Source organism: Equus quagga, chromosome 20 (assembly GCF_021613505.1).
Source record: "Equus quagga isolate Etosha38 chromosome 20, UCLA_HA_Equagga_1.0, whole genome shotgun sequence".
NCBI lineage: Eukaryota > Metazoa > Chordata > Mammalia > Perissodactyla > Equidae > Equus > Equus quagga.
The window spans coordinates 1856706-1928794 of record NC_060286.1 but is presented as its reverse complement, the minus strand read 5'-3'; the positions used below and the strand labels follow the sequence as shown (position 1 = coordinate 1928794).

At 40.8% G+C, this 72089-nt stretch overlaps 2 protein-coding genes across 4 annotated transcripts; one reads left to right on the top strand and one right to left on the bottom strand.

Moving 5' to 3' along the window:
* Positions 1–19774: 19774 nt before the first annotated feature.
* Positions 19775–42345, bottom strand: CGRRF1 (cell growth regulator with ring finger domain 1). Of its 2 annotated transcripts, XM_046647845.1 has the most exons (7): positions 42220–42341; positions 41839–42088; positions 36178–36317; positions 28307–28484; positions 28036–28183; positions 21386–21493; positions 19775–21172 (listed from the first exon to the last, which is right to left on the bottom strand). In XM_046647845.1, exons 2-7 carry the CDS (start codon positions 41940–41942, stop codon positions 20852–20854), a joined length of 999 nt encoding a protein of 332 aa, XP_046503801.1. In that variant the 5' UTR covers positions 41943–42088; positions 42220–42341; the 3' UTR covers positions 19775–20851. The 2 variants fall into 2 exon arrangements, with proteins under 2 accessions (XP_046503801.1, XP_046503802.1); XM_046647846.1 differs by lacking the exon at positions 21386–21493 and having other exon boundaries at positions 42220–42345.
* A 10572-nt stretch (positions 42346–52917) lies between these two features.
* On the top strand, positions 52918–67088 carry GMFB (glia maturation factor beta). Of its 2 annotated transcripts, none has more exons than XM_046647495.1 (7): positions 52918–53034; positions 57626–57722; positions 59085–59134; positions 59860–59909; positions 60603–60685; positions 61710–61783; positions 63405–67088. In XM_046647495.1, exons 1-7 carry the CDS (start codon positions 53032–53034, stop codon positions 63474–63476), a joined length of 429 nt encoding a protein of 142 aa, XP_046503451.1. In that variant the 5' UTR covers positions 52918–53031; the 3' UTR covers positions 63477–67088. The 2 variants fall into 2 exon arrangements, with proteins under 2 accessions (XP_046503451.1, XP_046503450.1); XM_046647494.1 differs by having other exon boundaries at positions 60600–60685.
* Positions 67089–72089: the final 5001 nt, after the last annotated feature.

The window sequence follows — 72089 nt, the reverse complement described above, 5'->3', positions numbered from 1 at the left end:
GGCAAACAGAGGATATAGAGGTGGCAGAGGAAGCAGGGTCTCCTCAGTGTCTGGTGGGGAGCACAAAGGATGCTGGTGGCACACATGCACTGCATGAAAAGGCACAATACGTGGTGAGTCTAGGGGATGGCCACACAGTGTTGAGAGAGACCATAAGAGGCAGAAATTCTGCCAGAAAATTCAGAAAGACGCTGTGTATCTGGTCCTTCTGATTTGGTGCTCATGGGATGAATAGTTTCAACAGAGATGAGCAAAATTTTCAACACTGATAGCATCCACTTGGGGCCAGGAGGCCTAGATATTGTTTGTGTCAGTAAAGCTTCCTGAGAACTTCAGGTCGGAGTATTTTCAGTCCATCTTTCTCCTTGCAGTAATAAGATAAAGCAAGAAGAAATGCAGGCCTTCCCAGACTTTGCTAGTGGCAGTATGCTAGTGAAAAGAGATCCAACAGTACCTATTAAATTAGTCATATCCTTAAGCTGGTAATCCCATTTTTAGGACTCTATCCTACTGACGTAAAAGCATCATTACTATAAAGTATACTGCAGTACAAGCATAAATACAAGAATGTTAACTTCAGCGTTGTTTGTAGTAGAAAACACTAGAATACAAGGGGCTGGCCCCGTGGCCAAGTGGTTAAGTTCGCGCGCTCCGCTGCAGGCGGCCCAGTGTTTCGTTAGTTCGAATCCTGGGCGTGGACATGGCACTGCTCATAAGACCACGCTGAGGCAGCGTCCCACATGCCACAACTAGAAGAACCCACAACGAAGAATACACAACTATGTACCGGGGGGCTTTGGGGAGAAAAAGGAAAAAATAAAATCTTTAAAAAAAATAAAAATAAAAAACACTAGAATACTTAACCTGTACAGGAATGGGTGAGTAAATTATCAAACCTCCATACCATCAATCTTATATATATTTTTTAAATATGACATACTTGGAAAAACTGCATCAAAAATATGACAGATGATGGATGGATAGAGGGATATGTAAGTAAAGTAATATGTGATAAGATAAATATGGCGGAACACTAATTGTAGAATCTAGATGGTGAGTATATAGGTGGTCACTATTCACTTCTTCCAACTTTTCTGTATGTTGATGTTTACAATAAATTGTTGAGGTTAAAAAGGATGAGTCAAATTTATATGTATTGGCCTAGAAATAAGCTTTTTAAAAAAGTCATAGAATAACGTGTGTGCTCTGATTCCATTTTTGTGGTTAAGAAAGCCAGCTCCAGAGCAAGACTCTTGGAACCCAGCCCATCCTTGCTTGCCCTTTGACCTTTTACTGATGAATTCCCACTCTCTGCCTCATTTTCATCAGCAACAAACGTACCTCATTGTTGTGAGGTGTCAATAAGTTAATACATTTAAATTTCTTAAACAAGTGCCAGGCATATAGTCTAAGTGTTCAATAAATGTTCTATTAACTAGAACATTTTGATAGTTTGAGAGGGAAAAAGAGGTTATATGGGGTGGGAGAGAGCAAACCTGTGTCTCTCTATAAATATACTGTAAATACAGACATACGCGTATTTGTATGGGAATGTTTGAATGTTCAGTGCAACCCCATGAGGAAACAATCAGACAAATCCAGAAAGAGAGACGTTCGCCAAGACAACTGGCCTGGAAAAAATGGTAGGAGGACTGTTTCAGATTCAAAGAGACAAAAGGCACATAGCCATACCCAGTGCATCCTCCCTGATCACATCCAGGTTTGGAACAAATAGCCATAAAAGACGTTTGGGGGGCGATTGGGGAAATTTTGAAGGAAGGCTGGGAATTAGCTGATATCAGGCGATTATTGTTAGTTTGTTAGATGTGATCATGGTGTTGTGGTTACGGAGGAGAATCCTTTTTTGTTGTTTCTCAAGGATATTCACAGGAGGTGTTTGGGTGAGAGGTCAAGATGTCTGCAAGTTTCTTTGAAATCCTTCAGCAAAAACCACCTGCACAGACATGCAGGTAAAGCAAACGGGGCAGACGATGCATCAGGTGGTGAGTGTAATGGCTGTACAGTGGGCTAGCCTTTCACATTCTCTGTATGTTTAAGAAAAATTTGAAAAACAAAGTTAGGTAGAAAAGTTTTAAAACACAGAGATGGGATTTGTGAACAGCCTTTGCAAAGGTAGGGAGATGTGCAAGTTCATTCGTAAATGCTGTCAACACTTTGGCATTAAGAACAAAGGTTTGAATTGTAATATCAAACTTTAATGTTTCTCAAAGTGAGGTCCGTGAACCTGGAGCGTCAGAATCACCTGGGGGCTTGTTTTAAAACGCAGAGCCCCAAGTTCCTCTGTCGATGTACTCAATCAGAGTCTTAAAGGGCCCAGGTGAACTTCCCCGTCCCAAGACACACCTGGAGTATTTAGTAAACATCCAGATTCCCTGGCCCCCTGCCCAGTAATTTTGATTCACTTGGGCTGAGGCTTGAGAATCTGTATACTTTGAAAACGGTCTAGGTTATTTTGTGCTTGGGCTAGTTTGGAAAACACTGAGTTGGAAAACTCTGAAAAGCCTCAATGTAGAGTTTCCTAAACACTGTTGAGAAGAATCCACTGGACTGCTGGGAGAAGCCACCCATCTTTGCACACCTCACCCAAATCTTCCACAGAGAATCTTCTGGAGGTCGGCCTGGAAGTCTGTATTTTTATCAAGAGCTTCTGGTGATTCTCGACCTCGGAAGAGTTGGGCAAGCACCAGGGCACAGGTGTGCAAAGCCATGCGAAAGGATGGCCTGTGGAAGCAGCGGAGTCAGCCACAGCAAGAGTGGAGGGGGTGCCTCTGCAGTGCCCGCGGGGCCCTCTCCACACGGAAGACAGCACCTTTCTCTTCTCGGTGGCACTCGGGTACAACCCCAGCGTGTCCTTGTCCCCACATTCCAGTCCTGAGAATCTGATTGGAAGATGCCTTCCCACAAGGAGTGTCTGCAGATGGAAATGTGCTGGCAGGAGTGTGCATGCGTTTGGGCACCCTGGCAGTGTGAGTTCTCGCTGTAAATTAATCCTGTAGCATGCTGGATGGATGCCAAAACCTCATAAGCTTGCTGAAAGTATGTCAGCCCCTGAAAGATGGACTAATTCTTTTTTCTTTTCTTTTTTTAGCCTGCAAAAAGGAGAGCCCTGGTGAATTTGCTAGGGTAAGTCTGTCACTTCGGATGTTTCTGGGGAAACACCCAGACGCCTCTCTCCAAACAACCTCCCCCTCTGTTTCCCTGTGAGCTGCTGCAGCAGTTAGACAAGCGGTCTCTGTCACCGAGATAAGGGTGTCGCAGTGGCACAGTGGACGCCCACCCAGACACACTGGAAATGGGCCCTGCCTGACCCTGCCTGCGGCCCCTTGCAGTCTCATTGGCATGCTGCAGCCCCCTGGCCTGCATTCAGTTCCTCAAGTGCGCCAAGCTCCTTCCTTTCTCAAGGCCTTTACACTTACTATTCCTGGAGGATTATGTCTTTCCGGCTCTGCATGTAGCCCTTCAAAAGGCTGACTCCTCCCTTAGGTCTTAGCTCAAATGTCACCTTCTCAGAGGAGCCTTTTTAGACCACACTCTTGCCAGTAGTGGCCCTTTCTTTATGGTAGCACTTAACACAAACAGAAATTACATCGTTTATTCATCTATTTACTTCTTTGCTATCTGTCTGCCCATAACAGATTTCAAGCTCTCCAAGTACAGGACTGGGGCTGGGTCTGCCTTAGTCACCCTTAGAACCTCCGTATCTTCAAAGACCTACCACACAGAAATTCACAGTCAGTACCTGTGAGCGGAAGGAATGAGTCTCAGGGTTGGAAGGGGCCACAAAAGACCCCAGGCCCAGTGCCCCGACCTCACTTTGAGAAACATTAAAGTACTTAAACACTCTCCAGCAGAGTTGGAGACCCAGTCCATGGCCTGGTGCCCAGTCTATGAGCGTGTTTTCACCTAAACTGCAGCAAAGCCAGATGAGCAAGAAGAGTTTTTTTTTCACTGCTCTAAACGTATTCAACTTAAAGGACTTCACTCTGAGATTATGCTCTTCCTATTTTAGGGGTATTAAAGTGTCTTATATTAAATCACTGTGGTAGTAAGTGGTATTTGGCTATTTATGTCTTTATTTGGAAAAATAAAAACAAAAACTTGGCGACTTTAGTTGATCTCCTGGTTTTTCTGTCCCCTGAAATTCAGAAGTCTGGAGGTCACAGCCACATCCACGCCTCTTAGCGGCTGTTTAGATGAGGCTCAATTGGCCATTGCATCCCTGGTTGGCGTGACGATTAAGATGTGCTTTCCATAAGCCTTTGGTCTGTCTCTCCGTCACTCCCGCCCATGGCAGCCATGGATGGAAGCGCACCCTCAGCTCTCCTTTAAGAGCCTGCTGCAGGCTGCTGCTGCCAACTCCAGCTGCTGCCTCTTTGCTCAGGGACATGCCATCCACTTACTAGAGATTTTCTCAGAACTGTGCTTTGGTCTGAGGCTTTTCCTACCCAATCTTTCTTCCTTCTCTCCTTTCACAGTCCTAGTCTGAAGGCTCTCCTTGCCTAGTCCTGCTCCCTTCCCATTTCACCTGCACAGGCATTTACCCCAATGAATAGTGTGTGCATCCAACCTTGTCTTGGCATCTGCTTCTGGGAACAGACATACTACCCATTGGCTTAAAGTGGGCCTGGGAATTGGACAAGGGATTCCAAACGTGATCTGACCATCTGTACGACCATGGATAGTTTACTTAATCTCTTCGTCATCTGTAAGTTGCAGATACTACTACTCATCTCACAGAGTCTTGCGACTTGAGGGCAGAGCATGTGAAGTGCCTTACAGAACCTGCCCCTCAAATGGTAATGGCCTGTCCCCACCCGTTACCACTGTGAGAAAACTGAAATGTCTACACAGAAGCTGTTCTGATCTATGAAAAAGCACTTTATAGCTTCAAGGAAAAAGTGAACAAAAGCAAAGATTTTTTTGAAAGTTGCATATTTTAAAGGACCTGAAGCCTCCTAGGGTTATCAGTGTGTAATACCAGACAATCTCCTGTAAACTGAGTTTAGTGAAAGAGCAGATGGTGGGGCAGTAATCTGAGAGGAACGGGATTTAGGAGAGCTGGAAGCATGGCTGGCAGGCTGAGAACCGTTGAAGGAGAGCAGCCCGGGTGCTTCTCTGTGCTCCGCACTCAGGAAGGGCACAGAGCCCTGACGTGTGTGCAGGCACGTGCAGACTGCTCAGGTCAAAAGGTAGATAAGTAATTGACTATTAGAAGAGCAGACTTGGATGGCTGAGCAGAAGTGCCCAGGACTGAGGAAGTTTGAAGACCGATTTAAAGTGAGCCAAGTTGGCATCTGCATCAGATGGAGCTCTATATTTGCCCCTAGGATCTAGGGTGTTTCCTGGAGAATGGGCACAGCTATGGTAAAGTAGCTTCTGTATTAAAAATATTATTTCAAAATCATTATAATGCTGGCTCTCATAATCTTGTTAGGAGGTCTGAGAATAACTAGCACGTTGCTTGGCACATAGCAGGTACTTGATAAATATGAATTTGCCTTCTTTGTATGAACAAATTAGAGTGTGTTAATTTGGCTAATTTTTTTTTCTTTTTTTGAGGAAGATTAGCCCTGAGCTAACATCTGCTGCCAATCCTCCTCTTTTTGCTGAGGAAGACCGGCCCTGAGCTAACATCCGTACCCATCTTCCTCCACTTTTTTTATATGTGGGACGCCTGCCACAGCATGGCTTACTAAGTGGTGCCATGTTGGCACCCGGGATCTGAACCGGCGAACCCCAGACCGCCAAAACAGAACGTGCGCACTTAACCGCTGCGCCACTGGGCGGCCCCAAATTTAGCTAATTTACACCTTGGGTCTGCCTCACATGGGAACATGCTTTAACACTCTTCAAAGACATGCTCTCTCAAAAGCCTCGGACGGGATTGCCAGGACTTCAGTGAGGATTTGAGGGGGTGAAGAGAGAGATGTGGAGGAAGGCACTGCAGAACTGGTGACAGATGGAATGTGGGGATGCTAAATCAGGAGCTGGGCCTGCAAAGATAGCAGCAGTGAAAGGCAAGCTGGGGAAGGCCCAGGAGCGCCGTGAGGGAGAGAAACTAGAGGTCAGATCTCCTTAGAAGGAGCTGAGAACTAGCTCAGTGTTGGCAGGGGCATCCATTCAGATAGAGAGCCAGGTTCTATTAGCCCAGGGCAGAATGGTCATTGCCTGCATCAATCCCCTGTCTTCCCAGCACATTCTTACAGGATGGGATCATGGCCAAATCCCAGCCCAAAGCCTAGCTGCGGGCTGGCACGGGGACACGGGGCGCGCCAGTCTCACGGAAAGCACTTCGACTCCTGTGGAATCTGCTTTCACTTTTCACTCAAGTTCTCACCGCTGTCAAATTTTCAAGCTGTCAACTTTTCTTCACTGCCTCAATTTAGAGAATTCTTCCAGAGAAAAGACTTCTACAACTCACTTTCAGGTAAATAGAATGCCACTACCCACAGGCCGTGAGCGGCTGGGATTAGTTATGCTTCAAGAGCGAAACTGGAATGGGAATTGGACAAGTGTGTTGACTCCATCAAGAAAATGGAGTTTTTGTTGTTGCTGTTTTGGTGAGGAAGGGTGGCCCTGAGCTAACGTCTGTGCCAGTCTTCCTCTCTTTTGTATATGGGACGCCACCACAGTGTGGCTTGATGAGCGGTATGTAGGTCTGCGCCCTGGATCTGAACTTGCGAACCTGGCCACAAAGCAGAGCGTGCAAACTTAACCACTATGCCACCTGGCTGGCCCCAAAAACAGTTTTTCAACTGTGGTAAAATATACATACATAACATTAAATTTACCCTTTTAACCATTCTTAAGTGTAAAACTCAGTGGCATGAAGTACATTCACATTGTTTGTGCAACCACCACCACTAACCATTTCCAGAACTTTTTCTTCATCCCAAACTGAAGCTCTGTGCCCATTAACCAATAAATCCCACTCCCAGTCCCCTCAGTCTCCTGACCACAGCTCTGCTCTCGGCCTCTGTGCATCTGCCTGCTCTAGGTCCCTCATATAAGTGGAACCATACAACACTGTTCTTTTGTGACGGGCATCTTTCACTTAGCATAATGTTTTCAAGATTCATTCATGTTGTGGCATGTATTGGAATCTCATTCCTTTCTAAGGTTGACTATTATTCCATGAAGAAAACTTTTGCGACAGCTTTCTCTGGAATGGAGTTGGATAAAGAAGGGTTAACTGTAGTTTTTAGAACACTTAGTCAGGTACACTGTCTTTCTGACTGTTTTCTAAACAGTATAATCCAAAACAATTAACTGGTACAGTTATTTAAATAAAGTATAAATACAAGCAAATGAGCCACAATTTCAAACACAAATGCAGATGGTTCACACTTCTTAAAAATAAACAAATATGTGAAGCAATCTAAGTGCCCATCAACTGATAACTGCATAAAGAAGATATGGTGTATATATATATATATATAATGGAATACTACTCAGCCATAAAAAAGGATAAAATAGCCCCATTCACAACAACATGGATGGACCTTGAGGGTATTATGTTGAGTGAAATAAGCCAGAGAGAGAAAGACGAACTCTGTATGACTCCACTCATAGGTGGAAGTTAACATAGAGACAAAGAGAACTGACCGGTGGTTACCAGGGGAAAGGGTGGGTGGGGGGAGGGCACAAAGGGTGAAGTGGTGCACCTACAACATGACTAACGATAATGTACAACTGACATTTCACAAGGTTGTAAACCATCATAATCTTAATAAAAAGTAAAAAAAAAAAAGAAATCTGGAATTTTTATATAAAATGCTTTTTCCACTTAAGAAAATATTAGCAACCAAATCTAAAAAGAAATAAAAATAAATAAATAAATATGTGAAATGTTAATTAAAAATTTTTACAGTAAAACATCTCATAAGGTATCATAGATAAATTTTCAAATAAACCCAGTCAGAAGGTTAAATACAATCATTGTAAAACTACTCCTACTTACAGGATTTACATAGATCGGGATTACAAAAGTGGGACCTTAGCTGTTTTGGAGGGATAACTTGTGCCAGATTGGCATGAAAGAAAGTAAAAATTACTTGTTCTAGAAGTCATCAAATCTTTATTTTCATCTTGATAATTGATTCAAGAACTGCCAATATCTTTTTCAACCACAAGTGCAATTGAAACGTGTCCGCAGGTTTAAATGGTTGAAATTTTAAAATGTACAGATCGAAGGTCATATTTCTATAACCTAAACAAAGGTCAGACTCTTCTTCTCCAATGTTCTTTAAAGCACCTCTGTACGATGAGACTATCCCACGATTAGTGGCGTCAACAACTTTCTCCTAACCAGGTCCTACCTATTGTTGCAGGGGACACATCAGACTAGACAGTGATTAAGCCCACATTTTCCACATCCTTGGATTGTTCCCAGGCAGAAAACTTATGAGAAACTGCCTAGTTACATATTTAAATTGTATTGCAAGATTTCTCAGACCCTTTATTATGCTAATTTTCATTGTGCCTCTTCTGGAAAGTATCTTGCATGGCAGGTCCTACACTTACTTGAGCCCAGAACCCATTCTTCACAGGTCGAGTAGTAGAGTGTTGCCTGGGATATGTTTTTGGAAATGCCGATAATAGTCTTGAGAAAAGCAATAAAAATGATGAAAGAGAGCCAGCCCTGACGGTCTGGTGGTTAAGTTCAGCGCACTCCGCTTTGGCGGCCCGGGTTTGGTTCCCAGTTGCGAACCACACCACTGGTCTGTCAGTTGCCATGCTGTGGTGGCAGCTCACATAGAAGAACTAGAAGAACTTACCACTAGGATATACACCCACGCAGTGGGGCTTTGGGGAGGAAAAAGAAAAAAAGAGGAAGATTAGCAAGAGATAGCTCAGCGCGAATCCTTCTCTGCAAGAAAAACAAAGGTGAAAGAATTTTAAAATTGTACCTACAGTTCAATGTTGAAAAGCCATGTGTTTTTCAGACAATGCAGGAAGGAGACCAGTGATTAAGAACCCAAGCTTCATGCAAAACTGGGTTCAAATCCCAACTCTGCCACCTCGTAGTTGTGTCACATGGGCTGTTTATCTTTAATTGGTCTCGGTTTTCTGTCTACTTTAGTGAATTGAGCCAGCTTATAGGAGATAATATCTAATTGTATCAATTAGAGCCCAGTCAGGAGACAGAAAACATAATGACTATTTTTGTCAGAGATTATTAATATAAAGAGTTGTTAACTGAAAAGTCAAAAGGTGAACATGAACATGTCTCAGAGGTAGCCACTACAGGAAGCAGCTACCATGCACAGGGCTGGGGCAAAAGCAAAGAAGTTGGAATTACAAAAACGTGGAAGTTTGGAAGAGGGACCCCACAGAGTGGAACCGCCCAGAGCTCTGAGGAGGGGCGCTCTGTGAGGCTGGGGCTGGTTGGTATCCTGAGTGGGAGGGGTGAGGAAGCAGGTTTGGCACATGTTGGAGGAAATGCGAGCTGGATTCAGCTGCTGCTCCTGGAATCGACCACCACTGCCAAGGTGAAGAAGCGATCTTCCAGTCCCCCTCTATTCCTCTGATTTGCAAAGCCTCATAGGGAGCCCATGGCAAAGCACAAATGTGGTCTGCAGAGTCTGCCCCAGCATCACAAAGCAGAGCATAGAGGGGTGGGCTTGGAGCTGAGGGGCAACAGCTTAATCACTGGCACAAACACCAAGTGCTTGGAGCATAGAAAGTACATGAGAGATATTCCTCCTCCTCCTGCTCACCTGGCTAATCGACTCAGTCTATGCCTGGTCCAGATTCGAAGAGCTTCTGAGGACCTAGCTATGATAAAGACAGAAGAGATGACATGCCGGAGCTTCACCTACTGAAATAAAACAAACAAGGCAGGCTTAACATCACATCTCAAATTTGAAATGTCTAAAACAGAACTCTTGATCTGCACTTCACGCCTACCCCCGGTCCCGGAATGCATTTCTCCCTTCCCCCTCTGTCTTCTAAAAGTGCCGCGTGGACAAGGTCACCTCTCTGCTTCGACTCTCCAATGACGCCCCACTGCAGAGAAGACAATCCTGACTCCTGCCCAGGGCCAAAAAGGCCTGACCCCCTCCAGCCCCATCCACGTGTCTCCTCCTCGTTATTCAGTTCCAGTCACACAGGCCTTTCTCTGTTCCTCTAACACCCAAGCTCTTTTTCACTTTGTACTTTCTGTTCTTTCCACCAAAATGCTGTGCCCAGGCTCTTGACAAGGCTGGTTCCCTCTTAACCCTCAGGGCTCAGCTCAATTGTAGGCTCTTCAGAGAGACCTTCCTGACACCATCCTATCTACAATTTCATCCTAACTTGCTTGTTTTCTTTGTAGTATGTAGCAAAAACAGTATCGTCTTATTTTTTTATTTACTGTTTATTGTTAGTCCCCCCACGCGTCCAAGTGAGTTCCATGAGGGCAAAGACCTTGAGTATCTTGTTCATCCTCTCTCTCTAGCACGAAGAACAGCAGCCAATTCAAAGAAGACCCTCTAAGCAGTTGTTGAATAAAAGAATGGTGTTCTGAGGGGGTACAAGCATGAATAAGACAGAGTCCGGCCTCCAGGGAACAACAATCCAATGGAGAAAGTAGACACATGCTCCCAGTTCCACTAACTGTTATCATTCACTTTACCCAAGCCAGAAGCGTAAGAGCTATCCTAGAGTCCTCATCTCTACGATCAAAATTTTATCAAGTCCTGGAGCCGGCTCCGTGGCAGAGTGGTTAAGTTCTCACGCTCCGCTGCGGCGGCCCAGGGTTTGGATCCTGGGCTCAGACATGGCACCGCTCGTCAGGCCACGTTGAGGCGGCGTCCCACATCCCACAACTAGAAGGACCTGCAACTAAGATATACAACTGTGTGCAGGGGGGGTTTGGGGAGATAAAGCAGGGGGGAAAAAAAAAGATTGACAACAGTTGTTAGCCCAGGTGCCAGTCTTTAAAAAAAAAAAAAAAATTTATCAAGTCCTTAGGTCCTTATTGTTTCTCAACTGGAGTACTGTGATAGTATCCGATCCTGATTTTCCCACCTTTAGTCTTCCCCCAGTTCCAACTCTAAATCATCCTCCAAACTCACGTATTTATTTATAAGTGATTGACATGTTCTGCAGCTAACCCAAGATTAGTAAAATTTCATTTCCTATGCAGGTAAAAATAAAACTGAGTTCCAATATTTTCCCCACATCTACTTTGCAGATTGCTACACTTCAAACCACCTCCAATCCTGGTACTTCTCAAATTTGAGACTGAAGTAAGTCAGTCTGAAAATGCAGAGAAAGGAGCTGTGCTAAGTGTTCTTTTGCTTTGTCAAGGACATCACTCCAGCAATCGTTACTATGATCCCCAGCATCATCAATTTTTCCCTCTCTATTGGATCATTCTCAAGGGCATTCAAACATGCTGCTATTTTCTCCCATCTCAAAATTAAACGCCAGTAAACCCTTATCCTCCTACAGTTACCACAGCGTTTCCCTGCTCTTTATAACAAAATTCTCAAGAATTGTTTCTATGCGCTGCCTCCAATTCTTCTCCAACCATATTCTTCTACTTTTTTTTTTAGTGAAAGGATCCCCGCCATCTAGTTAACACATCCGTTACTTTACATATTTGTCCCTTTTTTTTTTTTTGGTGAGAACATTTAAGTTCTGCTCTCTTAGCAAATTTCAATTGTACAATACAGTGTTATCAACTATAGTCACCATGTTGTACATTAGCTCCTCAGACCTTATTCACCTTAGAGCTGAAAGCTTGTACCCTTTTGCCAACCTCTCCCTATTTCCCCCACCCCCGAGCCCCTGGCAACTGTTTTTCTACTCTCTGTGTCTATGAGTTTGCCCTTTTTTTTTTAAGATTCCACATATAAGTGATATCATGCAGAATTTGTCTTTTTTTTTTTTAAAGATTTTATTTTTCCTTTTTCTCCCCAAAGCCCCCGGTACATAGTTGTACATTTTTAGTTGTGGATCCTTCTAGCTGTGGCATGTGGGATGCCGCCTCAGCATGGCCTGATGAGCGGTGCCATGTCCGCGCCCAGGATTCAAACTGGTGAAACACTGGGCTGCCGCAGCAGAGCGTGTGAACCTAACCACTTGGCTACGGGACCGGCCCCAGTATCTGTCTTTTTCTGTCTGACTTATTTCACTTAGCATAATGTCCTCGAGGTCCATCCATGTTGCCACAAATGGCAGGATTTCCCTCTTTCTCGTGACTGAATAATATTCCGTGTGTGTGTGTGTGTGTGTGTGTGTGTGTGTGTGTATCACATCTTTATCCCGTCCTCTGTCAATGGACACTTCGGTTGTTTCCATGTCTTAACTATTTTAAATTATGCTGCAATGAACAAGGGGGTACAGGTATCTGTTTGAGACAGTGATTTTATTTCATTCTAGATATATACCCAGAAGTGGAATTGCTGTATCATATGGCAGTTCTATTTTTAATGTTTTGAGGAAACTCCATACTGTTTTCCACAGTGCCTGCACCAATTTACATTCCCACCAACACTGCACAAGTGTTCTCTTTTCTCCATATCCTTGTCAACACTTGTTATCTCTTATCTTTTTTATAATAGCCATTCTAACAAGTGTGAGGTGATATCTCATTGTGGTTTTGGTTTGCATTTCCCTGATGATTAGTGATGTTGAGCACCTTTTCATGTACCTGTCAGCCATTTGAATATCCTCTTAAGAGAAATGTCTGTTCAGGTCCCTTGCCCACTTTTGTTTTTTTAAATAATTACTTTTTTTTTTTAAGATTTTATTTTTTTCCTTTTTCTCCCCAAAGCCCCCCGGTACATAGTTGTATATTCTTTGTTGTGGGTCCTTCTAGTTGTGGCATGTGGGATGCTGCCTCAGCGTGGCTTGATGAGCATTGCCATGTCCGCGCCCAGGATTTGAACCAACAAAACACTGGGCCACTGCAGCAGAGCGCGCGAACTTAACCACTCAGCCACCGGGCCAGCACCCCTTGCCCACTTTTTAATTGGATTATTTGTCTTTTTGCTATTGAGTTGTATGAGTTCCATATATATTTTGGATATTAATTCCTTATCAGATATGTGATTTGCAAATATTTTCCCCCAATATATAGATTGCCTTTTCATTTTGTTGATGGTTTCCTTTGCTGTGCAGAAGCTTTTAGTTTGATGTAGTCTCGCTTGTTTATTTTTGCTTTTGTTGCCTTTACTTTTTTTGTGAAATCCAAAAAATCATTACCAAGCCCAATGTGAAGGAGCTTACCCCCTAGGTTTTCTTCTAGGAGTTTTACAGTTTCAGGTCTTATGTTCAAGACTTTAACCCATTTTGAGTTGATTTTTGTGTCTGGTGCAAGATAGTGGTCTAGGGTCATTCTTTTGCATGTGGCTGTCCAGTTTTTCCAACACCATTTATTGAAGAGACTGTCCTTTCCCCATTGCATATTCTTGGCTCCTTTGTCGTAAATTAATTGACCATATATGCATGGGTTCATTTCTGGGCTCTCTGTTCTGCTCCATTGATCCATATGCCAATACTACTCTGTTTCCATTACTACAGCTTTGTAACATATTTCGAAATGATGAAGTGTGATGCCTCCAGCTTTGTTCTTCTTTCTCAAGATCGCTTTGGCTTTTGGGGGTCTTTTGTTGTTCCATACAAATTTTAGGATTGTATTTCCTATTTCTGTGAAAAATGCCATTGGAATTTTGATAGGAATTGCACTGAATCTGCAGGATTGCTTGGGGTAGTATGAACATTGTAACAAGGTTAATTCTTCCAATCCATGAGCATGGAATATCTTTCCATTTATTTGTGTCTTCTTCAATTTCTTTCAACAATGTCATAGTTTTCAGATGCAGATCTTGGTTAAATTTATTCCTATGTATTTTATTCTTTCTGATGCAACTGTAAGTGGGATTGCTTTCTAATTTCTCTTTCTGATAGTTTGTTGTTAGTGTATAGAAATGCAACTGATTTCTGTATGTTGATTTTGTATCCTGCAGCTTTACTGAATTTGCTTATTAGTTCTAACAGTTGTGTGTGTGTGTGTGTGTGTGTGTGTGCATGAGGAAGATTGGCCCTGAGCTAACATCTGTTGCCAATCTTCCTCTTTTTGCTTGAGGAAGATTGTTGCTGAGCTAACATCTGTGCCAATCTTCCTCTGCTTTATATGGGAGGCCAGCAGAGCATGGCTTGATGAGCAGTGCTAGGTCCGCACCTGGGATCCAAACCTATGAACCCCAGGCTGCCAAAGTAGAGTGCCTGAACTTAACCACTACACCACCAGGCCAGCCCCAGTTCTAACAGTTTTTGGGTGGTGCTTTTAGAGTTCTCTCTATATGATATCACATCATCTGCAAAAAGAGACACTTTTGCCTCTTCCTTTCTGGTTTGGATGCCTTTCTTTCTCTTTCTTGCTTAAGTGATCTGGCTAGGACTTCCAGTACAATGAATACAAGTAGTGAGAGTGAGTGCCTTTGTCTTATTACTGATCTTAGAGGAAAAGCTTTCAGCATTTCACTGCTGAGAATGATGTTGGCTGTGGGCTTGTCAGATATGGCCTTTACTGTGTTGAGGCACGTTCCCTCTATACACAATTTGTTCGGAGTTTTCATCATGAATCTATGTTGAATTTTGTCAAATGCTTTTTCTGCATCTACTGAAATGTTTGTATGATTTTTATCCTTCATTTTGTTAATGTGGTGTATTATATTGATTCATTTGCATATGTTGAATCATCCTTGCATGCCTGGAATAAATTCCAGTTGATTATGGTATATGATTCTTTTAACGTATTGTTGAATTCAGGTTTGCTAATATTTTGTTGAGGATTTCTACATGCAGAAGAATGAAGGTGAATCCCCTTCCTTGTACCAATACAAAATTTAACTCAAAATTGATCACAGACCTAAACGATAAAACCGTTAGAAGAAAATCTATGAGCAAATCTTCGTGACTTAAGTTAGGCAAAGCCTTCACAGATATGACACCAAAAGCACAAGTAACAAAAGAAAAAAATAGATAAGTTGGACTTATCAAAACTTAAGACATCAAAATTTAAGGCTTTTGCACTTCAAAGAATGCCATTAAGAAAGGGAAAAGACGACCCACAGAATGGGAGAAAATATTTGTAAATCATATATCTGATAAAGAACTGGTACGTAGAATACAAATTTTTACGTCAATAACAAAAAGGCACCCCAATTTAAAAATGGGCAAAAGATCTGACCAGATATACAAATGGCTAATAAGCACACGAAAAGATGCTGAACATCATTAGCCACTAGGGAAATGCATTCAAAACCACAAATATACTGTAGAATGGTGGTTGCCAGGGGCTGGGGTGAAGCAGAAATGAGGAGTTATTGTTTAACAGATATAGAGTTTCAGTTTTGGAAGATGCAAATGTTCTGGAGATCCGTTGGACAAGAATGCGAATATATTTAACACTACTAAACTGCAACACTTAAAAATGGTTAGGATGGTAAATTTTGTTATGTATTTTTTTACCACAATTAGATTTTTTTTAATTATTTAAAAACTCCCACAGTCATGCCATTACTACCCACTAGGATGGCAATAACCAAAAAGCAATAACAAGTGTTGATGAGGATGTGGAGAAATTGGAACCCTTATATATTGCTGGTAAGAACATAAAATGGTGCAGCTACTTTGAAGAACAGTTGGGAAGTTCCTCAAAATGTTCAACATAGAGTTATGACATGACCCAGCACTTCCGATTGTAGGTATATACACAAGAGAAATTAAAACATATGTCCACACAAAGACTTATGATCAATGTTCACAGCAGCATTATTCACGATGGCCAAAGAGCGGGAAAATCCAAATGTCCATCAACGGATGAATGGATAAACGGAAAGTGGTATATCTATACAATGGAATGTTACTTGGCAATAAAAAGGAATAAAATACTAACTCATGCTATAACATGGATGAACCTTAAAATCATTATGCTAAGTGAGATTTTGTGGCCAGTCACAAAAGGCCACATATTGTATGATTCCACTTGTGGTTCTACATGTGACTCCACTCCATGAAATGTCCAGAATAGGCAAACCTATAGAGACAGAAAGTAGGTTGGTGGTTGCCTAGGTTGGGGGAAGATGGCAGTGATTGGGGATGACTGCTAATGTGCACAAGGTTTCTTTTCGGGGGTAATTAAACTGTTCTGAAATTGACTGTAGTAGTGATTGAAAAACTCTGGGTACATGAATACTATTTAACAGTACATTTTTAGTGGGGGAATTATATAGTATGTAGACTATATCTCCATTAAGCTATTAAAGAGAAAAAGACAAAACAAAAAAGGCATGCAGCTTTTCCCTTGTTCTCTAGGAACACCGCTCTTGGAATCCAGAGCCCTCATTTATGAAATCTGACTACGTGAGACCACGAGGCTGTGACAGAGTCCAAGCCACATGGAGAAGCCACATGTTGTCCTGGTTCAGCCCAGCTTTCGAGTCATCACAGCCCAGGCACCAAATACGTGAGTGAAGAAGCCCCTCAGCTCATTTTGAGTCAGCCCAAGTCATGTGAATCTTCCCAATTAAGGCCCCAGGCAGGCCCATCCATGCCTGCTGTGTCCTGTCCCAACACCTGACCCCGGAATCTGTGAGCATAATAAAATGGTGGTGTGGGAATGGTTTGTGAAGACCACTCTTCCAGTTTCCTCCTACCTCACCGTCTGCTCCTTCTCAGTCTACTGGTTCCTCCCTAACCTCCCTGAACGTTGGAGAACCCACTGAGTCCGTGGGCCACTTCCATTCTTGTGCTCTCCCCCTTGGCCATCTCATGCAGACTCATGCCTTTAAATACCACGATAATGACCCCCAAATTTCTATCTTCAGCCCAACCTCTCCCCTGAACTTCAGAGTACTAAATTCACCTGTTAATTTGACATTCCTACTTGGATTTCCAACTGGCATTTAAAACCAAACAAAAGCAAAATTGCTCTTTTCCTCCAAACCTACTGGTTTTCCAGTCATTCCCTTCTCAGTACATTGCAACTCTCAGCCTTGTAGTTGTTAGGGCCTCTTTGCCCAGAGATTCACACGACTCACTTCCTGGCCTCCTTCAGGTCTCTACTAAAATTCCCGATGAGCCCTTCCCTGCCCATCGTGTCTGAAGCAGTAACCCTGCTCCCGTCCTTCCTATCCCCTACTCACTCATCCCAGCCTTGATTTTCTTCAGAGCACTGACCTCCACCTGATATATTTTCCTACCAATTTGTCAGTCTCTCTCTAGAATCTAAGCTCCACGGGGGACAAGGGGTTTTGCCTATTTTTTTCACTGCTATATCCTCATGCCCAAATAATCTGTAATGTCTTTGGCACTCAATAATTAATTATCGAATGAATAATCAAATGAGTTCAGGGAGCAGAGATTAGATCAAGAACACTAGTACAGTGTTGGCCTCAAAAGTAGATATAATACACCTCCTCTTTGGGGGAAGAAATAAAAGAATGCCTACAGGCTTTGAATAACTAAACAAAGTAGTAATACCTGTCACACATAGGGCTATGTGCTATGCCCAGGTCTAAGCACTTCACACCTATTAACTGGTGTAATCCTCTCAACTGCCCATAGGTAGAGGTTCTATTATCACCATTTTTATAAATGAAGAAAGTGAAGCAGAGTGGGGTTAAGTAATTTGTCCAAAGGACAAGTGGCAGAGCTGGGGTAAAAACCCAAGACATCTGATTTCAGCATCTATCATCTTAACCTCCATACCACATCATACTGCTCTCGAAGGTTCTTTGCTAAAGTGACGCAGCAGTGGTGGGGAACAGAATTGAGAAGAGTGGAAGAGAAACAGCTACCGGGAGTTTGCTATGGCGTCCACTAGGAGAAAAAATAAAAGGATTGTTGACCAGCAGTGAAGGCCTGTACGCAACTAAACAACATGGCTTGGAGGTGAACTCCCTGAATTGGTTAGGCCACTTGACCTTCTGTGGCAACAGCAGTAAAGACATAAAGTTAAGCCAAGTTTGTGGGTTGGTGGGGGCAGGTAGAGTGGAGAGGTCAAGAAAGCAAGATAAGACAAACACACATTTGAAATAGTTGAGCAGGGAACCCAGGGGGAAGTTAATGAATTATTCAATACACTCAAGGACCCAGGAACTAGAAATCATGATGACAAGGAAGAAAAGATTCAAGAGGAAAATATATATAGAGAGAGAGATGGAGAGAGCGAGAGGGGGATTCAGTGTTCAAAATCTGGGAAATGGAGTTGAGGAATTATTCAGAGGGCTAGGACCTGTCTGAGGCAGGACTGAGTGAGAGTACAGGGTCCTCCTACCCTGCCCAAACCCCAGCTTGTCCATGCTGATGCTTCAAATTCCCACAAGCCAAGACAGAGCTCTTCACTCCACAATCAATGGAAAGACACCAAAAATACGATAGCCCCATGGGAGATAATTCAATGACTTATGTTGAGTCTCTAAGTAACCGTTTTTAAGTTCCTCCCCCAGAGCTGCTTTAGACCTTAAGAACTCTCACAGGCACCAAGTTGGGAAGAAAGCATCACAGGAGGAGATGGCTAGTCACCTGTCAAGTCTGCTTAATGGAGCCCTGATTGGGAGTTTTGGAAAGCAGCAACTAACCTATATAAACCAAATATTTTATCCAATAATCTATTCAAATAAAATGCTTTTATAGACTTTCTCACAAAATGTCACTTATTCACTGCTGTCAGCAAATTCTGACATAAGCCTCCAGGAGTCAGTGTACTTGTTTTTACTTGATTACCTACCAAATTCCTCATATTATTACCCCTGAGGGCAGGAAAGAATTACTTTCACAGCAGGACAAATCATCTTTAAGAGTTATGAAAAATGATGGTTGAATGGATAAACAAAATGTGGTACATACATAAAATGGAGTATCATTCAGCCTTAAAAAGGAAGAAAATTCTGATGCATGCTACAAAACAGATGAACCTTTAAAACATAGTGAAATAAGCCAGCAAATATTGTTGATTCCACATATATGAAGTACCTAGAGTAGTCATATTCACAGACACAGAAAGCAGAAGGGTGGGTACCAGGGCTGCAGGGAGGGGATGGGGTGTCAGCGTTTGATGGGTAGAGTTTCATTCTGGGATGATGGCAAGTTCTGAAGCTGAATACTGGTGATGGTACAATAACAGAACAATGTGAATGTACTTAATATCACTGAATTGTACACTAAAGAATGGTTAAATGCTGAATTTTATGTTATGAACCTTTTACTGCAATAAAAAGCTACGGAAAATGGAGTAAGACTGCAGGTGGAATGTATCTCAGATGAGAAAGCAACTATGTGTCTAGGGCAGTTTAGGTGCAAACTCTGTAAAGGGAAGCAGGTGGACTAGGACCGGGGAAATGATCTGAGCATCTCCCACACTGACACCACAGGGGGGGTTTCCCAGAGAACTGCTGGCTGACGCAGCAGGCACGGGAGCTGTGAATGCCCCACTTCCTGTGGCAGGGTCAGCACACGGCCTTAGGAATTTCTGAGGTGAGCATGTGCTTCTGGCATGGATACTATGAGTTCAGGAGCCCTGCCTGATTCTTTGTAACCCAGACTCCCAAAAGGTATCTGCCCCTACAAGATATTTATTACATAGCTGTTAAATGCAGATGGAAGTTTGATTTGGTTTATAAAATGAAAAATAGGTAATGTCTTTTTCAGAGTGCTATATTTGATTGGAATGAAATGGTATTACGTGAAAACACTGATACAAGGACAAGGCATCATTCTTAATATAAACAGGACAAAAAAGGCTTGAAAATCTCCCTGGATGTCATAGTTTATTTACTGTGATCTAGTTTCTTGGTGAGTTGAAGGTAATTCCACTGAAGACACAGGAAGTTCAGATTCACTTTCTTCTCAGTCACCTTGGAAAGAGTTGGGGATGGGGCTTTTTCCTATCAGCTTCCTCCACTCTTATGAGGATGTCACAAGAGATAACAAGGTAGGTTACACTCGGAAGGACATGGGTTTATCCGGAATAAAAACACACTAGAAAAAAGGTGGTTTCTTTCAACGATTTTTCTGGTTCCAAAACCCCTCCAGTGTTGGATGGATCCACCGTGCAGGAGGAAACGTGAGGGAAGGCCTCGAGAGTCTCACAAATTTCCCCTGGTAGGTCCCATGCTGGTCATCTAATCACAGCTGACAATAAATTTAATTATCCAAGAAATTTTATTATCCATGTTTTATATATCTGCTTCCTATAAATGAGTATCATTTTAATCTATGATAAACTGAGAGCAGTCAAGAATTGTTTCTTGCATTTATGATTTAATAAGCTATATTTAAAAATTAAGATGAGTTTATGTGACTATGATTATAAGGAAAATTAGAAGCCAAATAGATGGATATTTATAAAAACTGATATTTCAGGAAAGGATTTAAAATTAGAAGCCCTTTTCAACTCCTTTGTAAAGTGAGGAACATACAATTACTTTAAGAAGAATTCAGTTTTTTCTCAACTGCACTCCAGATTACATCTAAGGAAAACATTCAGAAATCTTAAGACTTTTACCTCCTCAGAAATTTTTGATGGATTGCTTTTCAGAATTTTTCTAATCAACCTTATACAAAACCCTCTAGCTGATAAAAGGCTAAACGTTTACACTCTTCTCAAGAGTTGAATGAATTTTATGTATTAACACAGATAGTATTCCAGTATTCACCATACTGAACAAGAAGAAATAATTAATTGCCACCATCCATACAAACAGGAAGTTAAAATAGAATTTTTGTTGATGGTCAACACTGTAGATTCCATGTTATGATGAATTCCAAGAACACAAATTTCTGCATCTTCAGTGGAAAGTGTACTTCTCAACTTGAGGATGTAACGACATCCTCAAAGAGTTTTCAGTTTGTCTTTATCTTGCTCCTTTTGACTACCAAGTGCAAAGGATTCCTGAACAAGCTGCCTGCACATGGGGCACTGCTGGAAGTGCCTGACGCAGCCGTCGCACAGGCACGCGTGCCGACACGGCAGCAGCACCCAGTTCACAGCCCCGTTCTGGCACACGACACAGTCCCTGCTGCTCTCCTCAGGAGGCTCCAGCTCGCCTTCAGACAGTCCAGCCTTTTCCAACAGACTTCGGTCTGCACTTTTGTCTTCCGGAGAGGAATTACTGGAGGGAGCGGAATTATTATTTGCAGACATGAAAAGTTGCTGAAAATCAAAGAAACAAGTTTAATGACAATTACTCTTAAATCGGGGGTCATAAGAGCTGCTCAAAATTTATGAGCTAGCAAATCCAATGGCAAATAATAGCTAACTTATATGATAACTAACTGAAAACTACTATTCTCTCTTTACAAATGTTCATTCTTCAAAACTCTTAAAACAAAAGGGACAGAGATAAGACTATAGGGTACAACTTACCTTAAGATCATGAAATTGACCTTGAGCCAGGAGTAAATACTGATATAATATTCTACAGGAAAGTTTATAAGTCTTATCAGGAATATGAATTACTGACACCATGGAAATCTAAAATAAAAATTGAACACTGGTCAGTACTTAACTTCCTTATATTATTTCATAGATATGTGAAAAATGCTTAAATGAAAAGAAGAGGTTGATACATTGGAAAAGTTACACTAATTTTTTTAAAATCATAGTCACTAAAGAGGAACCAGTTACTGATAGGTTTTTGCCAGAATTATTTTAATTATACTCAAATTTACAAATTTAATATGATCCCAACAAAAATACTAATGAGCTTTTTTACAGAGCTATGAGTTGACTCTACAATTCTCATATGGAAAAATAACACATAATAATAGCTAGGAAAATAGTGAAAAGAAACCCATGAGGGGGACTAAGCGTAGTCAGATATTAACACACAGGGGCAGGCTCTGTGGCTGAGTGGTTAGGTTTGTGTGCTCCACTTTGGTGGCCTGGGGTTCACCAGTTTGGATCCTGGGTGCGGACCTACGCATGGCTCATCAAGCCATGCTGTGACGGCATCCCACATACAAGAACCAGACTAGGTAGTGAGGCTTTGAGGAGCAAAAAAAACAAAGAGAGAAAGAGGAAGATTGACAACAGATGTTAGCTCAGGGACAATCTGCCTAAAAAAAAAGATGAGTTAGATATTAAAATGTATTACAAAGCCTCTAAAGTTAAAACAATGTGGTACTGGAACATGAACAGATGGATGGAACAGAATAAACAGTCTAGAAACAGACCCAAATATGACAAAGATGGCATTTCAAATCAATGGGCAAAGGAGACTTTTTAATAATAGAAACTATTGGGACAAAAAGACAGCTATTTGGAAAAATATAAAATTAGATGTATTCCTCATAACATACATAAGAATAAACTCCAAAGCACAAGAGATCTAATTGTAAAAAAGTAAAACTACATAAGTACTAGCAGAAAACATGTGAATTCCTTTTTAGTGTCAGTGTAGGGAAAGACTTTCTAACTATTACTCAAACCCAGAGGTAGACAAATTTGACAAATGTGACTACAAAAAATTTAAAACTTGCATGACAAAAAGCACCATAGGCAAAGTCAAAAGACATATGACAACTGAATAAAAAGTTCACCATGGGGGCCGGCCCCATGGCCGTGTGGTTAGGTTCGTGCGCTCTGCTTCAGCGGCCCAGGGTTTCACCGGTTCGGATCCTGGGCGTGGACATGGCACCGCTCATCAGGCTGTGCTGGGGCAGCGTCCCACATGCCACAACTAGAAGGACCCACAACTAAAAATACACAACTGTGGGGGATAAAAAGTCCCCAGGGGGCTTTGGGGAGAAGAAGGAAAAATAAAATCGTTAAAAAAAAAAAAGTTCACCATGTATATCACAGGCTATGGGGTAATATTCTTAATTTATGAAGAACATTTACAAATTTAAGAAAAAGTGACAAAAGTCCTGTAGAAAAATGGGCAAAAGACATGAACAGACAATTCACAAAAAGATAAAAACATGGTCCTTGGCAATATTAAAAGATGTTTAATTTCACTCAGAATATGCTAAGTGCAAATTAAAACTTCACTGAGATAGCATTTCTCATTTACCAGATTAACAAAAACTCAAAAGCTTGTCAACACACTCTATGGAGAAGTAGGTCACTCTCATATATTGCTGGTGGAAATGTGTTAAAAAAACAAAAGGCACAACCCCAAAGGCGCCAGCCCAGTGGAGGGGAATTTGGCAATATGTAACAGAAGGACATGCATCTACCCTTCAACCACACAACCTCAACAATACTAAAATACATACGCACAGATTATTCAGCGAAAGATTATTTGTTATTGGAGAATACTGGAAACTCCCTGAATCTCCAACCACAGGAGACTGGCTGACTAACCATGGTGCCCGCACCCTACACACAATGGAGCGCTGTGCGGCTGGAAAAGTGAGGAGGAGCTCCAGGGCGAATTCGGAGGGATTTCCAGGAGATGTTATAGAGTGAAAAAAGCAAGAACATGTATAGTGTGCTACCTTTTATGTAAGAAAGAGAGAAAACAAGAAAAAATATATATATTATATATACAAAGAATATATATATGATATAAATATAAGCACTTATAAATCTATGTATCTCTATCTATCAATATCTGCATCTTCTTATCATTACAATAAGAAACATAAGAAGTATAAATGAGAAACAATGAACCTGGTTATCTCTAAGGACTGGGGTGTGTAAGAACCAGGGGAGGAGATACGGAAGCGAGTGACATATGAGTACGTTTCTTTAGATAGTTTTCGGACTTTTGGGAGAACTAATCCAAGTAATTTATGGACACGGTATTTGCCAACAAACTCTCAGTCTTGGGCGGGAAGTAGGGAGAGGGCAGTTTGAGCAAAAATAATTAAATTCAGTAATGAATTATAAACCACTGGGGAAAAAAAGGAATTCCTAAGGCTTTATGGATAACAATAAATAAACTAAGAAATAAAAGGGAGGTCTCTTACCTCTAGCAGAATGCTGAGGGCTGACTGGAGGGCTGGAGTTGGAAAAATAATCATTTTGTAACCATCACAGTAAAGATAAATCTGGTAAGAATCATCAGTGGATAGGAGTTTTTGATAAAGAGTGGGATATCTGCGTGATCTTCAAGTGCCTTCCCAGAGACTGCTTATTATTTGCAAGGGACGGAAAAAAAGGAAGAGTGAAGAAACTAGACAGAATCTTGACTGAGAGATCACAACTGACATCACCAATGAGGGAAGAGACTCCCACACGCCTGGAGAGGCGATGCCCTGAAAAGCCCACATCACCACCTGCGCACACATGGGCTGACAGTGCAGAGCTCCAACCTCATCCTGACAGCCGTGCGACAGACAAAACAAAGGAACATTCTACTCTACAACGAGTATGCAACTGCGTTCTGCAAAAATGCTGACACCATGAAGGACAAAGGAAAGCTGTGAAATGTTCCAGATTAAAGGAGGCTAAAGAGACATGACAAATACAGTATCTGACTCCAGACTGGTCTGTACCAGAGGGAAAAGTTGTAAGAACACCATGAGAGGTGATAGACTAGATACAATATTACCTCAATGCTGGATTTACAATGTGGATAACTATACTGTGCTTAGAACATCCCTATTAGGAAATACACACTGAAGTATGCAGGGATAAAGAATCATTGTGTATACAATTTACTCTCAAATCATTCATTAAAAAAAATATATATATATATGTGACACACATACATATATGGGCAAATGATGATGCAAATGTTAACAATTAACAATAGGAGATCTGGGTAAACGGTATATGAGTGTTCTTTCGCTTTTTTATCTTCGCAAGTTTTTGAAATCATGTCCAAGTTAAAAAACAAAACCTACTATGGTTGTAAACATACAATATTCTTTACAGCTTTATAAAGATTTATTAATTTGGTAATGGCTTTAGAGGCTTTTAATACTAAATCAAAATGATAGGACTGGCAAGAAACAGCAATGTTATCACCTCATACTCACAACCCTGTCATCTGATTTAATATTAAAAGCCTCTGAAGCTACTATCATGCTAGTTATAAATATATATGTAGTTGTAGATTCATAGTTGATATGGAAAAGATCTTTAAAATATACTATCAAATGAAAGCAGGGCACAAAACAGTATGTATGATTTGATCCCATTTTTGTTTAAAAATTACATATATAGGAGCCGGCCCAGTGGCATAGCGGTTAAGTTTGTGCATTCTTTTTAGTGAGCCCAGGGTTTGTAGGTTCGGATCCCGGGCGCAGACCTAGCACTGCTCATCAAGCCACACTGTGGCAGTGTAAAATAGAGGAAGATTGGCACAGATGTTAGCTCAGCAACAATCTTCCTCAAGCAAAAAGAGGAAGACTGGCAACAGATGTTAGCTCAGGGCCAATCTTCCTTACAAAAAAAAAAAAAAATTACATATACAAACGTCTGGAAAGACACAAATATTCATAGTGGTTATCTTTGTATGATAGAATATAGGTGATTATACTTTTTTCCCTTTGGCTTGTCTACATTTTCTAATTTTACTACCTGCCATAAACATATTATTTGAATAATACAGAAAATAAACTAATGTAATTAAATAAAAGTGAAAAAATTTTTAAAGTCAAAATCTTGGAACAATAATCCCTGCCTTCCCTTATCTAACTAAAATAACAAACTGGGTCCTAATTGCACTATATAAATGTAATTTTTACTGTTACAATAGGAATGGGAGAGTTTAATTTTTAGATTCAGCATTTCTGACCCCAAGATAAAATATTGGAAAACCACATATGAAAAAGAATTATGAAATGCTCAGTTTGCTTCTAAAATTAAGACCAGAGAACATTAATACAAAATATACTAATAAATACGTTTTAGTTCCAATATTAGGCCCAATCTGAGAGAGAAGAGATGGAGAAGCCAGGATTAACAGGAAAATAGGGAGGGAGTCTGCCGATAAGAAGAATAAAAGACACAGACCCCGCTGTAAAATAACTAAGTCCTGGGGATGTAAGGTACAGCACGGCGACTGTAGGCAGTAATAACGTACTGCATATTTGAAAGCTGCTGAGAGAGGAGATCTTAAAAGTCCTTATCACAAGAAAAAAAAATTTTGTAACTATGTGGTGATGGATGTTGACTAGACTTATTGTGGTGATCCTTTTGCAACATATACAAATATTGAATCATTATGTTGTACACCTGAAACTAACATAATGCTATCTATCAATTATACTTCAATAAAATAAGTAAATAAATTAAAAACAAAACAAAACCAAACCCTGACACAAACGAAGAGCCAGGCAGGGAGAAGTATTCAAAGTAAAGGAGGACATGACTGCTCCCCCGAGGGCCCCGCACCCAGGCCCTCCGTGGGAACAAGCCTGCACGGCTACACTGGAGACAGGCAGTCTTCACTTCTGGCGGCTCAGGGCCTGAGAGCACGTTTTCCCGTTTACAACGCCACTGAACTGTACACTGCAAGGCGGTGACAGCGCTGAAGTTTATGTTATGTAAATTTACCGCACACACAAAATCCCTCTCTGGCTAGAGGGAGGAAGACAGAAGACAAAGACCCTGAGCACCTCAAGTCAACAGAGAGCACCAGCAGTGAGGGGACAGAACCCAGAGTGGGGGCTGGAAGCAAGGGCACAGTTCTGACCCTTTTTGTTTTGAAGGAAAGCAAAGAAGCAGGAGAGCTCAGAAGAGATGGCGACACGGCGGTGAGAGAAGGGCTGCGGTGCCTGGGTAGGCAGGATGAAGAACGGAGAGGCTGCAAGTATGAAACACCAACTTCACAGGGCTTACCTATCTTCAACTGAGGAGGGAGGGAGGGCACCAGAGAGCTCTCCTGTACACTACTTCATGCACACGCAACCCAGGAGTTCTGCTGCCAGCTCAGAGGCTCGCCAACATGGCTATGACTTTTTTTCCACTTATCAAATTTATTGAGCACCTACGGTGTCCCAGGCACTGTGCTAGGTTCTGGATACATAGTGCCGTTGATAAGACTTTTATTCGGGAAAAAACAAGCTGACTTCAGCTCAATAGAACTTCAATTTGATAAGATTAAAAACCTAAAACAGAGAGAGGCTTAAGTGCACAGGAGCAGGGCCTAGATTTCCCAGTAAGGGTCTGCACTTTCCAAAGCTCAGTGCAGGCTTGTTTCAGGGAGATGCGCATTCCCATCTAAAACAAAAAGGACCACAAAGGCTCAGAGTCAAGCTCATCTCTTCCTGAATGACTGAGATTCTTCTGACTCTGTTTCAATCTGTATAAGAAAGATGTTTGCCTTAACACACAAGGTTAACGTTAGCGAATGTACTTTGCATATTACAGAGTGTCATAAAAAATGTTACCATATCTTTATTAACGAATATAACTAACCCACACACTTTAGAAAAGTAGTAAATTGTGTATAAGTGCATTCTTACCATGATACAATTTCACCAAAAGTTTATTTCATATACAAGCTTTTACCATACTTAGAGGATTGTCAGGGCTCAAATCTCTGAGATGCTTTTAACTTCCTAACAGGGATAAACCACCAGACTAAAGAAATAATTAGCACATAATGAGAAAAGTAATTATTACTATAATTACTGAAAATATAGAGACCAAACATATATAAGATGCAGGTGCAGCAGGGGTTATAATGGAAACGACGACCGCAAGCACACAAAGAAAAAAGTGGATAATGTCTTAATTTTGAGCACTTTAGATAACTACACTTGTTTATTCAGTGCTAAAAATGTTAAGAATAAACATGCTTTCCAACAGACTTCCTCTATGTAGTAAACATGATAGAATACGGAATAATGAAATTAACTTATATCTTTTATTTTCTCAATAAAATCATATTCTTGCAACTCATACGGAAAAAATAAGTTACACTCTGAAGGCACTGTTACACATATAAAAATCATACAGGTATACTTCCCATGTATTCATTTTTCAAAAATAAAGTGTCCAGGCCAAATGTATATCCTCAGAAATTAAAATAAAACTTTTTCTATTTCACCAAATAATTAAGACCCATCATCCAAATCACTTAAAATTAATGCTTCTAGAATTTTTAAATTACTTACAATATCATAAATTTCTCGGTTATCCTCATCAGCTAGAGTCAACAGTGCTACCAATGGATAGCGAGATCTAGGCACTGTACCAAAGTCTTCAATTTTAGTATCTCTTGGTAACTCGCAATATATTTCTTCTTTGCTGTCCTTTTTAATACTTTTGAAGATGTAAAGGTAAATTGCCACTATAACCAAAAATACAGTAATATACCAAAGGTGATCAATAATAACTTACAATACTTTCTTTTCTCCATAAAAGGTCTAATATCTAAAAGGATACAAGTACTGCTCTTGATGGAGATACTCGCTGTACAGAGCATCTTCCAGTGCTTGGGGCGTGCTTATTCGGAAGCAATAAAAGTGCTTCTGCAGAGCTTCATATAATTTCTGAACGCTGCAGCCCCAGTAGCATGTAAGGAGGCTATCTTCAAGGCAATCTGTTGTCAAAGTTATGCCATCTGTAGAAAACAAATGAGACAAAGAGAAGAAAATTACCTATTGCAGCTTCTAATACAATTATACATGAGGAGTAACAAAAGCTTCTCTTTGGATTCTGGCCAGGCTGACAGTAGTTAAAGAAACTCATTAAAGGGTATGCAACTATAAATGAAGGAACTGGTCTCTAGAACAAGAGACATAGAAACCTCATTGTCAGGGTTGGCCCCATGGCCGAGTGGTTGAGTTCACGTGCTCCACCTGGGTAGCCCAGGGTTTTGCCGGTTCGGATCCTGGGTGCAGACATAGCACTGCTCATCAAGCCATGCTGCGGCAGTGTCCCACACAGCACAACCAGAAGGACCTACACCTAGAACATATAATAACATACTGGAGGGCTTTGGGGAGAAGAAGAGGAAGAAGAAGAAAAGAAGATTGGCAACAGGTGTTAGCTGAGCTGCCAATCTTTAAAAAAAAACAAAACACCTCAATGTCTGGCCAACCCCGGTGGCCTAGTGGTTAAGTTCAGCACACTCTGCTTCAGCAGCCTAGCTTCAGTTCCCAGGTGTAGACCTACACTGCTTGTCTATCAGTGGCCATGCTGTGGTGGTGGCTCACACACAAAACAGAGGAAGACTGGCACAGATGTTAACTCAGGACAAATCTTCCTCAGGAAGAAAAAAAAAAACCCTCAATGTCTATATAATTTTGAAGCACTATCAGTAAACTCTTTCTTATTATTTATATATTTAACCTTGTAAATTAATGATTTAAGGTTTTTTGGTGACCTTAAGACTTTTCCCACATAGATTTTAAAAACTGAACTACAGGAGCCAACCCTGTGGCCTAAGTTCAGCGTGCTCTGTTTTGGCGGCCTGGGTTCAGTTCCCAGGCATGGACCCACACCACTGATCGGTGGCCATGCGATGGCGGCAACCCACTTACAGAGGAAGACTGACACAGATGTGAGCTCAGGGCGAATCTTCCTCAGAAAAACAAAATCAAAAACAAAAACAAACCCTGAACTACAGTTCACTATTGATAACCTACCACTCTAATTGTGCCTATAATCCTAACTACAAGAAACAGCAGAGCTGTCTCCAACAGCAGATACACCCAACCCAGGGGGTCCGCAAGATGATCACTGGAGTAGAAAAAATATTAAAAAGCTTTACTAACGTTACTATACACATTGATATACCCTCTTGTCACACAGTTAATGTCCCATGTAATATGCAAAATATCCTGAGGAAAGAGTGGGGATTTCAAAACAGGAGGGTTTAATAGTGATAGCCTCATTCATCTGTTTGCTGTCAGCTTAACAAAAGCTGTTACAATTGGAGTAAACCTGATTAAGTGGATAAATAAATTATAAGTGGATACACAAATTATCTTATGTAGTTTTACCTATTTATTTAACACTTCCACAGGACTTACTATGTGCCACCTACATGATTTTTTTCCCTCGTGAAAAAAAGTTGCAGCAACATTAGGTTCAAGGGCAGCAACACCCAGTGTCTCATACCGCTGGCAGTGCAGGCCGCAACATCTCGTGCTCAGTGGCAACAGTGTACTTCTTAGGCCAAAAGGGCACTGTTCCTAGCTGCACAGCCTTGGTCTCTGATTCTGGGTCTCCAAACCTACTGGCAATTCTGTAAGCTACCTAACTTCCTTTTATTGGAGTTGTTTCAGGCGCTTGCTAATAAGAGTTCTGACTGATACAATAAGTGTTTTTCAAAAGGTGATCAAAAGTATGTGCTGGAAGGAGATACACCAACACAAGCAGATGCTCTACGGGATAGCAAAAGCTGACTGAGTTCTCCACGTTTCTTCTCAGCATTCAGTGGTACGGATGCAGTCTCAGATTTGGACAGGTATAGTAGCAGTGACATAGGGAAATTTCTAATCACAGGTAAGCAAAACTTTTAATTGGCAGCAACTTTGCATAGGTAATCGGAACAGAATTTGATTTCAACTTTTTTATGAGTCCATGCATCAGGTATTAATTCAAGAATAGAAAATTCAATTACTATTTTTTTCAGTTAGCTATTAAACAGCTGAAGAAAAACACTCCATTAACACAAATTTAAAAATGTATATATATTTTTAAAAACCACACTTTTCTCTATATCCCTAAGAAGCACATGACATAAGGCAATAAAAAAAAGTTAGAAGTAGACAGGAAAGGGAAAAATAGTAAAAGTACATAAAAATTGTAGAGAAAGAAAAAAAAGGGACCCAGAAAATGATTTCTTAATATTACTGGCAAAAATGTGAAAAATGTGAAAAGATGTATGTACGGAGCACTAGTTATATCAAAATGCTGGAATCCACCCAAATGTCTATCAACAGGGGATTAAATGAATAAAATATGGAACACTGTATAATGAAGTACCATGCAGTTTTTAAAAAAGAATTGAGGCATAATTCATATACATATATACTACTGTGGAACGATCACCAGAATATGTCGTTAAATGAAAAAAGCAAGGTGGAGAAAAGTATATACAGTGTGCTACTGTTTATCTCCCAGGATAGGATATCTATATATATGTGTGTTTACACTATAAAAGAACAACGGAAAGATAAGCCTTAAAAAAAAAAACCTCAACTTGCAGAACATATAAAACTACCCAGTTTATCTGCTTTGTACAAAGAACCAGAGATCCAGAGACTCAGAGCTGCATCAAAGCCTTGTTTACAGACTTTGTATACTTGAGTAAATGGGGAGAGCATGAGAGACCACTGACATCTGGATATTAATCAGCCTCTAACATAATATGTCTCTGAAAGTAATAGGTTAATGAAAAAGAACTATGGACTCTATAAAATTCTGCTCTCCACAATCTTTCATAAACTTGTCCATTACACAGACTGAGAAGAGAAGGTACTGATTTACGTTCTTGTAAATCAAGTACATACATGTACTTGTATAATACATGTACAATACAAGTACATACATGTACAAGCACATACTGATGACAGTTCAAATGCCCCTATGCAAAACTATTCTCCCTTTAGTTTTTCCCACTTCTGCAAAGAAAGTTCCCATTCTTCTATTTTCTTAGTCTTCTAAAATTCAGTGCACATACAATGCCATCTTAGATCAACAGCATTAACAGAACCAGGATGCAGTCATAAACCAGAAAATTCAGAATCCGAAGTCCATGAGGCAGCAGGGGTGTGCGTTCTCCCAACAGCCCTCACCAACCTAGCCGGAACAGCCAAATGCAACACAGCATAAGAGACAGCCCTGCAAAAGCTGAAAAAAATAGGGACTACGGTCCAATGAGTTGAGCCATTAAAAAAGGAGAAACGATGAAGCAGAAAAGCCACATACCTTCTTGAAGAAGAACGCCTGCAAGAGAAGGACGAAGATACAAGGAGACCACGCATGAAGATGATAAAACTGGAGCATTGGGGGATGAACAGTTTAGGGAGTACGGGACACACAGAGCTTTGTAAATTCCTCCAAAAATGCTATGAGTCATTTCACCTAAATCTTTTGCTTTCAGCTTTTACCAGGGTGAACGTGAGCTTTTATCAGGGTGAATAAGCCAAAATATAAGGAAATTGTTTACAAAAGGACAGCAGAATTCCTGAACAAAATTAATTCAACTCAACTAATATATCCTGAGTAGCTATGAAGCTGGTACCTGAGGGTTACTGTAAATATTCAATAAGATTACCTTTCGACCTTATTATGAAAAGAAGTTAATCTTGTCAATTTGCTGTTTTCGTGTTTAACCTGAGGGGTGACTCAGGGGTCACAAGGATTTATGAGCTTCTTTTACAGAAGAAAAGGAATGCCTTTAAGGACCACCAAATAACCAGCCCCCAGCTGCCCCTGACACCTGAACTCAGATTGCCCAAGGGCTCATCTGGAGTGAAAGGAATATGGATCACCTCTTTGTTTCTCTGAAACTCCTCCTGCCAACCCCCTTAGCTCTATAAACCCCCTGCCTTCCTCTCCTGTTAAGGTGGATTTGAGAGAACCTAACCTCTCGACTTCTTGTTTTGGCCAATTCAAATAAACCTCTCTCCATCTCCAAGTCTCAGTGATGGGCTTACTGCACATCGGGCACACGAACTTGACATTAAGAGGCTCAGTATCTCCATAATACATAAAGAACTCATACAACTGAACTACAAAAAAACAAACAACCCAATCACAAAATGGGCAGAGGTTATGAACAGACATTTTTCCAAAGAAGGTATACAGAGGGCCAACAGGCACATGAAAAGATGTTCAACATCACTAATCATCAGGGAGATGCAAATCAAAACGACACTTAGAAGTCATCTTAGGCACATTAGAATGGCTATAATCACCAAGACAAAAAATAACAAATGTTGGAGACGTTGTAGAGAAAATTCACTGCTGGTGGGAATGCAAAATGGTGCAGTCACTATGGAAAACAGTATGGAGATTTCCCAAAAAGTTAAAAGTAGAAATATCACATGATCCAGCCATCCCACTACTGGGTATTTATCCAAAGAACTTGAAATCAACAGTTCAAAGAGACTTATGCACCCCTATGTTCATTGCAGTATTATTCACTATAGCCAAGAAGTGGAAGCAACCCAACCGCACATCTACCAATGATTGGATAAAGAAGATGTGGTGTATATATATATATATATATATACAATGGAATACTACTCAGCCATTAAAAAGACATAATCATCCCATTCACAGCCACATGGATGGACCTTGAGGGTATGATGTTAAGTGAAATAAGCAGACAGAGAAAGACAAACATCGTATGATTTCACTCATATGTGGAAGATAAACTTACGGACAAAGAGAACAATTTAGTGGTTACCAGGGGGAAGGGGGGTGGGGGGTGGGCACAAGGCGTGAAAGGGCACACTTATATAGTGTCTGACAAAGAATAATGTACAATTGAAATTTCACAATCTTACCATTATGACTGCAAAAAAAAATTTTTTTTTAAAAGATGCTCAATATCACCTACTTTCAATTTCACTAAAGCCTCTATATTGGGGACATGGAAACATCATAAATCCAAATACAGTCTCATTACATAACAACAAAAAAATCTCAACAACCCATCCCTAATAAACAGAACTAAATGACTAAGATTAAAGCTGATTCTCTGGTTTATTTTCAAGTAAATCAGGTCTCCAGATGTTCCCTCCCTCCCCTATGTCAAGGCATCTTGGATACAGTGATGAAAAAAGACCTGGATTTTTAAATTAGCTACACATCAAATGAAATAAACACCTTAAAATGTCACAATTATTGCTCAGAATACTATTTCAATGTTCTGGTTAGATATCTTTAATGACACCCATCATTTCAAGGTTATTCTGCTGAGTACAATTCCCACCAAAATCCTTCTCCTTATTTCCCTATAGAAAACAAATAATGATATGTATTGGTATTTTAAAAATTAAAATACTTCAATAAGTATGCCTTAAGTTCACATATTTAATATTTTTTTTTTTGGCCAAGGAAGATTCGCCCTGAGCTAACATCTGGCCCCAATCTTCCTCTTTTTGTATCTGAGCCACCACCATAGCATGGCCACTGACAGATGAGTGGTGTAGGTCCGTGCCTGGGAACTGAACATGGCCCACCAAAGCAGAATGTGCTGAACTTAACCACCAGGCCACTGGGGCTGGCCCCCAAATTTGTTCATGTACTCAGTAATGCTACTGTTGGTTAGCACCTAGTGTGCTGGGCATAGCTGAGAGGTCTTCTGCTTACCGGTATCTTTTCACTTGCTGCTAACATTTACGGGGTGGGCTTCATTTGAGACTATTTCTGCCCAAAAGGCAGACTGATGGATTTACTCACACCTTGTGGCTGACGAGTGTCCTGTGTGTGTCTGCTCACAAGGTATCAGTTCCTACTTTTTCAGTGTGTTTCCAGGCTTGCGGGAAGGATGGCTTTGGACTGGTAGGTATTTCTATTGGCAGTCCCGCTCAAGAGCCTGATGTGATATTATAGCAGGTCCCAGTGCATGGCCATGGAGGTCAGAGGTCACTGAACCACCACATTTTAATCAGGCATGTTTTCTAAACAAGTTAGTTTTCTCTGTCATATCTTGAAATTTGATCTTCCCAAGTGAAAAATGTCAGAATGAAACCCTTATCAACCATTAGGGGAAAAAAGTCCTTAGTTCCCTTCAGTTTATAGAGCTATGCTATAGTATTTATAGCTTAAGAAGAATAAGAAATTTTGTACGTTTTCCTTGTCAATCAAGATTACTTAGGTTGATAATCCCTATTGACTAAATACACTGATTTTTGACAAGTGATTCTGGAAGTTAGAGGCAGGAAGATGACTAGATAAGAATGGTCACAGAAACCAAGGGAACAGTGTGTCAAGAAGGAAAGACTGGTCGACTCAGTTAAATACTGCAGAGAGAGCACCAACTCAGGCCTGAAAAGCGTCCACTGGATTGTATGACTGCTGGGGGTTGGAGGTGGAGGGCAGACGTGGTCATCAGTGACCTTGGAGAAAAGCATTTCAGTAGAGGGATACAGGCAAAGTCAGAGTGCACGGCTCTGAGGAGTGACAGGGAAGCAGGCTCGGAGGAGAAGGAAAATGCAAACTGGTTTTAAGCAGTCTGGCTGTGAAGGGAAGAGGAGAAACAGGACAGTAGCTAGAATAAGATAAAGAGTTGAGAAAGTTTTGGTTATTTTTAAGATGTCAGAAACGTGAGCAAGTGTAAAAGGCAATAGGTCTCTGCTCAGAAATCTTTGTAGAGCTCAGAACTGTATCCAGACCCGCCTACTCTATATCTCTATCTAATGGTCACAAAAGCATTTCAAAGTCCAGAAACTGAATTCACTGCCTTTTTTCCAAAACTTGTTTTTCCTGTACTCCTTGTCTCGGTAATAGGAATTGTCTATGGAGGACCCATGCAAAGAACCTGAGTCTTCCTGACTCTTCTCTTACCTGTCCCACCGTATGTTTCATCCACAACAAATTATTCATTGTTTCTCTAACATATGGTTCTGTTCTATCCCGGGCTTTGCTCACACTTCTCCTTCTACTTACAATTTTTCCCAATCCCAAGAGATACACACCTACTTATCTTTCAAGACTCTAGTCAAAAAAAATGGAAGAAAGAAAAAAATAAGATAGTGAGAGAGACTCAGCACATTCTTCCTTCATGAAGATTTCCCTGACTATGCCTCCCCTTAGCAAACTTAACTCTTCCTTCCTTCTCTCCTTCCTTCCTCTCTTTCTTTCTACTGGTTCCTAGATAGTCTTGCAATTATTTTTCCAAGTACAGAAACAAACAACTACCATCTACTATTACCATCTACCAAAATGCCACTTTATACCTAAATAATTTATACCAAAAATAGCATAATTTCAGATTAAGAGAGAATTGTCCTCCAGAAGGCTGGCAGCCGTACCGTACACGAATTGTACTGATACTATGCCATCGTCACACTTCTCACTGCAGTGTCCTAAGAGACTTCTCTTATTAACGCCTGTGATATTTTACTTCTCTCATCCAAGTGCCTCTGTTTACTACTTGGTAAGTTCTTTAGGAGCGAGCTTGGTGAATTACTAATCTTTGTATCTGTAATATGTAGTACAGCTCCTGGAACAAAACAGGTGCTCAGTAAGTGTCTGTTAAGCCTAATGAAGAGAAAGTCATAGAGAAAGAAAATCAAAGGGCTAGGAAAGGGGTACACAAAGGAGAAAATCTTTGGAAAATAGCCACCAACTTGTAATTGAAGCTGAAGACGGATTAGTGATCTCTAAGCCAAAAGGATTCTTGACTTGTCTCATTTGCTTTTTGAAAACTCTTGCGTTGAACTGGGCCTCTTCTGAATTTCTCAGAATTACTGGAACATCCCAACCAAACCTGAAGAAGGGCAAAAATAAAATAAAACATAATTTGTTATATGTAAACTACGTAACGCTTCTCTTAGTTATTCCTTTTAATATAAGTATCAGAAAAAGAGATTAAGTTACTCAATTTACATTAAATTGAAGAATTAATCTAGAATTAAGAGAGATTAGAGGTTTCATAGATTTACAATATATTGCTCATGGGCCAGTCCAGTGGCGCAGCAGTTAAGTGCGCACGTTCCACTTTGGAGGCCCAGGGTTCGCTGGTTCAGATCCCGGGTGTGGACATGGCACCAATCGTTAAGCCATGTTGTGGCATGCATCCCACATATAAAGTAGAGGAAGATGGGCATGGATGTGAGCTCAGGGCCAGCTTTCCTCAGCAAAAAGAGGAGGATTGGCAGCAGTTAGCTCAGGGTCAATCTTCCTTGAAAAATAAAAAAAATTAAAAATAAATAAATAAAAGATGTACAGTATATTGTTCAGATGGGTAAAGTGACATACTCTTTTTCTTTTTTTTAAAGATTGGCACCTGCGCTAACATCTGTTGCCAATCTTTGTTTTTTCCTTCTCCCCAAAGCCCCCCAGTACATAGTTGTATACTCTAGTTGTGAGTGCCTCTGGTTGTGCTGTGTGGGACGCCACCTCAGCATGGCCTGATGAGCCATGTCCTTGCCCAGGATCTGAACTTGTGAAACCCTGGGCCACCGAAGCAGAACGCGCAAACTCAACCACTCGGCCACGGGGCCAGCCCTGATACACTCTTAAAAACAAAGAGGTCTATTGTTAATATTATTGTTGATAATAAAGGAGCACAGTGATTATAGATAAACTGTACCTAACAGTAAAAACATGATAGAATTATCAAATTTTTAAATGATATGAAAAATACACATGTAATATGTAGACTATCTGCCATTATTTATGAAACAAAACTTTTGAGCACCAAAAACAGCCCTTCATTTATATATTTTCTATTTTAAAATTTCATGTAAAAATGTGACATGAAAAGGACTATAACTCCATTCCTTATAAAATTAGAAAGTAGCTGGGGCCACCCTGTGGCTGAGTGGTTAAGTTTGCGCTTCTGCTTTGGCAGCCCGGGGTTTTGCCAGTTCGGGTCCTGAGCGCCGACATGGCACTGATCATCAGGCCATGCTGAGGCAGTGAACCACACAGCACAACTAGAAGGATCTAAAGCTAGAGTATACAGCTATGTACTGCGGGGCATCGGGGAGGGTGGCGGGGGAGGGGCAGGGGGAGGAGGAGGAGGAGGAGAAGAAGAAAAAACATTGGCAACAGATGTTAGCTCAGGTGCCAATCTTAAAAATAAATAAATTAACTAATTAACTTAAAATGAATACACATTAGTTAAACTAAGGGACTTTAAGTTAAGGTGGCAGAGTCAGGTTCAAACTTTGATGTACTCTCTTCTCTGCAAACCCGTAGCAGATAAAAAACAAAAAGAGAAATCAAACAGACCCCACTGAAATGAGTAAACAAACTGCAACGTGTTTAAACAAAGTAATAGTGTACTCAGCAATGACAAGGAATAAATTATTCCTACAACTACATGGATAAATCTCAAAATCAACATGCTGTGCAAAAGAAGGCTTACACAAAAGAGTACATGCCATATGATTCTATAATATGAAATTCTAGAGCAGGCAAAACTTATCTATAGTACACATAAAAAATAGAACAGTGGTTGCTTCTGGGGGTGTAGGAATACAGACTGACGGAAAGGGCATAAGGAGACTTTCTCTGGTGATGGTAAAGTTCTGAATCTCGATAGACATTTGAGTTGTATAGATGATGTGTTTGAAAACACTTAAAATTTGTACATTTCACTGTACGTAAATATTACTTCAAAAGAAAAAATGAACTATAAACAAAAATAAATACTGAACTCTAGCTAAGAATATGCAATGCTTGAGTACTTACAGGTGAAGAGTACAGCTTACTTGGAAGTGATCAAGAAATAAGGTGTACTGATGGACAGATAGAAGGACGGATGGATCTACAGATATGTAATAAAGATATTACAGCAAAATGTTGATTGTAGAACCTAAGTGATGGTCATATGTGTGTTCACTGTAGAATTCTTTCAAGTTTTCTGTATGTTTGAAAATTTTTATAATAAAATGTTGGGAAAAAGAGATATAACTGGGTTCAAAGACAAATGTTTATGAATCTGAAAAGGGAAAGAAATATAAAGCTGATGCCATGGTTTGATGGGTTCTGAGTCAGGCAGCAGGTAGTGGTAACAAAGCCTTCACATAGTTAAGAGAGACTTATAGGTTGTCCACTCAAGACAAGGGCTGGAGCCAGGTTCACAACTTGAAACCAGGAGCTGGGTTAGACCAATATAAATATGGGGCAGAACTGTCCTTATAAGACTTGGTCCTTGACTGAGGGTGGGGGAGGGGTCTAGGAATCTGGGTAAATGTAATTATAAAATAGTTAAACAGCAAGGGTGAGAACAAACGGAGGGGTGAAAAACCCTCCCACTAAAATTTAGCTGGCAATTAAAATTTCAAAACACATGAATAAACCTAACACCAAGATAAAGCCAATAAAATTAACAAATGGAATAAAACTTTACTCTAGATTAATTTAATTTTATACAACAATTGAATAAGTCTGCTCTGGTCCTCCCTGAAAAAGCTGAAAAGCAAGCCTCTAACAGATCAAACCGTTTCCAAGTAAGTTAACTGCATCCCAAAACAAAGCTCAAGAGTATTTACATGAATACAAAAACATCCAGCGCCCGATAAGGTGAAATTGACAACGCAGCATCTAATAAAGAATTAACAGGCATGCAAAAAAGCAGGAAAATATAACTCATAATGAGAAGAGAAACTAATCAATAGAAACAGACCCCAGAAATGATACAGATAATAGAATTAGTAGACAAGGGCATCAGAAATAATTGTTATAACTACACTCCAAATTTTCAAACAGGTATGTAAAGATTGAGGATATTGTACAGAGAATGGAAGATATAAAAAAGACCCAAATCTACTTTTCAAGATGAAAATACGTTTGAGATGAAAAATACAGTGGACGGGATTAATAGCAGATTAGCCATTGCAGAACAAAAGATTAGTAAATTCGAAGACATAGCAACAGAAAGCATCCAAAATGAAACAGAGAGGGGAAAAAAGGCTGAACAAAAATAAAGACAACATCAGTGAGCTGGGGGCAACTTCAGGTAGGTTTATATACATGTAACTGAAGTCTGCAGAGGAGGGGCAGAGACAGTACAAGAAAACTAACAGACTAATATCACTCAGGAACACAGATGCAAAAATTCTTAACAAAATTTTAGCATCTTAAATCCAACAACATATAAAAAGGTTAATACATCAGGACCTAGTAAGGTTTATCTCAGGAGTGCAAGGTTGGCATACAACAGTAAAAATTCAGTGTAATTCATCCTATTAACAGACTAAAAAAGGAAAAGCATAAGATCATCTCAATACATGCACAAAAAGCACTTGCTAACATCCAATGTCTATGCCTGATAAGAATCATCAGCAAACTAGGAATGTAAAGGAACTTAACCTGATAAAGAGTAGCAATAAAAAATGTATAGGTAACATCATACTTAATGAAAGACTGAAGGCTTTCCTCCTAAAATCAGAAACAAGACCCTTAATAGCCATGTGTCCTTAAGCAATCACTCAACCTCTGTGTGACTGTTTCCCCACCTGTAAATGTTATTAACAGGGCTTGGCACTAGGTAAGTGCTAGCAATGATAATGATGACTTAGGGGTCAGCAGAAGAAGGGCGAGAGAGAAAAAACAAATCCAGTAACTTCTCCTCTTTGATCCTCAAAATCAATCAGCCCACTGCTTCTATCTCCACTGCTCATTACTGCCCCAGTGCCTTTTAGAGGTTATGTTCTGAAATAGGGAGTGGTAGGACCCAAGATATAACCTTCCTATGACAGCCAGAGGCTAGCTACCTTCCCCCACTTTCTTTCTTTCCTTCATCCTTTGGAGTGAAAAAAAAAAAAAAAAAACCCACCTTTCTATACATACTCTTCATTCTATCCCCCAGCCTCTTTCTCATCACTTTAATTCTCCCTACCTTCCTACCTCCTCCCACCAACTACATCATCTAGCTTGGTCTAAGTACACTTGACAACGTTTGCACAACGATGAAATCACCTAACAATGACTTTCTCGGAATGTATCCCTGTCATTAATGCAATTATCAACTGCTTACCTATTTTCCTCAGCAGAGGAAAATTACATTTAAGAGAATACCACTAATATTATAGTCATTAAAAAATCCTGTGTTAAGACTGTTTTTCTCACTTGGGCAACAACTTCCTAATTCCAATCACAAACTTTGTTGAAATGAACAATGGCAACAAAATCTGATGGATCAAGAACAACAAACTGTTAAGATTGGTCTTAATCTTCCCCTACCCACAAACAAGGAATTTTATACCCTATGGCTGGCAGGATGGGGAGCAGTGCGGAAACGTTAAAACTATTTAGTCCCTAAAGATGGCATATGTTTTCAGAAACTGACAAGGGCTTGAGTCCTTCCTTTAAGGTAATCACATATATGTGATCCGAGGGTATTTTTAAACTCATTTTACACAGCCTGTTCTATTCACTAACACGTCTCCTCTGCCTGTCGGCTCATTTTGTGTTCTCGGAAACACCTTCGATTCTCTAGTACACACATTTAACTCCATTTATTTTTCAAAATACTCATTCTTCAAAAGCCAGCTCATGTGTGTCTCCTCAGTGGATGGACTAGTAAGATGGTTTCGACTAGCTGAATTTATAAGGCTTCTCTAAACATGATACAACGGCATTTCCACAAGAGAGAAATTTTAGACTCTCTGGGCTAGAAGAACTGCTCAGGGATTATCTAACAGTCCATTCTCCTTGTCTCCAAAAGGTAAACTGCCTCTGCCTCTTAGTGTAACTAATCTCTAAGGTCTCTTCCATCTCTGAAATTATGACTTTGAACTTTATAATCCTACCGACTAAATATTACTTCCAAAGGTGTGGAATGTGCGTAGAAACCATTAAATTCTCAACCGGTAACAGAGTTCAGTTACAAATTACACTGGAAGCTCTGAGGCCAAGCGCTCAGCTCAGTCAGAGGAACAACAATCGCCCTTGTTTACTGTCCACGTCCGCGCACCGTCCCGCAGGTGACCGACTCACTCTGGGCACACAGTAGGCCCCAATCCGGGACAGAAGCCTGAAGGCCACGCTCTCTATCCCGACACCCCGACCAAGCCCTTCCCGGCTGCTTTACCCCCTAGAAACAAAGCTGGATAACACACCTCCATCCAGCACCACCCCAGACGCCCGCAGCCACAGTGACACGAGGCAGCGACGCAGGTGCGGCGTCCACCCCGCACCCCTCCCGGAGCAGAGGAGCCCTCAGCCCGGTTCCCGAGAGCCCCGGGCGTCCAGCCCCCCAGCCCCCGCCGCTCGCCGCGACCCCGCTCCCCGGCTGTCCGCCCTCCGTCCCTCGCCCGCAGCCCTGGGGCACTTACCATCCTAATACCAGGCCGGTGGTCACGATGAAGCAGGTGAAGACCACCGCGATGTAGAAAAGCGGCGAGTACTCGTAGAGCGTTACTAGAAACACCGCAGCCATCAAGGACCCCTACACGGAGGCGAGCTCCGCCGTCCAGCCCGGCCCGGCCGCTCAGCCGGGGTAAAGCAACTACGGTGCCCCGGAGCGGACAAACTTTGTGGAGCCTCACTTGCCCGGGCTTCTCGGGAGCAGGACAGCGGGGTAGCCTAGTGGACAGAGCGAGCCGGCAAGCCAATCACGACGTCGGCAACAGGGCTCGCCCCGCCCCTCCCGCGCCCGCCGCAGCTACTGGCTGCGCAGAGGGGCGGGGCCCCGGGTCACCCCGCCCCCGACTTACGGGATTGGTCCCCAGCGAGCGTCTTCTCGGCCCGTCTGTCCTAGCGGTCCTCACTTTCCTGCGGCAAATTCCAAAAAGATGTGGGGCCAGCTCTGTCCAAGGTTTTCTGATGCCGCAGACAGGAGGCACACTCCGAAATCCACGTCACAGAATGTAAATCCTGAGATCTTGCATATTAGATCCGAGGCAAATTTGGGAGCAGGGGGAGGGCCGGCATCTTGGGTTCTACAAAGTGAAATAACCCCGCTCCTGCTCTTGTTCTATCTAGAGGACTTACAAATAGGCTCTGTACGACGCACCAAAAGGAGTCTCACAAGCAGTTTATACGAGCCTTGCCAGCCTTTTCTAGTGGGATTTAATAATACAGGAAGGTTATCATTGCGTATCAAGATTCTCATAGAAGTCAGTCAGTGTTCTCCCACATTCCCTTCTTTTTCTCCTCCCCCTACACCCCTCTGATTATAATTAGATATTTGAACGTTTTTGTATTTTCACTTTAATAAGAATTTTAAATGTGTTATATGTGTGTGTGTGTGTATATATATATATATATATATATATATATTCCGCCCCCCCAACCGAGCAGAAGCCTTTAAGTACAAGAAAGGAGTGAAATACTCACCTCCCATCTCCTCATCCTCATTCATCTCCATCAAGGTAGCCCCCAGAAGTCTCTCAGCACTTTCACTGACATCTCGTTGGTTCTGTTTAACCTTAAGGCCACACCTAGGTACCACAGAGACAGGGAAATGTAGTCTTTTATTTTATTCTGAGCAGCGACATCCCCTGCTACAAATCAGGGTTTTGTTACCAAGGAAGAAAGGCACAAAGGATGCTGGGATAGAGAGTAGTGTCTCCACACTCCCAAATCACCAGTAACTAGTGCTGGAGGAAGGTGAGCTAGATTTGTTCCACAGCTTCACGTGTGCCTTGGCAAAAGACCATGTATGCGTATTCTCTGGAGTAGTGCTATGTGACGAACTTGGTTCAACAACATAATTTTTAATGACCACATATATAATTTGTGAAGGAGCCTAGTTTATTTAGTCAGCCCTTAATCGTCGGACAGTTTTTCAATATTATAAACAACACTGCAATGAACTTAAAGCTAATCATTTCCTTAGGATAAATTCCAACATGTGGAACTTTTGGTTCAAATAGTAAGTATATTTTAAGCCTTTGGGGAAACACTACTCTCCAGGAATGTTGTACCACTTTATACTCCCACTCTTTCATCCTCAGTTTTGCCATCATTTGATATTGTCACTTAAAAAAAAATCTTGGCCAATGTGAAAGGCAATTTTCTTGCAATAAGCAATAAAGAATTTTTATAATGAAACAAAAATGTTGGGAGTTCCAAGTGAAAGTGGTATATTAAACGTGTGCCTATAATTTTGCCCCCCCAAACTCTACTAAAACTATAGTAAAGGGATTTCAAAAATAAATCAACAAAAACAAGAACAGGAAATACAATAACAGCAGCAACATACTGGAAGATGGAAAACAGATGAACAAAGATAATTCACTAACCAGGCGGCAAAAGCCAAATCCCAAACCAGCAGGGGAGGAAACTGAGACCCAATGTGATTTACACTGAAGAATTCTCAGAAAGAACGGGACTAACACAAATTTAACTCAAGCCTTTATTTTCCACATGGATATCTGCTACAACCTTTGAAACTTGTCACTTTAATGACAACATAGGTTTTTCTAACACATTCTTCACAGTGCTGGCAAAAATGATTTTTTAAAACACCTATCTTATTTTTTTTTAATATCTATTTTATTTCACTTCACTGCCAAAAATCCTTGAGTGCCATGCTATATATCATTGAGGATGAAGTCCCAACTCCTTGTTTGGCATACCTACTTCTACATGACCTAACTCCCACTTAGCTCTCACTTATTCGTTCAGAAAATGTTTGTTGAGAGTCAGATATGTGCCAGATACTGTAGAAGGCACACAATAAGAAAAATAATAATAAGCAAAAAGTGACATATCCCTATTCTCATGGAGTTTATCATCTAATGGAAAAGACAAACATTAACCAAAGAATCTTGATCAAAATATAAAGGCAAAATTATGATAAGTGCTATTAAAAAGAGGTGCATGGAGCTATGAGAACATATAATGGAGGAATGGGGATTAAAAACTAGATCTGAGACAGCTTCCCTGAAGATCAGATGACTGACCTGAGAGCTGATGGAGAGAGGTTTACCGAGCAAAAGGACAGAAGGGGAGGAAGAGCATTTAGGACAGAAACTACAGCATGTGCAAAGGCCCTGAGGTGGAAGAAATCATGCACACCTGAGAAAATGAAAGGCCAGTGCAGCTAAAGCATGGGGAATGAGGAGAAGCATGCCATGAGATAAAAATAGGGCCCAAACCATATAAGAGTGTTGCCATTTTAACTGCTGAATTTTACCCTAAAAGCAATAAGAAGTCACTGATATTATTGAATAAGGGTAGTGTTAAGAACTGAATTGTGTTCCTTCCAAAGTTCACATGTTGGAGCCCTAACCCCCAATGTGACTGTATTTGAAGATAGGGCCGTTAAGGAGGTAATTAAGGTTAAATGAGGTCATAAGGATGAGACTCTAATCTAATAGGACTGGTATCCTTGTAAAAAGAGGAAGAGACACCAGAGACCACTCTGTCTCTGTGCACATGCATACATGCACACAGAGAAAAGGCCATGTGAAGACACAGCAGGAAGGTGCTGTCTGCAAACCAAGGAGAGAGCTCTCTCCAGAGAGCCTGCCACACTTTGATCTTGGCCTTCCAACCTTCGGAACTATGAGAAAATAAATTTCTTTTGTTTTGGCCACCCAGTTTGGGGTACTCTATTACGGCAGCCTGGTCAGACCAACACAGGGGGTGATGGTCTATTTGCATTATGAATCAATCGCTTTGGCTATTACATAGAAAATTCATTGGAAGGAGGCTGGGATGGATATGAGTGAATCTGGAGATATCAATTAACAGATTCTTTCAAAAGTCCAAGCAAGAAATATTGGTAACTCTGATTAGGATAGTGATGAGAACTTTCAGTGACGTGGATTATTAGTTAGAAATGATTTCAACTGTAAGTGACAAAACAAACAAACAAACAGTATCTTACTTGAAACAGAGGTTTTTTTCTCTTTCAGGTGAAAGTTCATACGTAGATAATGTAAGACTGATATAATGCTCCACAGTGCAAGGGACCCGGGCTTCCATTTTGCTCCATCATGTCTAGCCCCCATTCCTAAAGTCACCTCATGGTCCAAGACTCCTGCTGAAGCTCCGGCAATCACGTCCACATTCCTGCTATCAGGACCAAAGAAAGAGGGAGAATGAGAGACTACTTCAATTTAAGGAAACTCTCAAGATACACTACACATTCCCTTGGCCAAAATTCAGCTTCGTGTCCACATTTAACTGGAAGGGAGGCTGGAAAATGCAGTCTTTGTTCAGGGTGGTCATGCTTCTGGTTAAAACTAGAGGGTTCTATGCCTTATGGAAGGAAGAAACAGAGTTTGAAGGAGAAGTAGGAGTCTCTATCACAGAAGTAGAAGTATACAGGACATAATGATGGATTGCACATGGGGCAGGAGAGAGAGGCAGGAGTTGAGGTCTCTGGCTTCTTCCACCAGGTGAAAGGATGTAGCTGTCATTCACTGAAATTAGATCCTAAACCTCCAGTCTCTCACCACTCATGCCTTCCCTCATCCCCTCTCCTTCCCCTACAAATACTAATCTTAGACCTATCGAATTACCAATCTTCTAAAACACATTAGAGGTGGATGCAGGCATGTGAGGCCCAAGGCTCATACCATTTAGTGCACCCATTCTAAGAGGGTAAACCCAAAATTAAGTACAAAGCTTTGGAAGGGGCCCATGCAAACAAGGGGCCCCGTAACTTAAATTCCTTAAATTCCATTCACTTTAGGGTGCTTTAAGCCTTACTTTTATCAGTCACCAAGAACAAAATTGTAGGATGCCATGGATGGTTAGCTGCATCCTGATTTCAGAGAAGTTAAAATGTGGGGGAAAATGAATTTTTATGATCAGTGAAATAAGCTAATTGCAGATCTCAGAATTGGCCATTGTATGAGATGAGTTCTCCAGAGAACCAGAAACACAGAAAGAGAGAGAGACAGACTGAGATTCATTTACTGCGAGGAATTGGCTCACAAGATTGTGGAGGCTGGGGGTCCTATATTTGGCCATCTACAAGCGGGAGGGGCAGGGGAGCCAGTGGTGCAGTTCCAGTCGGAGTCTGAAGGCCTGAGGACCAGGAGAGACAGTCATGTAAGTCCCATCCAAGGGAAGGAGCAGACCTATGTTCCAGCCTGAGCAGGTAGGCAGGAAGCTACAGGGGTGGGGAAGGGGCACATTCCTCCTTCCTGTGCCTTCTGTTCTTTTCAGGCCCTCAATGGATTGAATGATGCCCAACGACATTGAGGAGGCCCATCTACTTTGCCAGGTGCACTATTTCAAATGTTAATCCCATTCAGAAACATCGTCACAGACACACCCAGAAAAAAATGTTTGATCTAGCACCCAGTGGAGAAGTTGACACATAAAATTAATTATTACAGCTACGTGCATATGCTCTTCCCTTTGCCTCAGAAGCCTTTCTTCTTTCCTCCTCCTTCTTCTCCTGGCAAACTTCTAGTTATCCTTAAGGAGTCCGCTCTGAAGCTCCCTTCTCTGGGAAGGCTTCCTGGACTTCCCAACCCTTGGGGAGCTGCCTCTTGCGTAGCACCCAGCGTGGATCCGTATGGGCTCCCGACCCTGGTGAAAGCATCTGCTCACTAGTCTATCTAGCGTACTAGGTACCCAGCTCCCTGAGTGCAGGAATGACACCCGATTTACGTGTACCACTTGTACCTAGTGTATGTCTGACAGCCGCTCAATGTGTTTACTGAAGGGAGGGAGGAAGAAAGAAAGGAAAGGAGGAAAGGAAGTTAGTTCTCTATGAGATAACTTGGCAACACAAAATATCTATGTTATGCTAAAAAACGCATAACTCTCAGATGAACAGGAAGAATGGCTCTTCTTTATCATCTACAACTGATCTGGTTTTGCTCTTGAACCCTCACCCCAGTAGTAGAAGGGGAAAAAGAAAGAGAGGCCAATGGGAGCTCAAATTTATCTTAAAGGTTAAAGGCATCTTAGTCTCTTCAAGTTAATTGCGGGTCTCTTTCAGGAAAATTATTAGTCTCTCCTCTCCCTCCTCCCTCGCTCATTCCTAGGGTGGAATCCAATTGTACGGGGTATTCATATGATCTTGTGGTAGGCTCAGAGGAGAAGGAGGGAGCTGGACACCTATGAGTCCTCAATGAGGTGAAACAGGTTTCATCTGGCCTTTTGTGGTGCTGGGCCAGCAGCACTTCTGCCATCCAGGGTGGCAGCCATTTACCTCTGGTAGTACAGCTCTCATGCACTATGCCCTCTTAGCTCCGCTGGTTCACCAGACTATTCACCATTTCCACTTTTACTTCCTGAGGGAGTGTAAGAATATGTGGGTTCTCCCACATGTCACCTGCAGGCCACTGAGAGCCAGTAGTTATCTCAGGATACCAAATGAAGCCACCTCTGCCATTGAACACTATTGCTCCTGAGTCAGGTTCCAGGTGGTACAGAACCAAATGCAAGACCTCGCCTCCTTTCTTAGAGGGAAAGTGGTCTACCAATTCCATCTCTTCAGGTTCTCTGATACCACAGCTCTCCGGATGCTTTCCTGCAACCCCCGCCTGCCCGTTCTGAGACGCCCCAGCACAGGTTGGGGATGACTGCCTGCCGCACTCACTCGAGCCCCTTCTTTCAATGCTCCCCCAGATCAGAAGGCAAAGACTTTCCCGCCTTCTCAGTTGGCAGGTCTTTTCCTTATGTCATAGCCTCAGTTTCTCTATCATATGGTATATATTAAATACCACTTTTAATTTTGCCAAGGTCTGCATTTTGAAATGTTAATGGAACTTTAAAATTTTATAAAACCTTTCTCTCTTAGTAATGTCTGGCTTTTTCAAGACTACTGTGTTTCTTGGGATTCAAAATTCCTATTTTGGTAGTCAAAAGCTGCTTTCTTTCTTTTGCATTCCTGACATTACAGTTCTATTTATCCTTTGAGGCTGATAGCAGCTTCTGACTGACCAAGTCTCATAAGAGAAATGCAAAAAATATTAACATGTTTTTAAAAATTATCTCCCTTAAATATTTTTCTTGGAGCTGCCAACTCTTTCATTCATTTTATATCACCTTCCTATATCCCACGTTGTTTCCTGGAAAGGCGAATTTATCTCCGTTTTGGAGACACCAATAGGAATATAATAAGCATTATAACTTTGAGTTTCAAACTTTGAAACAATCACTGCACAACACAATTGAATGCATGTGCTATTTGGGTATGATCCCATACATCACAGGAATTGTGAACAATCTTTTAGTACCTTGGTAAAACCTAACAGCTTAACCCTTTGTAGCCCATTGAACTTCCAAGTCCCTCTGGAGAACACTGTCCTGGTCTTAGACATAGGGCTTCTGTCATCTATATGCACTACATGGCAGGAGGCTACTTGAAGCATGCTCCAAATGAGCTGACACTAATGATTAATGAGGTACTTAGTTTGTGGCCCAAAGCTTAGGACATTCATCTACAACACTGGGGGTGAGTCCCAGCCCCCCACCTTCCCACCTTCACCCTGGCAACATTTGACAATGTCTAGACACATTTTTAGTTGTCGCAGCTGGGGAGGTGCTACTAGCCTCTAATGAGTAGAGGCCAGGGATGCTGCTAGACACCCTATGATGTACAGCACAGCCCACTCACAACAGACAATTGTCTGACTCCAAAAGTCAATGTGGCTGAAGTTGAGAAACCCTGATACAGATAATTCTAATGGCGCTGGGCACTTCTCACCAAATCACTGTTTCCAGTTTGGTCTGGCCCATGTCTTCCCTGATTACTGCCATAGCCTCCTAAATGGTTTCCTTACTTCTGCCTCTACCCCCGACAGTCAATTCCTTCTTTTCTTGTACTTTTTAAAAATTTGATTTTTAATTTATATACAGTAAAATTCATCATGTCTGGGGTATAGTTCTACGAGTTTTAACAAATGTATAGAGGTCACAGAACAGCACCACAATCAAGATACAGAATGGCAGCTCAGTTTTCAAGTCTTTACTATGCTGTTTGGGTTTGTCCCTCACAGGAGCCACTCTGGGGTTAACGTGAGTCCCGGCAGTGGCTTAGATGGTCGTTAAGTTCTCTAAGTCTCTGCTCTGCTTCTGTGGGTGTGTTCTCCACAGGTGGACTCGGGTATGTGCCCGCGTCAGTTCCAGTCTCTCCTCTTCAGGATTTCTCCTGCCCCTCTGGCTCCCAGAGGCCCCTTTTCCCTGTTCATCTGAAAGATGGGGATCTCTCAGAGGATTAGCCCTCTTCACTGCTGTGCAGTTCTGTGTGCCCGAGCCTGTCCTGCAGGTGAAGTGACAAGAGAAAAGGAGAGGAAAAAATAACTGGGATAGCTCCTTCAGCCTTTGCACAACAGGGGCCCCTTTTCCAAATTCCTCTGTGCAGAGATGGATTTCCTCTCAGGGTTTTAGGTACCTGTGCATCTTCCCTGCTGTGACTGTGCCAGCATGATTGCTGTTGCCCTCAGGGCAGGGCTAGGAGATAAAAAAGGAAAAGGGGGAGATTCCTTCCCCACTCTCCTGTTCCCAGGGGCCCCTTTTCCCCACACCCTGGCCGAAAGAAACGGCTTCTCTTGGAGGCTCTGCTCTCCCTGCTTCCCTGATTCAGCCTGCTCTCCTGTCAGGCAGTAAAGGAGGAGAAAGAACTAGAAAACTCATCAGTGCCATACCAGTCATTCTTCAGGATTTGACTTCCTGCTGTGTAAGGTCTGCTATTATGTGTTGCCTTGACCTCTGGTGAAATTGGGAATGACCTAACTGCAGGTTCCTCTCCCCACTCTGCTGCCAAGGATAAAGTCCCTCCTTATTATGGGGACCAGGCAGAGTGCCTGCTTATCCATGAGTAGCTGGTTTCAGTTCCCTGCCAGCCTGTGGAGTTATTCAAATAAGCCAGCCATATCCTCCTGCCGGACCCAGGGGACATCCTCTCGATGCTACAAAGCCTGCCTCCCACAGCCTCTGGTAGTTCCCTCTGTTCCCAAGTACAGCCCCTATGTGGCTCTGCCTGGTGTCCTCCTCCCCTAGGCTGTGAGTATATGTGACTAATAAGCTGCTGTCAATCTGACCTGTCCAGGGTTGGGTGTTGTGGGATCAGCCATCCCAATCATTTACAAGGCTATACAGGATCCAGCCCTCCAACCCCTCTATGATTTCATGTACAACTCACTCCAGCTCATCCACTCCAGTCATTTGACTGCTTTTTTGTCTCCGAAACAATATGCATGCTTTTGCCTCAGGGCTTTAGCAGTGCTGTTCCCTCTGTGTGAGGTGTTCCTGTGGACATCCACATGACTAACCCCGGAGCTTCAAATCTTTGTTCAGACACGACCTTCCCAGTGAGGACTAGGACAACTACCCTATTTAAAATCACAGGGGCCGGCCCTGTGGCCGAGTGGTTAAGTTTGCGCGCTCCGCTTTGGCAGCCCAGGATTTCGCTGGTTCAGATCCTGGGCATGGACAGGGCACTGCTCATCAGGCCCTGAGGTGGCGTCCCACATGCCACAACTTGAAGGACCCACAACTAAAATATACAGCTATGTACTGGGGGGCTTTGGGGAGAAAAAGCAGGGGAAAAAAAAAAAAGATTGGCAACAGTTGTTAGCTCAGCTGCCAATCTTGAAATCACAAATCTCGGATCCTCTGCACTCCCAATCTCCCTTCCCCTATTCTTTCCCCCAGCAATAATCACCTTCTAACACTAAGGTTCACTAATTTACTACGGTTATTGTCCTCCCTCTTAGAACGTGGGTTCCAGGATGGTAAGGATTTTAGTCTGTTTTGGAACTTCGCACCCAGGACACAGCCATACACAATGGGCCTTCAATAACTCTTTGTTGAATGAATGCATGCGTGCGAATATGTAACTAATACAAATTTACTTTAGCAAGGCTAACACAGAGAATGGATTAGGCGAGAAAAGATTATTCTAATTCTGATCTTAATTTTTCATTAGAATACTTCTTTCCTGTCGACTCTGATCATGTCTTGATGTCAAATTCTTCCCTGAGATAAAACATATTTCAGTGACTTCAACACAGCTTAGTATTGATAGGTTCTTGAGTTTTTTATAGGGGCTAGCCAGGCAGAAAAGTGCTGGAAAACATTCTGGAACTTCTCTCCCTGAATAACCCAAGCCAGAATGGCATTCCCAAACCTCATTTAAAATAGATGTAGTAGTTTTTTTCTGGTTAAAAACATATTCTATAGACTGAGTTTGAATAAAATTTCTGTACACAGTCTATATTCATTTTACACCCCCATATAATAAAATAAATCACATTTTCATTAGTGTCCTTTCTTGTCAGTTCACCACCCTGCCCAGCCTCTCTTTGGTCTGATATGAGGCCAGCCTATTTGATAGCCAATAACATTTGAGAAACATTAAAAGAACAGAATAAAAGGGAAAAGCAATGGATTTACTGTTTATCAGGTGTGATGTCATGTAGCCAAACGTTAATTTTCTCACTTTTTTCTCTAATGCCTCCCATAGATGGATAGAGGAGATGGGAAAAATGGGGGTGGGGGGACAATGTATGCTAAAGTCAAATATAATTGCTCATGGCCCAGTAACAATCAGTTTCTCTCCATTTCTTACACAATACTATGTGTCAAACTTACCAGTTCCCTTCTCATAGTAAAAACTATTATGGGAGCAAATCACTATGAGAATGTAGTTGAGCTGTGGAATTTCTTATAGCTAATACTTTTATTTTTTTAATTTATGAGAAAACGTAGGTATTCTATCAAATTAGTTTATATTATTTGGACCCTAATTTAATGTTATTTATTAACATGCTAACCATCCATTACATTTAACTACAAACTTTAAAAATGCTAATAATTCCGTCTAATACTAATGAAGAAGGATGGCAGCGGGAGCAAGATCTGGAATTTTCTTTTTCTTCGGTTCTTTCACTCATTCAGCAAATACTAACTGAGCACCTATTGTGGACCAGACACATGCTAGCAGTTGGGGATAAGCTGTAAACACCGTGAGATCCTGCCCTAGGCAGCTTCTTTTATTGAAGACACCTGTATGAATTATAGAGTTCACTCTTTACGTCTTCCAAACCACTTTCCTCCCCACATTCAAAAGTAAACTTGTTCCAGTAAATCTGCACCTCCTACCGAAGCTTCTTAATAATGCTCGATTAGGCAGTGGCTCATGAGAGCATTCATCTGAACATAAACCGCACTTCAGTAAACAAGTACCATCGGGAAAAGAAACGTATCAACCAAGCCCTGGAAGGCGGTGGGGGTCGGGGGAAAGGCAGGGGTGTCTAGGTTTGAGGCCAACGCACATATTTACCCCATGAAATCACGTCCCCATGAAATTCCTCAAGCTTGAGGAAAGTTACAAGGAAGCAAGAGCTGGCTGGAATTTTAAAAGTGCACGTTGCCACAGTTGTCCGCTCCGGGTCAGACAGAGCACACCCTGGAGGGAGCAGGCAGGCGCTCGCGTTCCGCCGAAGTTTGAGCCGCGCCTCCCGCCGTCCGCCGTCACGTGCCGGCGCCGCGGCGCGGGGCGCGGCGGGGGCGGCTCTGCCAGGCGCCGGGCCGGAAGGGAGGCGCCGCGGTGCCATTCTTAAAGGGGCCAGCGGGAAGGAGAGAGGCTGCCGACGGCCGGAAGGAAAATGGTGAGCAGCTGTCGGGGAGGGCGGGGGCCAGAGGGCTGGGCTAGCCCGCCAGGCTTTCCTGTCTGCCGGAGCCGGCCGGTGGCGGCGGCGCCCGGGGTGGGTCGGCGGCCGCTTCCGCTCCGGCTGCCGGTCGGTGCCCACAGCCAGATTCGGCCTCTGCCCCCGGCCGCTGCCCCGCCAGCGGGCAGCGTCCTCCGGGCGGCCCGGGGTCTACCGCGCAGGGGCCCTGGACCAGGCTGCGGCCTGCGGGGGTGCGTGTCCTCGCCGGGCCTTCTGGGTGGAGGTTCCAGCTCCGGAGCGAAGGGTCGGGGGGGCCGCTGCTCTGGCGAACGGAGGGCTGCCCCGGACGCCGCGTTCTCTGCCAGGGCCGCGGCCGGGCCCCAAGCGCCCAGCGCTTTCCGCCTGGTGGCCCCTGCGGGGAGGGCGCGAATTCAGACTCCGCGCTCTCGTCCTGGCCTTAGCTTCTGTCTCCTCCTTCCCCGCCTGGCGCTAAGGATTTCTCCTCATCCTTGCTTTGTTCGAGTTACGGCAGTTGGAAACCTTTTGACCCAAGGCTTTGGCTTGGCGCCTGGCCTTAAGGTGACGGTCAAAAGCATTAGTTTTGCTTGGTCTGGGGGCTTTAGCTTCCGTTGTCTTATGGGTTGGACCCCCACGCTCAAAAATAAAGTGGAGAATTAAATCAATTCCCCAAGAAGGATCTGCTAGATTTTTCCCATAGGGTTTTTAAATACGCTGGTTTTCCTTAATTAGAAGCAAAACACAAGTCCCACCCTACCCTGTCTTATTTTTGATCTCCTACTCGTTTGTCAACCTACATCCATCGAATAGAGCTTGTCATGGTCACTAAATCCAAGCGACTCTCTTCAGTTCTCATCTGTCCTGACCTTTCCGCTGCATTTCGGGGTGTGGACCACTCTGCTTTTTGGAGCATTCTCTTTCCTCATGCTTTCTCCTTGGCTTCTGAGGTACAAACTCCTTGGTTTCCCTCCTCCTCCCGTTGGTCCGTCGGTGTCCTATGCAGACTCTTCTTCCCTGGACATCGTACGTAGGAGTCCTAAACTCCATCCTAATCCTTCGTTTTCCATTCTATATTTTCCCCTCCATCCTTTCTTGCACTCATAGCTTCAATTCCCACCTATCTGTACGCAGATGACGTGTGAATTTGTATCAGCGACCTTGCTTCTGAGATCCACTTCAGGTCTGTATTTCCACCACTTAGTTAACATCCCCTGGGAAGCTTTTCTCCACTTGGGTGGCTTAAGCCACCTCAGTTTGTACAAAATAGAACTCATGCTCTTTCCTCTCAAAGCTAGTCTTCCTCAGTGTTCCTTAATTTAGTGAAAGTCAACACTGTTTAGTCTGTTACACAGATGAAAAGCCTAGGAGTCATCTTGGTAACCCTTTTTCCTAACCCACCTACCCCTCTCCCAGTATCCAATCTGTTGCCAGCTCCTTTGTAGTGATTAAGAGAGTGGGCTCGAGGTCAGGCTGCCTAGTTTGAATCTTGGCTCCACAAGTTGCATAAATTCGGGCAGGATACTAACTTCTCTAAGCCTTAGTTTCTTGCAAAATAGGGATAATAGTATCCATCTTATGGGATTGTTTGAGGCTGAAGGGTAATCCGTGAAAAGGACATAGCACAGTGTTTCTCTCATAGTGTTTAGTACATGTTAACTATTGCTAGCGGTATTCACCTGTTTCTGCTTATCCTCATCAACCTGTCTAAGCTACTTTGCATATCTCACTTGGACTAGTCTTGCCAGTTAACTAGTCTTGTTCTGTTAATCCTAATTCTCCGCCTGTTTCTAGCATGTAAATCTGATGATGTTTCTCATGAGCACCCTGTTTAAAACACTTTAGTGGCTTTCTTTTGCTCATAGGCTAGAGATTAAAATACTTAATATGACCCACCGGGCCCTATGTGGTCCGGCCCCTGCCATCCCCCTGTTGTACCATGTTCCTGCTTATTCTCTGTGCTTGAGTCACACTACCCTTTCATTATCTTGGATGTGCTGTGCTCACTTTAGTCAAAGGATCTTTGCACAGGTAATTTTGGTGCCTTAAGATGCCTTTTCCAGGGATGCCTCCTGTGACCATGCCGTGCTTCACTAGTCGTAAGTTCTTACAGTATCTTGTGTCTCTCCTTCCTAGCTCTTACCACAGGTACAAGTGTACATTTTCTTTTTGCCTAATCCTTTTGATGTAGGTCTGTTCTCTATAAGCTCCTTGAGGGCAGGGCTGTATTTGTTTATTTTATCTGATTGTATCTTTAGCACTTAGCATGGTGCTGAGGCTCATTAAATGTTCATGGTATGGACATACCAGTAAATGAACACTTGAGCTCAACTCTCCACTTAACTCTGTGTCTTAACATTTAGCTTATAGAGTTGTTTTCAGGGTACTCATTCTTAAATGTTTCTACTAACTGTATGCAATTATAGAGTTGGCTGAGCCTGAGTCCCTTTTCTTGTAGGGAGGAATTTTTGGCTTTATTATGGTATTGGGAGGGGTGAAAATGCAAAAAAAGAGCTGTATAAATTAAATCATATTTTTCACTTAGTTTCTGATTCTTAGTATGTCAGGATTGCACGATACTCAGCTGTGATACTCAGAGCTGTGAGATAAGACTTTCATGATAGGTCTTGGCCTAAAAAGAAATCTAAAATATTTATTAGTTTCACTAATATGTTATACCTTTCTTCAAAGACACAATGGAAATTCTAGTTTTCTAACTTCTGTCTTTTTTGAAAGATAGAAAAAAATGGACTAAGGTTGAATTCTAGCTTCAGGAAGCTCCATATGACTTAGCATGTCTTTCTTTAAAGAAAACTAAAAGGATGGATGTGCTGGACTCCTATAGGAGGCTTATTTTTTGGATAGAACCTATTGGTGAGATGTACTTCCTATTTGTATAATAGCATATCCTATGGTATCTCGCACCTTAAATATTACTAGTGTTCTGAATTTAAAGGACAATTTAAAATTGATGGCTGTTTCCTACTTTAATACATGCTCTCATTAACCCAACACAGGGTCAAAAAAGCAGTCTTTTATTAAATTTTTATTTTAACATAAGACTGGAAGCCTTAATCCTTTTGGGTTATAATGAAACATATTTGTTAGCATTGGTCTCAGAACTGTTCTAATTTTCTTGAAAAGGAGAGGGAAACATATATATGAAGAGACCAAAGGATGTGTACCATGCTTGGAAGCTGACTCAGTCAAACCAACGGTAAAAATAAATGAATGAAATAAAACGGTGAGGGAAGTTTGAGCTCTGTTTGAATATTTGAGACTGGAATTGTTAGTTTTTTTAGGTGAGATGTTATTGTCCCTATATTTTTAATGGCACATACTGTCATTTTAACGATACATACTAAAATATTTTCAGTTGAAATGATTTCTGGCCCTTGTTGTGTGACAGTCCATGGGGCAGTATTGAGGGTGTTGGATGAAGTAAGATTGGCTATGTGTTGATAATAGGTGATGCTGAGTGATGGGGTTTTACTGTACTATTCTCTACATTTGTCTGTGTTTAAAGTTTTACACATTAAAAAAATAAGCAAAAGAGATTTCCATCCTCTTGCTTGCAATCAGTAATACATTTGCACCACTGGAAAAAAAGAGTGCCTTTGATCATTTCCTTGCCAGATTTCTGGGGACGAGTCTCTAATATTTTTTCATAATTTGTAAAAGATTCTTTTAGTTTTTATAATTGTTTTATCTGGTTTTGTCTTCATAATTCTTGATAGCTCCTTTTTTTAATCCCCGTAATCATTTAATTAAGATATAAAATGTTAGTGCTCTTAATTCTTTAGTTTGTTTTTCATACTTTCATTTATTTGTACTTTTTTTTTAAACTATATAGTTTTTATTTATTTATTTAATTTTTGTTTTTGTTTTTGAGGACGATTAGCCCTGAGCTAATATCTGCCGCCAACCCTCCTCTTTTTGCTGAGGAAGACTGGCCCTGAGCTCTCATCTGTGCCCATCTTCCTCTAGTTTATATGTGGGACACCTACCACAGCATGCCTTGACAAGTGGTGCCACGTCTGCACTGGTGATCTGAACTGGCAGACCCAAGGCCGCCGAAGCTGAATGTGTGCACTTAACTGCTGTGCCACCAGGCTGGCCCAATTTGTACTGTTTTCCATAGTTATGAGACCCAAAAATGAACCAAGGTCTTATTAGTTCTGAATATAATTCGATAATTCTTCTGTTCTTCCTACATTGTGTAAAAATATGCTTTCTAATAGACAGTGATCCTTGACTGTTCCTATATCTTCCCTTTCTCTCCAGTTCTCATGAAACTGCACGTTTTATGTGTCTCCTTCTTTGAAATATTTATTAGCCAAAGAGAAGGTATACCCTACATATAAGATGAACAAATGTGTATCATTAAACAGTGTAGATATAATGGTTGGTAGATTTAAAAGCTCTTTAAGTGTGCATGTGTTTCATGTTAATGCTCGCATGTAACTGTGACATTTATAGATGTCAGTGTACCTTTCTGAAGGTATTAGGTTTTATAATTTGTATATATATTGAAGTCATGGCATTTTATATGTGATTTTTAAATTTTCTTTTCTAGAGTGAGTCTTTGGTGGTTTGTGATGTCGCTGAAGATTTAGTGGAAAAGCTGAGAAAGTTTCGTTTTCGCAAAGAAACGAACAATGCTGCCATTATAAGTAAGCTAAATGATTGGCTCAGTTACGTGGTCTTAGTTTGTTTTTATCTTACAGTTATATTGAATAAATGTTAGAACGTTTAGAAGTAATTTGCTCCTCCTCTTTTAACCCCTTCTTTAGATCACTTAAAAATAAGTAACAAGTAATATCAGAGGATGCACGTAGAGTGTCCCACCTCCCTGATAGTCCTTCTCTCAGCTGCCCTCACAGCTCTGGAAAAGACCGTCTTCTTGGTCGTTGGTAGTGACCCATCCAGCTCCATCCTTTAACTTCTAAGGGGACTAAAAATAGTCTGGCCATTCATCCTACAACAGAAGCTTTTGCCTACACCTAAAATGGTAAAAGTTCAGCACTGTGTTCAAATGATTTGGGGTCTTATTTCAACTCTAGACTTGAACTCTAGTTTCATGGAGGGTACTTTTTAAGTGTTACTTCTGACAGTGGAAAGAATGGTTTGCTTGTTGCTTCTTCCACTGTGAGTTGTATCTGATGTTATGCAGATTTCTTTTATATTTGTAGGTGATAGGTAATATGTGGGTAGTGATTTAGGAAGATGAAGGAAGGGTGAGGGGGTGAAAATGTCAAACTCTATAGACTATGCTTAACAGAGATGCATGTGGCAGGTGTGAATTAATGAGATGGTGACAACTTGTGAATTCTGGTTCTATTACAAATAAAGACTCCAGCGTAGGCATACAGTTCTTAAAAGTGAAAGTGTGTGTTAGTGCCATTTTGTCACAAAAGGTGAATCAGAGAATTTACTATGAAGTTAGTGCAAAATCAAAAATGACCAACTTTTCAGAGTAATGGAAAAGAATAGAGGCCTAGATTATCTAAACATATTTCGATTTGGCTTTGGGTTATGTTACGTATATTTGAATATAGATATCACTGCTATTTGGTAATTCACTTTCTCAAAATAATCCCATGAAATCCTGGCTCTGGAGAAACTGGGACTCTGGCGGTTGTTGTGTCCTGACCCCTGGCGCACTTTTCCCTTGCAGTTCTAACCATTGTGTATAGACCAGTCTCAATCACAGTCACCCTTTCAGACTTCTCTTATTATCTAGGAAGTTGCATTTGAGTTACAAAGTTCTTCATGTACACAGTAAATGTAAGGAGTTGACATAGAGTTCTAAATAGCACATTAGGTGCCTGGAATTGTGGGTAAAAGCTTTTAAATGCTGACTGCTTGAAAAGCACAGCTAGCTAATAGACTGTCAACTAAAACTGCGAATGAGTTTGATGCTTGTGTTTCTGATGGTTTAATTTTAGATGCCATAAGAAGAGCTGAAACTGTGGGTTGGGTAGATCAGAGTCATATTACAATCACAGTTTACTCAGATTATGTTTTTATTTTAGTGAAGATTGATAAGGATAAACGCCTGGTGGTACTGGATGAAGAGCTTGAGGTTTGTTTGATCAACTAAATACGGCTTTATAGTTAAGCAATTATTATTGCCCAAGATGCTATATTAGTTACATGGACTTCTAAAATGAGTTCTAAATCTTTCAATAGCTGCTCATTATGCATGAAAAGCATGTGCTAATTATCGTGTGATGCACTGTCTTGCTAATTGAATCACCTTCTTTAAATAATTAATTAAATCCAGTATAATAAGTCGTAGAAGGTAGGGTTATGTGTCCAGTAAAAACTGAGTTGACTTTGTAACTTGCTTCTAAATTGCTTGGCCAGTAATTAAAAACTAAAACCCTATAACCTAAGTATTTAGTTTGTCTATTAGACAAGTTACTAATTACTAGTTACAAATTACTAGTTACTAATTTAGAGTGAAAAGAAATTAACTTTTTTCCCCTAAATCAGACGTTGTTTCCTCCGAGGTGTTGGCTTTTCTCACTTAGTGTTCTTGACACTTGGAACGTGAGCAGAGACTACTGTGGCTGTCAGCCCCATGTTTAGTTAATAAATGGAACTAACCTGAGTGGGCCGGAGTGGGCTTTCATTGGGTTGAAGGTTTAGTAACCTCAGCTTATGTACAATTTAGTAAAATAAAATTTTATCTTGCGATGTGTGGTTATGAGTTTAGGCCTGTCACTAGAATGGGTGCTCAGTGTCTCTTTTCAGGATTTATGAAGAAGAAAATGTGTTAAAAGTTGTTTTTCTTTATGGTGCCAGGGCATTTCACCAGATGAACTTAAAGATGAACTACCTGAACGACAGCCTCGATATCCTTTTCTTAGTGCTTTAAAAAGATTTAGGGGCCGGCCTCGTGGCATAGTGGTTGGGTTCGCGTGCTCCACTTCCCAGGGCTCGCTGGTTCGGATCCTGGGCGCAGACTTGTGCACCGCTCATCAGGCCACACTGTGGTGGCATCCCGCATACAAAATAGAGGAAGGTGGACACAGATGTTAGCTCAGGGACAATCTTCGTCACCAAAAATAAAAAAGATTTGTTTTCTTTAGTGGTCAGAATTTTATTTATGAATTTCCTTTGTTCAACTTTTAAAAGACATATTTTATAAAAATTTTTTCTACACCATGATCACAACCAAGTTAAAATAGGTATGCACATATTGGACTAAGAAAAATGAAAGTTGATATATTAGTGGGATGAATTATTTCCTTTTTAAAACATTCCTTTTATTTATTTATAATAAAAATTGAGAAAGAAAAAATCCATATTAAATCCCTACTTTTAATAAATTTATTTTTGTGAGATAATATGATTTTGTAACTTATCTTTGGGGCCCATTTATAAATTTGTGGAAAGATAATGAATAATGAAGGTGTGACCTAAATGGGTAGGTTAGAAATTTACCACTCACTAACTCCCAGGTGTGTATTTTCTTTCAGAACTTTATTGGTAAGTACTTGTCTCAAATAGAGGAGTAATTTTAGTTTCTTTAACTTGAGAAAAACCTTCATTGTGTATAGTTATAAATATCAACATGATGATGGAAGAGTTTCATATCCTCTGTGCTTTATTTTCTCCAGTCCTGTTGGTAAGTGAACTTCTTTAAATAGTGCAAATTTGGTTCTAAACTAATTTAATTAAGCCATTTTTATACTAGACAAATTTTATACTTGTTTTAAGATGAAAAGTGTTGAATAAACTTCACTCGAGGCCTGTGTGCACATGCATGCACAGCTGAACACATCCCTAGAAATAAGTTTCTATGAAGCACCATCTCAGAATTGGCTTACGTTCTTAGGGTAAATCCCCAAAAGTGTAATTGTTAGGTCAGATCAAACACACATTTTAAGAAATTTGAAATGTAATGACATTTTAAAATAGCAAAAGTACATTTTCTGCTATATTTTAATTTTGTTTATAAGAATGTGAACTTTGTGTATAATCATTTTATATTTGTGTTTATCTTTAAAATAGTAATTACTAATGATATGCCTGTAATGTTGAGAATTGTCCCAGAGTAGCATACATTGGATATGAAAGTGGCTTATTGGTATTTAAGATATTTGTCATCAGAACTCCTATTACCACCACTGTTTGAGCCCACAGTAAAGTCTCTACTCACTGAACTCTTCTCTAAATTTTATTGTTCGTATCATTTACTTAACACAAAATATACTGCAGTATGTTTTTAACTTAACATGTAAGCAGACTGTAAGTTTTTTTCAAGGCGGATCTCCCTGCCCCACTGGCCACCATCTCAAAACCTTACATGTGTTAGGCATCCATAAAATTGATTTTGATATTTAATGTCAGAATTAAGATAACACTGAAAAGTTTTTAAGTGTTTGCAAGGCTGTAAAAGTCAAGATCTGCAGAGGTCTAGCTTCGTTTATCTTTGCTGACCTAAGACTCATTTGTTTGAAACTTAGCTGTATCTCTTTGTGCAGACAGTATGTAATATAAGACTCAAAATACAGCCCACACACATTGACTGAAGTTTTTGTAAACTCGATAGCATTGGAAATCCTAAATGTGTCATTTTTTAAAATAGTACAAGCCCATAGCTTTTTCAAAATCTAAGTCTCATTTTTACACTAATCTCTCTTTTCCAGGATGTAAGCCTGAACAACAGATGATGTATGCTGGGAGTAAGAATAAGCTAGTGCAAACAGCTGAACTAACCAAGGTAGTATTTACATTTGACCTGCTTGTTGAGACGGTATTTTCCCTTAGTATATAGAGCAATAACTAAAATAATATGAAGATTTAAGTGTTTTTTATGCAGGTGAGAGTTATTTGGAACAGAGCAGTAAATTAGTCAAAGCTTTTCATTAGTTGGAAATGGAATGATAGAAGTCTTTAACCAAAAGTGTGTTTTTTGAATGGGCATTACTTTGATTAGAAGAAATCACATTAAGAATGTAAGTAGCTTTAGAAAAGCATTGTAACTATTTAATCTATTGAGAGTTCTTCATCTTCCATAATGTGATTTCTAATAAATAAAAGTCACCATTGAAGCTTCTCTGAGCCCTTTACCACAGGCTAAGGGAGCCAGAGTCTGTGCAGGAATTCCATATTATGCAGTTAACTGTATTTTTCCAGTTATCTAAAATTAAGTTGTTAAGAATACTTATTAGTATTAACTTTATACACTAGAACATTCTGTTTTATGTGAGACCCTTGCTTTAAGATTTAACATGTCCCCATTTTATGGCATTTTTGGAGGTTAAAGGTAGGAGGGGTACTTGCTCTCAAACTTTACTTAATATCCACATATTAGTTTGAAGTGAAAAAGAACATAAATTTAAGGTTTTGAAATAGAATTTTACATTACTGAAGTGATATTAAATAATATTTCCTTTAAGGTTTTATTTTAAGGACAGCATTGGTGTTTTCCCCTTAGATGCTTAATTATCAACCCAGAGGAGGTCTTTAATTGCCCCCTGCTTTTTCTTTAGCCCATATGATTGTCAGTGACACCACCAACTTGTAGACACGACTTTTTCTCGTTTGTACCATAGGTACACCCTGGAGTTGCTCTGAGGGTTTGAGTGGTTAAGAATGAATTCTGTTCACAGCCTCATGTCTGTTCTACTCCTGGGCGCACTCTGAAGTGCTGGAATTAAGGCTTTACAATTTACAATTAACTTTTACAAATAATCCAGTTGAATCCTCATCACAACCCTGTGAGGTTGATGGTGGCATTCTTCTTCTATAGGTGGGGAAACTGAGGTTCAGAGGATGAGTGCCATGCCCAGGGTTGCCTACTAGTAAATGGCAGAGCGAGGATTCAAATGCACATCTGGTCTCCAGTCCCATCCTTGCTATCGTATTACATTTTCTCTCTGTAGCCCTTATGCTTTGTGGGCCTGTGTGTGTGCATATTGTGGCTGGAGAGATGTGTGGCTGTGGACCTCTGAGTCCATCCTAATCAAAACAATCGACAGGTGATAATTCCTCCAACTATGGAGGACCGCTATATGTTCTTCCAGTTCCTAACTAACTAGATTGATTTTAGTTATGTATATTTGGGGTGTCTCTTTTAGTGGGTAGGATTTACAGAACTGGTCTTTTTAGCATATTTGTAGATTTATAGATTTAATGCCTTCTTGATTGCTAAACTTTGGAAACTGAGTACTTAACATTTAAAAAAAGTAAACTCCCTCCCAAAAGGTATATCTGATTTACACAGATAAGTCATGACAATATGAAAGGAGGGAGAATTTGGTGTTTAATACACAAATGTATAATTTGTTTGATTTTTTTTTTTTTGGGAGTATCAGTATGACCTAAGTTTTTTTCTTAAGGTATTTGAGATAAGAAATACCGAAGACCTAACTGAAGAATGGTTACGTGAGAAACTTGGATTTTTCCACTAATGTGAACTTCTGTGTTTCTAAAGTATTTATGTATTAACCTGACTGTACTGGAACCAGACATAAATACTTATTTATGCCTAAAAATGCACTGTTACTTACAGTTTATTTCCTGCAGTAAAGAAAAATTCTCCATTTGTTCAAAGTTTGAACAAAGAGGAAATCATCTTCATAGTAATGAAACTTTGTAAAGTGTTTCCTTATATTTGTATTTGTTAGGTGGACTGCTTCTCTCCAGGGACTTTTGCACTCTTGTGACTAATTTCTATAACTTACGGTTCAGAATTTGTTACTATTTACAGACACCATTGGAAAGTGGGTGTTAGATTGTGATAGACAAGTTGCCTCCTTTTGACAAATATTGGATATTAGCAGTTTATATATGAAAATAGCATATTCTCACTTGTCAAATCTTTGAAATTAATTTGGGTAAAAGACTTGAGTGACCCAATTTTGAGCCAGGAATAATAATTTACTGTAGTGTAACCTGCATTACAACCACGTTTCTCATCAATTCCTTGCCTTCTTTGGTTTCCTGTATCTTTTTGATCACGTCCAGAAACTGTTCATCAGTTGTTCGTTCTTAAGGTCTGGGAGTTAGATTTTATAATAAAGTTATGACTATTAGGTTTTCTTCTTATGGAAAGTAGCATCTTAGTCTTAGAAATGGATGGGTTGTAACTAATCAAGGGCTTCATTCCTGGTGTGTCATCTCTAGATAGTTTTGAATCTAGGTTAATAACTTTATTTATAAAGCACCTCTTAATGTTGTCCTGTGAACACTAATTATTTTAAATGTGTTAATACTGTGCCTTTGATTTGTTAGCTTTAAAGTTAGTTTAAGACTACACTGCCAGTATTCCAGATTTGGTGACATTAACACTTTTGTAAAGGGTCCAAATAAAACCATTTTCTAATGTGTATATCTGAAATTTGTAATAAAACCAGCTTCATATTTTTAAGATTCCAACTATCTGCTTGCATTGGTGAATATATGGCAGTCGAGAGTTATAATTTTGGGTATGTTTGTGATTAGTTTTGTACTGTAGGAAAAATTACTTATCTTAAAACCTTGGCCATAGCTAATAACATTAACACAATAGAAATGGCATCTTATATCCTAAATTTCAGAAGATATTCTAAACTGGATACCTGTCTTATTACATGATGGCATCCTTGGCATAAAGCAAGGAGTCTAATATATAGTGTACTTTAAAGCATATAACTAACTGTTTAACATTAATTTGACAAAATGTCTTGAGACTTTAAAGACTAACCAGATTTGGTGAGTGAATTCTTATATTAAGAATATCTTAGTCATTTCAAAACAAGCAAAGGCATCTTTTATCTTGGCATTCATATGTTCTTTGCATTTTTTTGAGATTTTTGTGCCAACTTTAAAGAAAAGGTAAAAATGGTTGGAATTTTTGCGGCATTGAATAGAGCAACTTCTGTTCTCAACACTGTTTGGCTTCACTAATCTAGAAAACAGGAAGGAATAGGAAGTTAGTTGGAGATGCGTAAGTGCTAGAGTGGGTGTTTGTTTTGGTTAGTGAATGGGAAGGAGCCTTTATTCTAATTTCCAGAGAGAGAAAATGCTTCACCCAGGAAGTTGAAGAATTAAACAGCTATTTTGATAGTGAAGAATGACACACTTTCTGCAGAAATGCAGATGTGATCTAAATGAATGGAGAGTTTTTTTAATGTTTTTGAATGAAGGAAATGAGATTTTGTTTTACCTGGTTCGCAGCAATAAGAGAAACTAGTGCTGCGAGAATGTGTTTTTTAAAGAGGTTCCTTCCTTCTTTTGTCTTACTCATTTTATGTTCTTTTTTTTAATCTGAAAGTCCTCCATAATGTCAGATAATATTGACCTCCATATACGAAACTCTTAGTTTCCCTGTTCTCTAACGGGCACAGGGCTGTGATACACCATGCTTTTTTGAGCTTGTCTGCGCCTTCTCAGTAACGTCTGTTTTGCAAGACAATAGATTGAGGTTAAGGGATCAGAACGTTTTTTACTCCCTCTGTCCTGTAGGGAGATGTACAAACCCCATGCTCTAGATGGCTCTCGGACTTTTATATAAAATTACCTTCTAATGAAATTGTGCATTTGGTGAGACAGGTACATTTCCTATTTGATCTCTGTTTCTGCCTTCTCTCAGATGATAACTCCAGATTTCATGATTCCAATTTTTACCTTCCATATCTTTCTGGTACAACCATTCCTATTCAGCCTTAAATCTTAATCTTTCCTTTTTGGCAGCAGCTTTTTTCCTGGGAACCTCCTTCGTGATCTAAGTCAGCATTAGTTTTGAAATTGTTGGTCTTGCATAAGTTTTCTATAGCATCTAATGTTCTCAAAATAGAACCAACTAGTAATCACAGCATGTTTTTAGTACCATTTTGGTGGCAACGTAAATAACATGAGGAAAACTGTGCTCAGGTCACTGTGCTGGAATTCCAAAATCTCAGAGTTTTTAATAGTATTCACTTTGTTCTGGTGTTGAAGCAGTTATGTGAAGAAAAAAGTTGGTTGAATGACTGTTTTTGTTGAATTGACTTCTGAAATCAATGTTCAAATTGTCTATTTCTAAAAAGTTTACTAAATGCCTAGTGCAGTTAAACATGCTCTTGTTTAAGAGGGTGTTGCTAAATTTTTTATTGTCATTAGTAAATAATTTTTGTAGCAAAATATTTGTCAGTACTTTTCTCTCCCTTTTTATCTCCTATTTTCAGGAGTCAAACATAGCCATAAATTGTATCCTGGTGTGACAGTTTAACCTAAAAATTTCCAGTTAGAGGAGTTTATTGCCAAATTAAATTTGGCTGTCATTATTCTCCACCCATATAGATAGTAAGGAAGGCATACTTAAAAAGATGTTTGGACTACTTTCAAACCTGAGCAGTGTCATTAATCCATAATGTGGACTAGTGATGAATAGATATTTTCAGAAGAGTTTAAATGCTGATATTTGGTGGAAGTAGAGAGTAACTCGTATTCTATCAATTCAAATGTTCTCAGTATGATTGCTTTCCCTATTTGTTTACTATGCTGATAATACTGGAATCTACGGAATTTGAGCCTTTACAACTTATGTGAAGAAGTGTCTCAAACATTTCTGGACAAATCTTATTTTGTATTTCTGAAAGAATGTAAATCCTCAAGGCCACTTTAACACCATGGTCCCAAGTTGAATAGTCTTGAGATATTTGTTTTCTGTTATGCCATTTGGCATTTCAAATCAGTGATCATGTTCTTGTAATGTTTAAAACAACTACATTAAGGTTGTGATGGAAACTGTGTTTTCTTGCTTTTTGGAATATAGTGCATTCATACATATTGCTTGAATGTTGTTGGAGATCACTAACATGTCAGGGCAGTTCCCACTGATTTAGATGGTCCAATATAAGCTCATTCAGGAGGCTTGAAACATTAATGATCTGGTCTCATGAATTTTAACAGTTCCCTGTCATCATTTAACAAAATCAACAACTGGCACAGCTTCTTAAGCTGTGGTTTCAGTCTGCTGTATTCATATTGCATGTTTATTTTGGACAGTCTTCTGTTAAGCATGGTGCTTGTACTGGTTTAAATAAAATGTTAACATGAAAGGACTTCTGGCTTTTCATTTTTTGTTCGCCTCCTCTCCCCTTTGGAGTTACTGTTACCTGCCTGGCTCAATTGTGGCATTTGTGTGAGCCACACAGAGTCAGCAGTTTACTTTATCTGGAAAAACTGAGAGGCAAAATAAACAGGAATCACTTGGCAATATAGGATTAGGGGAGGGGGAGTATGACGAGATTATAAAAATTTCTAAAACTTGGTCCAATTCTAAAATGACTTGTTTATAGCAGCAGAAGTATTATTTCAAATGCTGAACCCTCGCTCTCAAAGGAAAAACCAGAAGTTAGAGGGGCTATGTACTTCCTTAGAAATCAAATTGAAGATTCTTTTAGTGAATATAGTTTATCACTATTTATTAAACATCAATTGAAGGTCCATCCTGTCTCTATTATAGACTGTTCTACATGGTGTGTGTTTCATAGGTATCTATTGAATGGATACAAATCACCGATACTTACATAGTTTTCAGAGTTTACCATACACTTCTTGTGATTGAATATGTAGTAGGAGCCACGGTTTGTTTGTGCTTGTGAAAGGAGTAGTTTATGCCTTCCTATCTTCAAGAATCCCACAAGGAGAATTGGCCAGAGGGTGGAAACATGTCTCCCTTAGGTCTCAAGTTTGGCCATTTAGCTACTCAGCCAGCTCCTAAATTTTTTCACCTTCATCTTTTTGTCCTTTTCACTTTCCAGCAGCAAAAAGTATTTGTAACCCCTTAACCTCATGGCATGGGCCCACTCTGATTTGCCTGAGGCCACACCCTGAGTGGATAGCATATCCTTGTACAGGTATTTTTAGCTACGTGAAGATAGTCTTGCGAATCTGGGAGGTTTCACACAGTTCTCTTATCCTTGAGATCTGCCCCTAGGCTACATGAACTCTCCCTACTGAGGTAAGATTCTTTCCCACTTATAGGAAAGAAAAAGCAGAATGCTTAGGTTGCATCCAAAAACCACCCTGTAGTGCCTGGACAAAGCAGAGGGAGGGTGTGTATGTGTGTCACTAGTCACGATTACCTACACAACTAAATACGGATTCTCTTACCCTGGAATTGAAGGCCCATTCCTTACCTGTGGACAGCCAAGCCCAAATGAGCCACAGCCCTTTGTTAGATAGAAATGCCCCAGCCCCCTACTCCTTGCTGAAGGGGCAAGCCGGCAGACAACCGGGATTTGTCCCATACAGCTGTGCCTTCCTGTCCTCGGCCCCCTCCCACCCTTAATACACACAAGATCTCCAGGCCCCACTGGCTGAACCCAAGGGTAACCAGCCTGTATGATGTTGCCTGATTGGTACCAAAAGTGAGCTGGGCCTGCCTTTCTCTCCGAGTATTCTTGGTACTCTATAGTTAATTCCTGACATTGGGAAGATGATCTCGTTCTCTTGAATGAGGCAGTTAGTGCGAGCTGAACTTGATGCCGTTAGATGGAGATGAGGCCATGTGCTCTCTAGAGAGCAAAGGGAAAGTGAACGCTGGCTGGGGCAGTCTGCAGTGAAGCAGGCACACGGAGCACATTAAAGATGGAGCCCCAACCCTGCCTGTTAGGTTCCTAGAGCTTCCTCTGATCTAGCGCCACTTTTCAGTGGCACCTCTTTGTGTGGCCCAGTTGGTCAGCTTTCTCTGGGTACCTCTGCACGTCTGTTCTTACCAGAAACCCTCCGTTAGGTAAGTTAATATGGATCTGTCTGTCTACTTGCAAACAAAAGTGCCTAACTATTGTGCTACCCCCAGTTCCGTCTGCCGCTATTGCCTACAGTGACCCTAATTCCAGCCACACTGAAGAACCTTCTGTACCGACGTACCCTGGGCTCATCCCCATCAGCAGAAACCTGTCCAGCAATTCTCCCAAAGTCTTCAACACATAAGAAAATCTGTCAGTTCCTTTTTGCGGCCTGGAGCCCTTCTTCCTCACCTTCCATCGTGCCTCTAAAATCTGTACTGGATGCTCTATAGGCATGAGGCACAACTGTCATCCTGAAGCTTCTCTCGCTTGCTTCTTAGTTGGAGCCCCTGGGTTGGATCCTATCTCGTCAACTCATTTTGCTGAAGCTCATGGTATGTGGGAGGAGAGTTTTTGTATTTCTGAAAATGATTGTACTCAGAACTCACAGTCGATTGGTGATTTGGCTGCTGTGCCAGGTATTTTCGGTTGCCTCTCCAGAACCCTTCTCCACCGTTCTCCACCCTGGTCTCTGCCCTCAGGATTCTGACCTTTAGGAACTACATCAACTGGCTCCCCTGCCCTCTGGTTTCGGCTTGAGTTCAGCCAATCTCTAGGGAGGAGGGAGAGTGGGGACAAGGTATTTATTCCCCCAATCCCTCCATTAGGGCTTCCTTGGCAGGCTATGGCCCTCCATTGAAAGTCATGCCTCCACTCAAGACAGCTCTCTCTACATAGCCTGCTCCTTCTGAGTCTTGATGACCATCATCTCCCTCCAGTGAGTTAGCTTCCCTCCGGAGACTCCCTAAAGGGTACTGAGGCTATTCTCATGCTCTCTTTTTTTTTTTTCCTGAAATTCCCTTCTTATCTTAAGCCCAAGAACCAAGGGTTGGTGGCTCAGTCTAGTGGCCTCCTCATTTAATTACTTTATCATTCCTTAATAATGGCTTTGTCATGCCAAATTAAATGAGATTTAGGTGGACAGATTTTTGTTGCCTCATTGAAAATGACATAGATATGCTCTAAGACCAGATTTTTAAAAACAGTTTTATTGAGTTACAATTCACATGCTATAGAATTTACTCACTTAAAATGTGTATAGTAAAAATGATCATGTACACTAAGAATGGTTCAGTGGCTTTGAGTATGTTTATAGAGTTGTGCAACCATTACAACTGTGATATTGCAATTAAAAATAAGAAACATGTATTTTGGTCTTCATCCACAGTTCCTAACTCACAGCTCCCCAAATCCTTGTAATTCCTAAGTAATTAGAGTAACAGGGGCATCTTTTGTTATACTATTTGTTTTTTGTTCTCAATTCCTTAACATAGTTCCAGAGCATAAAGGTGAAAGGGATGTATTTTGTTGTTTGTAACATAGTACTGAAAGTCCTAGCCAGAGCAATTAGGCAAGAAAAAGAAAAGGCATCCAAATTGTTAAAGGAAGAAGTAAAAATGTCTGTGCTTGCAGATAAGATGGTCTTACATTAAGAAAATCCTAAAGATTCCACCAAAAAATGTTAGAACTAATAAATGAATTCAGTTAATTTGCAGGATACAAAATCAATATACAAAAATCAGTTGCATTTCTGTATACTCATAACAAACTATCTGAAAAGAAATAAAGAAAACCTCTTTTATGATAGCACCAAAATAATAAGCTACTTAGGAACAAACTTAACCAAGGATGTGAAGGATCTGTACGCTGAAAACTCTAAGACATTGATGAAAGAAATTGAAGAAGACACAAATAAATGGAAAAATATCCTGAGTGCATGGATCAGAATAATTAATGTTGCTAAAATGTCTGAGCTACCCAAAGCCGTTTATAGATTGAATGCAATCTTTATAAAAATTCCAATGATATTTTTCACAGAAACAGAAAAAAACCCTAAAATTTGTATAAGACCACAAAAGATCTCAAATAGCCAATGCAATAATGAGAAAGAAGAACAAAGCTGGTGGCATCATACTTCCTGATTTTAAACTTCCTTACAAAGCGATAGTAATCAAAGCAGTATAATACTGCCATAAAAACAGACATATAGATCAATGGAACAGAACTGAGATCCCAGAAATAAATCTATGCATATACGGCCAACTTGTAATTGACAAGGTAGTCAAGAATACTTAATGGGGTAAGGATAGTCTTTTCAATAAATAGTGTTGGGAAAACTGGATATCCACATGCAAAAGTATGAAATTGGACCCCTATCTTACACTGTACACAAAAATTAAAATGGATAAAAGACTTAAACATAAGACCTAAAACCATAAAACTCCCAGAAGAAAACACAGGGAAAAAGCTCCTTGATGTTGGTCTTGGCAAGAATTTTTTGGATATGACACAGAAAGCATGAGCAACAAAAGCAAAAATAAGTGGGACTACATCAAACTAAAAGCTTTTGCACAGCACTGGAAACCATCAGCAAAATGAAAAGGCAATCTACAGATTAAGAGAGAATATTTGCAAACCATATATCCGATTATCTGATAAGGGGTTAATATCCAAAATATCTAAGGAACTCATACAACTCAATAGCAAAAAAAATTCCCCAAAACCAAAAAAAACAAAGAATCCGATTAAAATATGGGCAAAGGACTTGAATAGGCATTTTTTCAAAGAAAACATACAAATGGCCAATAGGTACATGAAAAGGTGCTCAACATCACAATCATCAGGGAAATGCAAATCAAGACCACAATGAGATATCATCTCATGCCTGTTAGGAAGGTTATTATCAAAAAGACAAGAAATAAGTGATGGTGAGGGTGTGGAGAAAAGGGAACCCTTGTGCACTGTTGGTGGGAATAAAAACTGTTTTGGCTACTGTGGAAAACAGTATGGAGGTTCCCCCCAAAATTAAAAATAGAACTACATATGATCCAGCAATTCCACTTCTGGGTATATTTGAGGGCAAAGAAATCACTGTCCCAAAGATACCTATGTGCACTCCCATGTTCACTACAGCACTATTTACAATAGCTGTGACATATAAACAACCTATGTGTCCATTGATGGATGGATAGATAAACATATATATATATATATATATATACACACACACACACACACAAACAGTGGAATATTATCCAGCCATACAAAGAAAGACATCCTGTCTTTTGTGACAATATGGATGGAACTTGAGGGCGTTATGCTAAATCAAGTAAGTCAGACAGAGAAAGACAAATACTGTATATTCTCCAGCTGCACGGCCTGAGTTTTCTGGTTTTCACCTCAAATGCGGAAGTTTGTTGATCCTTTGCCATTAGGGTAATAAAGCACCTGCCTGTCTAGTTCCATTGTTCCTGCAGTTGAACCACC

What these genes read in the sequence shown, in the direction of transcription:
- GMFB (XM_046647494.1), top strand. An exon ending in TACTGGATGAAGAGCTTGAG is followed by an intron (nt 59,135 to 59,859) that starts GTTTGTTTGATC and finishes TTATGGTGCCAG; the next exon opens with GGCATTTCACCAGATGAACT. An exon ending in AAACAGCTGAACTAACCAAG is followed by an intron (nt 61,784 to 63,404) that starts GTAGTATTTACA and finishes TTTTTTCTTAAG; the next exon opens with GTATTTGAGATAAGAAATAC.
- CGRRF1 (XM_046647845.1), bottom strand. Translation starts at nt 41,942, where the DNA reads ATGGCTGCGGTGTTTCTAGTAACGCTCTACGAGTACTCGCCGCTTTTC. An exon ending in GTCTTCAGCTTCAATTACAA is followed by an intron (nt 28,485 to 36,177) that starts GTTGGTGGCTAT and finishes TGTTTTCTACAG; the next exon opens with ATGGCATAACTTTGACAACA. An exon ending in CTCCATCAAGAGCAGTACTT is followed by an intron (nt 28,184 to 28,306) that starts GTATCCTTTTAG and finishes CATCTTCAAAAG; the next exon opens with TATTAAAAAGGACAGCAAAG.